Source organism: Ictidomys tridecemlineatus, chromosome 11 (genome assembly GCF_052094955.1).
Source record: "Ictidomys tridecemlineatus isolate mIctTri1 chromosome 11, mIctTri1.hap1, whole genome shotgun sequence".
Taxonomy (NCBI): domain Eukaryota; kingdom Metazoa; phylum Chordata; class Mammalia; order Rodentia; family Sciuridae; genus Ictidomys; species Ictidomys tridecemlineatus.
Window position 1 is genome coordinate 115,525,565 of NC_135487.1, and position 72,089 is coordinate 115,597,653.

Consider the following 72,089-nt stretch of genomic DNA (forward strand, 5'->3'; position numbering starts at 1 on the left):
AGCCTTGTAGAGTTTAAGCAGCTTGCTAAGTACATATAGTTAAAGTGTGAAGTTTTCCAGCTTCAAAACTGTGACAGTCATACAAAGTCCCTTACCACTCAACTTTACCTTTCTATCTTTAGTCCAAGCCACATCTTTGCCTGGTCCTCAAATCTCTAATTTCAACTTCTCTCTTCCTCTCCCCCTGCCATGTTTGGCACCTGATCATTTCTTTGCCTAGTAAAAATTGGCCTTTGTCATCAGGCAAGTGGCCTGATGCTCTGTCAAAAAAACATTGGGAGATATGGCATTAAAAAGGAGCTTTCTATTACTTAACCCCTAACTACTATGTCACTTGTAAGAGCACCCAATGTTGTAATGTCACCCTGCCCTTGCTGGATCTTCCCTGTTCCTTAAGAGTTGGCCAATCAGTTGATTTCCCCTACTTGTTTCTTTGGAAAAGAAGAAGAAAACAATTTTTGCATATGTGTGAATTGATACATGAATAAATGGATTGAACACCATTTTGAGTGATAGAATTCTAATTTACCAACCCTCCCCCGCCAAAAAAAAAGGGACTCTCAAAACACCACTTTGAAGCAGCCAAGGCCAGGGGCTATAGCTTTATATGTTACTTATTATCAAAGAGAATCTCTAGATAATCTTTCTTGGCTCTAATTCAAAAGTCAGATGCATAGGTCCTTGATGAATGTGCAGCAATGATAAGAAGAGAGTTCTTTTTTAAAAATGTATATCCTTTGTGTATTTTAGCATATTTTACCTTTAAAACAAATTTTGTACAATGTCAATGTATCTCGGAGTAGTTGAACAGTGTTTTAAAAAAACAAAACAAAAAAAAAGCTGAGTATATACCTAAGCCATAAGACTTAGTTTCATGCCATTATCATCTGACTACTGAAGAAAAAAGACTTGAATTACAATAACCCATCTCAGCAAAATTTTCCAATTCAAATTAGAAGGGCTTCAATTTACAAATCTTTTGAAAGGGCAATATTAATGCAATTCACATCAGAACATCCAGTTAATACAATTAACAAATAAAACACAATTTTGCTATATGGTAGAACTTTCTACTGGTCTTTCAATTTCTTCAGCCTTCTGATTGCAGACTTGACTGTGACGGCAGAAGTGTGTTGTAGGTCCAGGCACCACCAGCCACTGTTTTCATGCAGGAACCACAGTGACAGATCCCCACAGCCTGTCTCTTCATCTTGGTTTTGCCACAGAAGGAACATGTGTACTTGGCGCAATGCTGACTGATTTCAATTTTCTTCACCATTTTCTGGAGGGAGGCACCGTATCGGGTCCCATATTTAGAATGACAATTATCAATAATGCAAACAATAATAAATGCTGGTAAGGATGTGGCAGGGGGAAGGAACTCTAATACACTGTTGGTGGGAATGTAAATTAATCACTTGGGGAATCAGTGGACTAGGAATGGAACCAACATTTGACCAGCTATCCACTCCTTGGAATTTATCCAAAAGAATTAAGTCAGCATATCTTAAGGATACCCACACACCTATGTTTATAGCAGCACAATTTACAATAGCCAAATCATAGAACTAGCCTAATTGTCTGTAGACAGTGTATTAGAGTTCCTTCCCCCTCCCACATCCTTACCAGCATTTATTATTGTTTGTATTATTGATAATTGTCATTCTGAATATGGGACCTGCTACGGTGCCTCCCTCCAGAAAATGGTGAAGAAAATTGAAATCAGTCAGCATTGCGCCAAGTACACATGTTCCTTCTGTGACAAAACCAAGTTGAAGAGACGGGCTGTGGGGATCTGGCACTGTGGTTCCTGCATGACAACAGTGGCTGGTGGGTAAAGAAAATATGGTACATCTACACAATGGATTTTTATTCAGCCATAAAGAACAAAATTATGTCTTTTGCAGGCAAATGGAGAGAACTGGAGAGTATTAAATTATATTAAGCAAAATAAGCCAGATTCAGAAAGTAGAGGGAGAAAAGAGAAAAATAAGGGATCTCATGAAAATGGTAGGAAGACTGGTAGGCTAGAGGGAAGGGATGCAGGGGTAGGAGGAGGGGAAGTAATAGAGAATTAAATTAACCAAATTATGTTACATAAATGTAAGAATATGATACCATGAAACTCACTATTCTGTATAATTATTATGCACAAATTAAAAGGTTTTTTTGTTCTCCACAATGGAGAATGCAGGACGCCCATAGCATGGCTCAGTTCAAATCCAAAAGCCTGAGAAACCAGGGACAAGGAGACTGCTGGTGCAATTCCTGGAGGCCAAGAGCAGGAGAAAAAGGGTGTCCCAGCTCAAGGAGAGACAGAAAATTCATCCATCCTCTGCCTTTTTATTCTACCTACGTCTATACACGACTAAATGATTTCCCCCCACATTAAGGGCAGATCTTCCCCCACTAAATCCACTATTTCAAATGCCAATCTCTCCCAGAAACACATAGGCATACCCAAAACAATGCTTTCCTAGATATCTGTATAGCTCTTAATCCAGTCAGGTCAGCACTTAAAAATAACTGTCAGACATTCTTTTCTTTGGTTCTGCAGAAAGCATGTATTCTCAGCCTTTTTGATAAGCTAGTAGCAAATGCTCTGCACTTCAAGCGTAAGCCATGACTGGGTGTGAAGACTGTCTAATTCTGTGATGCATTGTTGGGAAATTTGTAGACTACCAGAACTGCATTGTTCACCTTTCTCTCAGTGAACACTATCCATTTGATTCCATCACCTGACTACTGCATACTTCAATAAATTCAAAATTTGGTTCAGAGAAAAGAGATGCTATTTCTTTTAATTCTCTCATTCTTTGGCAGAAATCATGTAGCATTCCTATAAGACACATCCTTTTAGCTGTGAAATAAATAAGTTGCAATCACAGTTTTTGAAGATTTCACATACAATGGTGCTGAGAGCCACAGCCGAGTCTGTATGGCTCCTGGGCATTTTGCCAACAGTATTGATTGACAGGCGAGGCATTATCCGCCTCTGCCACTACTTTTGCGATCTCGCGCTATTTTTGGACTTCTTGTGCTATTTTGAGTTCTCACGGGGATTCCCCCAGCGATCCCGTTGGTTGGCGAAGTGTAGGAGGAGGGATTTCCCGGGGAGCTATTTCCAGCTGGGGGTTCCTGCAGGAGCCTCGTGGCTTTTTGGGAGGATTCCCCAGGAGCGTGTGTGAGGTTTTTTCCTGCAGTTAAAAAATAAAGTTTGTTCCTGCTTCAGTGGCTCGTGATTTGTGCCCAGCCAGACTGCGGCATTTGGCGGCCCGCACGGGGAACGTCTGAGGCTTCTTCGGGTTAAGTGAAATTGCTTGCCCCTAAGGGGAGGCAAGAGAATGGGTGACCATTTTAAAAAACAATATGTTCTTGCTTTGATTTGTTTTGTTTTTGTTTCAAGCTGCCTATCCCTAGAATTTTCTCAGGCAGACTGGGAAAAATGGTTGGCTCAAGGTTTGAAGTTGTTTGCCCCTGAGGAAGAGATAGAAATAGACCACAAATGTACATGTCAAGAAAATAGGAAAATTGATACAATGATTTTTTGTTCCATTTTTGTTTCATTCTGTTTCGGTTTTGTTTTGTGTTATCTTATTGGGTTGCGTTATCTTTGTAACAGATTAGAAATTAGTAAAAAACAAACCGAAAGAGTGTTAAATAAATTGTTAGAGGTTCAAACCATGGAGAAAGACAATTTAGATCAAGCAAAAGAGAAGGTCTCTCAAGCTAGTCAGACAGAGGAAGAAAATTTAAAGGAAGAAAGCTTAGAGGAGAAACAGCTATTAGGGAAAAAGCTACAACAGGAGGCTGCTACTAACACCGTTCTACCACCAGAGGGCGTAATTCAACCAACAGCTCCACCTATGGAGATAGCTGAGTGGCCCTCAACCCCCTCAACCCCTGTAGTTGATAGATGGGATCCTGAGACAGGACCTCAAAGATTTGCATGCCCTGTACTTGAGCACGCAGGAGGGCAGCGAATTCACCGTGCATTAGAGTTCAAAACAGTGAAGCAGTTAAAGGAGGCTGTAACAACCTATGGTCCTCAAGCACCCTTCACTGTAAGCATGGTTGAATCCATTACCAACTTGGACATGACTCCAGCAGATTGGGATAGCGTGTGTAAATCTGTGCTAAATGGAGGACAATATTTGTTATGGAAGGTTGCCAATGAGGAATTTTGCAGGGAGACAGCTAGGCGAAATGCAGCAGCCGGTTACCCTCAAAGAAATCTAGATATGTTGTTAGGAAAAGGACCTTATGAGGGTCAACGGCAACAAATTGAATATGATCCTGGCGTATATGCACAAATCGCTGTAGATGCAGTTAGGTCATGGAAAACTTTACAGGGGCCTGGAGATTTACAAGGTCAATTATCTAAGGTAATACAAGGAACTAATGAACCTTACGCTGAATTTGTAGATAGGCTTATTCAAGCAGCTTCCAGAATTTTTGGGGATACAGAACAAGCAATGCCATTTATAAAACAACTGGCTTATGACCAAGCAAATCGTTGCTGCAGAGAGGTCCTTAGACCATGGAGACATGAAGATTTAAACACATATATTAAATTATGTAGAGACATTAATGAACAAGGACAAGTCTTGGCAGCAGTACAACAGGCTTTAGATGCCATGCCAAAAACATGCTACAATTGTGAACAAACAGGACATTTTAAAAGGAGTTGCCCCCATAGGAGGAAGGTTTAACAAAGTTAGGTATCAAAGGAATAGAACACCGGATATTTGCCCACGATGCCGTAGAGGGAGACATTGGGCTAATGAATGCCGTTCTCAAACCACCATAGAGGGTAATCCATTATCAAAAAACAGACAAGGACTGGGTGGTTACCCACGATATCGTGGAGAAAGGCATCAGGCTCCATTGCCAAAAAACGGACAGGGGGGCCCAATGCTCCGGGGCCCACGACCACAAATGTACGGGGCACTGGAGGAGCCCAGAAACACCATGGAGGAACCCAGCAACACCATCAGGGTAGTGCCCAGGACACACTATCCATCAGATCTCTCATCAGACGAACCAGAGGGAGCGCAGGGTTGGACATCTGCGCCTCCGCCAGAGCAGTACTAACTCCAGAGATGGGAGTTCAAATCATTCCCACAGGAGTAAAAGGACCTCTTCCCCAAGGAACAGTAGGCTTATTGTTAGGACGCAGTTCTTCTACGCTAAAAGGACTTATGATAAGTCCCGGGGTAATTGATCCCGATTATGAAGGTGAAATAAAAATTATAGCTAGTTCTCCAAAGGGTATATCAGTAATTTCACCAGGAGATAGAATAGCACAGTTATTAATAATATCCAGCCTACATGATAAATTTTCCAGTAGTACTATGGAAAGAGGTTCCAGGGGTTTAGGCTCCACAGGTGTAGATTGGGCTATGCTGTCTTTGAATTTAGATTCTCGCCCAATGCTAAAACTAAATATTCAAGGACATGAATTTAATGGGCTACTGGATACAGGTGCAGACCTTAGCATCATATCTCGTCAAGAATGGCCAAAACATTGGCCATTACAACAAGCCACTCAAACGCTTCGAGGCCTAGGAGTGGCAACTAATCCCCATAGAAGTGCAATGGTCTTAGATTGGAAGGATCCTGAAGGATGTGAAGGAACTATACAGCCATATGTATTGGATCATCTTCCTATAAATTTATGGCGATGAGATGTCCTAGATCAATTAGGTTTGACATTAACAAATAACATCAATCCAAATATGCCCACTATTAGGGCTAGACAAGGTTTCAGGGAAGAAAAAAGATTAGGAGAACAAGGTATAGCAGCACCGATTCAAATGGATCAAGGAATAAATAGACATGGACTGGGTTTTCAGAAGGGGTCACTGAGGCAATAAAAATTACTTGGAAATCAGAAAGACCAGTATGGTTTCCTCAGTGGCCCCTGACTAAAGAAAAGATACAAGCAGCCCATGACCTGGTCAAACAACAATTAGCGGAGGGACATATACAACCTTCTGTATCTCCCTATAATACTCCCATTTTTGTCATTAAAAAGAAATCTGGTAAATGGAGATTATTACAAGATTTAAGAGCCATTAATAATGAGATGGTTATTATGGGACCTGCTCAATCAGGGATTCCCCAATTGTCTGCTTTACCAAAAACCTGGTATGTTTTAGCTATAGATATTAAAGATTGTTTCTTTTCAATTCCAATTCATCCTGAGGATAGTCCACATTTTGCATTTACTATCCCTGCACTGAATCATGAAGGTCCTGATCAGAGATATGAATGGAAAGTGCTCCCTCAAGGGATGGCTAACAGCCCAACTATGTGTCAAATTTATGTTAATAAAGCAATCCAGCCACTTAGAAATCAAAATCCTGAACTACAAATATTTCACTATATGGATGATGTATTGTTAGCACACAAAGATAAAAACACATTGCTGGACTGTTATGCCACACTTACAAATTTATTAAAAAATTATAATCTAGAGATAGCAATAGATAAAGTACAATTAAATTTTCCAATTAATTATTTAGGAGTTCTATTATCCTCAACTATGGTCTGTCCACCTAAAATTCAAATACGAGTAGATCAACTCAGATCACTTAACGACTTTCAAAAGTTATTAGGAGACATAAATTGGATAAGGCCTTATCTAGGCATACCAACAGGAGAGTTGGGACCTTTATTTGATATCCTAAAAGGTCCATCAGATCCAAATTCACCCCGCATATTAACTCCTGAAGCAAAAAAGGCATTAAAATTATTGAAACATATATGGAAAATATGCATTTGGATAGAATTGATATAAGTTTGCCTTTATTATTTATTGTAATACCAACAAAAAATATTCCTACAGGAGTATTTTGGCAAGAAGGTCCATTATTGTGGATACATTTATCTTATTCTCCTAACACTATTCTTACTAGGTATCCTGAGGCTGTAGGACAATTAATACTCAAAGGAATAAAAGCAGCAAAGGGAGTGTTTGGAATTTCTCCCAATAAAATTATTACTCCATATACTATGGATCAAATTGATGAGTTAGCTAATGAGTTAAATACTTGGGCAATAATCATGTGTAAATCTAATGTTTCATTTGATAATCACTTACCATCTAATCCTTTGTTATCTTTTTGGTCTAAACATCCTGTAGTTTTTCCAAAAATGACAAGAAAAACCCCTATCATGAATGCTCCAAATATATTCACTGATGGGTCAAATAATGGTACAGCAGCAATAGTTACACCTGATCAAACTTTTACATTTTTAGTACCCAAACAATCAGCTCAAAAGATAGAGCTTAATGCAGTTTTACAAGTTTTTGTGATGTTTAAAGATTCTGTATTTAATTTATTTTCTGATAGTCAGTATATAGTTAATGCTATAGTATCCCTTGAAGATGCTGGTAGGATTTCCCCTTCCTCTACTGTTTTCTCTTTGTTTTCCACTATACAAAGTCTAATCTGGGACAGAAAAGATCCATTCTTTATAGGACATATCAGGGCACATACAGGATTGCCTGGAGCCCTTAGTATGGGCAATGATTTAGCAGATAAAACTACACATGACATACATATTTTCTCTACACTAGAAGAAGCTACACATTTTCATAAAAGGTTCCATGTCAATGCAAATACTTTACAAAAGCGTTTTAAAATAACTAAGGAACAAGCTAGACAAATAATAAAACAATGTCAAAATTGTGTGACCTTTTTACCCCAAGTTAATCTTGGACTCAATCTTAGAGGACTGATACCTAACCATATTTGGCAGATGGATGTCACACACTTGCCAGAATTTGGAAAATTAAAATATTTGCATGTTACAGTTGATACCTCTTGCGGATTTTTGATGGGCTCCCTTCATGCCGGAGAAAAAACTAAAGATGTTATAGCTCATTGCTTACAAAATTTTGCCACTGTGGGCGTTCCAAAACAGTTAAAATCAGATAATGGTCCTGGTTATACTTCTACCTCTTTTAAACAATTTTGCTCATCATTTGGCATTACTCATATAACAGGAATCCCATACAATCCTCAGGGACAAGGCATAGTTGAAAGAGCTCATCAAACTATTAAAATGTACTTATTAAAGCAAAAAGAGGGAATTGGAAAGGGGTATATATCCCCCAAAGATAAACTGAAAATAACCCTTTTTACTCTAAACTTTTTAAATTTGGATTCATCAGGGCTTAGTGCTGCGGAAAGGCATATGTGTCCAAAAAATGTACATAAGCCTAAGGTACTTTGGAAGGATATTCTAACAGGACAATGGAAAGATCCTGACCCAGTGATTGTCTGGAATCGGGGGTCTGTTTGTGTATTTCCACAGGGAGAACAGCAGCTGATTTGGATTCCAGAGAGATTAACTAAGGTCCTGACCCAGTGATTGTCTGGAGTTGGGGTTCTGTTTGTGTATTTCCACAGGGAGAATAGCAGCCGATTTGGATTCCAGAGAGATTAACTAAGGTCCTGACCCAGTGATTGTCTGGAGTCGGGGTTCTGTTTGTGTGTTTCTACAGGGAGAACAACAGCCGATTTGGATTCCAGAGAAACTAACCAAAGTGAATTCTATGGACCAACACAAAAACGAAAACAAAAAAAGGTGATTTGACTCAAATCCATAACAGCTGATATCCAGAGCTCCAGTTTGGCTATTCTTACATCTACAACAGTGATTAACCAGGATGCTTTTTTCAATATTTATTTTATTATTGCCTTTTCCCACATCATAAAGTTCTATTTTATTTTTGAGCTCATACAGACCTAGGTTAATGTTTTCTGATCAGTTTTATTTTTTGACTGTGGAGTTTTTAAACATTGCGTATTATGTGTGCACACTTCTGTTTTGTGTTGTATGTCTGTATGTGTGTATGTCCATATATCTTATATGAGGAGCTCTCCTGAATAAATAGATCCGAATATTTCTTATTCACGTGATTTTAATGGTTTAATTTAGATTGGGTAAACAGCTGTTGAAAATTGTTTTAATATGTGAACAAATAAGGAGGTTAACAGATCTGTTTGTTTGCTTTCACCTTTCCTTCTCATTATATTTAATAATTCTGTTCAGGATAATGTAAATTGTTCAAAAAATTGTTTTCTTAGTGCCTGTTGGAATGTTACATAATTTTTTTCCTAGCATCATTGCCAGAATTCCTATCTTCATCCCAGTGCCGGTGAAGACAAAGATAAAACCATACTACAGCTTCTTTGGTAGTTATCACAACAAACTGTATAAACTGATGCATCAGTGAATAATAACTCAACAAGTAATGCTCAATCAAGGAGTCGATTTACTTTGGGAGGAAATGGACATATTGACAGATTCCTCTACTTTGAACTGCTTGCAGAACTTGCCTGGACTATATGTATCACTTGTATGCATTGTGAACTATCTGTTGGTGCAGCAAATTGTGGTAGTGCTGGAGTACTTTTGCTGATGGTGTCACCGGTGGTACAATTTTTCAAAGGAGCCCTCAATTGTCTTGGTGTCATGGCATTTTTCATCCTCCTCCCTTCTACTAGTGATGGTCTAAAGTTTGGGGGCCAACAGAGGTGAGGCAAAGAACCTCACCCCCCCACTGGCACCAAGGCCAAATTTGGGGGCCAACAGAGGTGAGGCAAAGAACTTCACCCCCCCACTGGTGCAAAGGCCTATCCACAAGTATGGCTATATGCTGGACTGGTAGTCAGTGACGGGTATGATCCGATTGCAGTGGTACCAACCTAAGACAGGAGGCTGAAGCCTAGAGGTCAGTTCATCCGATGACGGGTAAGGACCATATGTTGAATTGGACTACCTAACAGGCACGGTCCCTAAGCCACATTACTTGTTGTTTAATTAAACAGAAGGGGGGAGATGCTGAGAGCCACAGCCGAATCTGTATGGCTCCTGGGCATTTTGCCAACAGTATTGATTGACAGGCGAGGCATTATCCGCCTCTGCCGCTACTTTTGCGATCTCGCGCTGTTTTTGGACTTCTTGCGCTATTTTGAGTTCTCACGGGGATTCCCCTGGCGTTCCTGTTGGTTGGCGAAGTGTAGGAGGAGGGATTTCCTGGGGAGCTATTTCCGGCTGGGGGTTCCTGCAGGAGCCTCATGGCTTTTTGGGAGGATTCCCCAGGAGCGTGTGTGAGGTTTTTTCCTGCAGTTAAAAAATAAAGTTTGTTCCTGCTTCAGTGGCTCGTGATTTGTGCCCAGCCAGACTGCGGCACAATGGGAAGAAGCACATAAATATTATGTGAAGAAATGCTAAGAGTGGGCTCTTAGATTTTAAATTTAGATTTATTAGGGATGTTAAGGAGAGAATACTTGTTTCAGCTCAGGGACAAAGATTCATAGGCTGATTCTTAGGCCAAGAAATGATGCACAGAAATGGAGGTAGTATTCTTGGCAAATATTGGAAAAATGGGCCCAACATTCAGGATAGAGTTGGAGAGGAGATGGCAAGACATATGGAGCGGAGTTTGGTAAATATTGAAGTGATTGGGATGCTTGTTTAAACACAGAAGATCAGGCTTTACCACAATTTTACTGATTTGAAATGTCTAGAATAGCCTGGGAATCTATATTTTTGATCAGTGTCCCAAGTTTTTTTTTTTTTTTTTTTTTTTTTTAATTAGAAAAGTTTAGGGGACACTGCCTAAACTTGAGAGCCATTGAAGAGTTTTAAGAAGGGGAGAAATCGGACCACAACAGAATTTTTAACTTTGTTGGCAGAGTGAAACCTAAAGGCAAGGACATTACTGTTTAATTACTGTAATTGTTTAATAAGCAATTATGGTTGAATATGCTGCTGACATAGCTTCATATGGGTATTAATTTCAGAGATTAAATTTAAGAGAGATTTAGAATGGGAATGATTACATTTTGAAAGTAAGGGAGGAAAACTAAATGGTTCCTTGAGTACATGGCTTATTACCAGAAAAAAAAACACAGTCAAGATAGGTTTTGTGATGACTCCTGAGCCAAATGAACAATTCTTCTTTCTATAATAATTGCCACCGCTCAAAAGGAAGATTCTATAATAGTTTTTGTCCAATATGGAACAATATCTTGTTACAGTTTATTGGCCTAGGATAGATAAACATACTGTGTCAACTAAATATTCTCTTCTGAGAATTTATTGGATGTAAAGAAAGCCAGTTTTTAAATGTGGCTGGAATTTTAACAGTCTCCAGTGGGCAGTGGTATCCCACCAGTAGTTGGGGAAGCAGAGAGAAAAGAAATGTCAGTATTAGGAGGAAGAGGACAGAGGAAGAAGAAGGGGGTGGGGAAGAGAGAGGGGTGATGAAGACACACACTAAAAGAAGTAGCAGAGACCAGGAGAGTTAAGAAAGCCATCAGGAGAGTCCTGGCAGCCTCACAGTTCCTGGTTCTAGCTGTGTGTGAGACCTGGCTGCTTTATTATTATTATATCTCATAAACTCAACTACTGTGTCCTACTGATAAATTCTTTTGTTTGTTGATTTACTAATTTAGGACAGTGCTCCTTTCTATTATGAAAAGTAGGTGGGGAATCGCTAAGATAAAACAGGTAAAGAAAACATCTAGTAAGGGAATGCCTGAGACGAAACAGGTATTTACCTGTGTTTGGCAGATAGGTGGAAGTTAAATGAGAATGGCTCTGGTCACCTACATAAGGCATAAAGCAAGCAGATAAAAAATATAAGCTTAAGGATAAGAGATAAAATATATAAGCTATCTAGATGCTAAAATTATTCTGGAGGAAAGTTAAAGATTTATTAGTTCCTTGGATGTAGAAATGATCTTTTAGTTGCTAAAAATGTAGTTCAGTGGTTAAGTGCTTGCCCAGCATGGGCGAGGTCCTGGGTTCAATTCACAGTACTGCCAAGAGGGGAAAAAAAAGATTCTTTGGGTACTATTGCTAAAAACAGAATTTTCCCTAAGTTAGAATTCTTAGGTACGATTAAAGACTATGAATATAATTAACCTAATAAAACTATAATGATAGCAATTAGTAAAGAGAAAACCTCCAAATGCAAGTCATACCTAATATTTATTCCAGATGTGTAAAATTACTCATGCTCAGTGTTTTCCATTTTCTCTCAGGAAAAACCAACCACCAGAGGACAACTTAGATGACTCTATTGACTTTGCTAAAGAAATCAGGAGTGATTTCTCAATGTTTTAGCTACAAATAAGGACAAGGAATGCCTCAAGAGTCATAAATATTATGACACTTCCTTAAATCACAGTGGCCCTAGGAATTTGTCTGGGATATTGTCCAAACATGTGTTAAGCATTATTTGTCATGGAATTTTCTGTAATAATGTTTTAAATTAAATGATCACTAGGACATTAGTCAATTATAATGGGTCTTTGGACCATAGTTGTTTCTTCTTTTTTTCTCTTAAAGTCACACATTCCTGTAACTAATTTTTTAAGTTTAGGTCCTGAAATGAATGCCCCTAGCCAAAAGTGCATATCAAGTGACAGAAAAAGATAGGAAGAAAATATACTGGTTTCTTTTTTCCAAATTTTCTTGAACATAGAATTTAGGAGAAAAAATAGAATTAGTTGTTTTAAAAATGAACCTATCTTGGGTCTGTATGTTTAATTATACAGAATCTTTTGACTGGCTCCTGGGTAGAAGAAGAAAAAAGTTACGAAGACATGAGATAATTGGGGAAAATAACCATATATTAAATATTTCTGATTCAATGTTAAATTCCGAGGGAGTGATAAGGAATTGTGCTGAAATTCTCAGGGGACAGGTTCAGATGTGGAACTTTTAAATGGTTCATAAAAAATAATTAAATTTACTAACATGAAGAGGGAAAGAACAAGAGGGAAAACAACTGCACTAACATGTTGACAATGAGTAAAGGATATATTGGCATATGAGCATCAACTTGCAGCATCCTTCAATCATCCTCTTCTTGAGGTCAGCAGTAGACACCTGACTTCTTTGGGAAAATATGCATATTCAGAACCTTATTTAACCATGAACTGTTTTCTTCTTTTTAATCCATGGAATATTTTCAACCTACCCCACTCCTCAAAACTTTTTTTTTTTTTTTTTTTTTTTAAATATCAGGGATTGAACCCAGGGGCACTTAACCACTCAGTCACATTCCCAGCCCTTTTAATTTTTTTTTTTTTTTTAAATTTTTGAGACAGGGTCTCACTAAGTTGCTTAGGGCCTTGATAAACTGCTAAAGCTGGCTTTGAACTTGTGATCTTCCTGCCTCAGCCTTTCAAGCCACTGGTATTACAGGCATGCACCACTGTGCCTGGCCTCAAAGCTTCTCTTGATATCATACAGCATGATAATGTTTCAAGGATACAGTATAGGGAGTGCTTGAGTAAACACTAAAGCACTTCATTAATTTCAACTTGCTCAACTACTACCTAGATAAACTTTGTGCTTCATTCTAACTTTAAAGATGAGACTCTACATGCTTAATTCTTTTCTTCAGAAAATTTTATTCAAACATGTTTTAATGTACAGTAAATGTTGTTTTCCTTTCTTAAACAAAAATAAGCATACTGACATATTAGCCTCTGGAGAGGTTCTCTTCTGCCAAATGTACAAAAATGAGGCCCTTCAGATGTTGTTAGAGATAACTAACAAATGTGTTTGCTACCTTAATAGTTCACTTTCAGCTAAAATTCAATTGTCCCTTTTGAGAGCTTCATCATCAAAAAGGTTATTGCAAAATCTCAACTTCATTTTTCTCAGTATACCACTGGTCCTTTTAAAGCTCTGTGGTCTTGAAAATGTAAATATTTTATAACACTGATCTTTTGCTACTGGTCTGATGAATGTTTTTCTCACTGCTTTACAAATCAATTGAAAAGTCTTGTTCAGAAGTCCTTGTCATAGAGCCTGTGCCAGCTCTTCACAAGCTGGGAGACATTTAATTTAGCTGGTACTTAAATATACAGCCTTCAATCATCCACTTTCCTTTCAATTGGTCTGAGCATTTTTATTTCTAGGTAAACAGGTTGAAACACATATATAGACATTATAGATAATTTATAAGATATATATGTAGGTGACACTGTATATGCATCAAAAAATAGGCTTTTGGAAATATTTTAGCAATTATGTGTTATAACTCTCATGTTCAGCTGTAATTTAATCATTTTTATTCAAAGTTGCAGAATAGTGGATAGAACTACAAGTTACAACAGAACACCTCGCACTTTTTTGTTTTTGGTAGTAGGGATTGAACCCAGGGGTGTTTTACTATTAAGCTAAATCCCCAGTTCATTTATTTTTTATTTCCAGACAGTGTCTTATTAAATTGCCTAGGCTGGACGTGAACTTGGTGATTATCCCAGCCTCCCATATTGCTGGGATTATAGGCATGTGCCACCACACCTGGCTTAAATTAAAAATTTTCTTAGCAATTTCAACATACTCACCCGTTAAGGAATTCAATTCAGGGTCTTAGTTGTTCTGCTAATTCTATGTTAACATATGGAAATGAAAAATTCTCATTTCTTAAGTTCATGAAAATTCTCTTCACAAGAATAATTTGCCATATTTTTAAAATCCAAAGAAAGCCTATTTTCCAACTTCCTTTGTAAAATACTCAATTACCAATATTATTCATGTATCAAGAGTTTATATTTCATAACTGTTTCCTTTTGCTTAATAGTTAATTGAAGTAAACTACTGAACTATCAATCTTTCACATACTGGTGCCACCCACATCCAACTGGCTGCCCAATTCTATAAATTCATTTTCAACTCCACATATAGCTGGAGCAATTACTAGTTCAGGTACAATGACAGGAATACAGATCTAAATATGGTGCCCATTTGGGACTGGGGGAACACAGGGAAGATAACTAGAGACGGTGACAATTAAAAGGTAAACAGGATTTCATCACAGAAAAAGTGAGGGGGCAGGGAATTAATGGCATTTTGATAAGAGGCTCAGACACAGAAAATGAATGAAATTTGTAGAAATAGGGATAGTTTAGAACAACTAAAATATGAAGTATAAATGGGGAGAAACAAGATGAGGCAGGATTAGCAGGTGGGGCCAGTTTGTGTCTTAGATGCCAATTTAAGGGGATTAGGTTATTATTTTGAAGTAATAGGCAGAAGAGATAGGAAATAAAATGAAAAACTTTAAATCAGGAAGAAGTAAGGAAACAATTTGTATTCTAACAAGCCTTCCCAGCTATTACACTATAGTGTGAAAATTGCTGATTTAAACATTTGTAATCAATAGACTGAGTTCTGAAAACAGTCTCTTAAGGTGTCCCTCTTTACTTTTTCCCTTGAATTTCTCATCAGATCAGTCATCAATTTCCTGAAATAACATATCAGTCCCCTTCCTGAGCAGGCTAGTAAATGAATACTATCTCAAAGTTTTATGAAATGTTGAGCCTCAGTTCCCATATGTAAAAACAGAACATTAAACATAATATAAACTATGAAAAACAGTATCCCTCACCTAGTTGATATTCCATAACTGAAGGCTGTTTATTACTATTGGTTCTCACAACATAAAATACAACAATTGTCAAAATCAGGTCACTTGATTAAAGCTATCCAACTTGATAGAGCCAAGATCAGAACACAAATCCCAATTGTGATTTCATTAGGCCAGGCTATTTCTACAATACGAAGGACATTAAAAAAAAAAAAATCCCTACATTTCAGTATCATTCCAAAAATGAAAAAAACATTCTTCAGAGATAAGTTTAAATTATAAAAATTTTTTCAATGATAGCTTTTTAGTAAAAATTAAATCACAACTACATTAAGCTCTTATCTGAATATGAAGTATATATATATATATATACACACATATATATACCTTATATGTATATATTTATAATATTATAGTATATATTTATATATTACATAAGTACAAAATATTGGAAATGAAAAACCAATTATTTTATTTTTAAGCTTTATTTTATCACTCTTATCAAACACACATCAGAAAGCATATCAACAGTGCATCTTATGGTAAGTCAGTTTACAACAAAACTGAACAAGGCAATTGTGTTTACAGAAAAAGTTTTCAGCAAAAAGTACGCAATACAGTCCATCAAAATGCAGTGTTTATACTTTTTAGGTACATAGGAAAGTGGAAAATAAAATTCTTTGCTACTCAGCAAGAAGCAGCAAGTCTGAAAGACTTTGGAAATCAGAAATTGAGGGGTTTTTGAAAAGAACTTCTTGGTACTGACATACATCTACATTTATAGTCCCACTTATTTGTTAAAAACAAAAACAAAAAAAACAACTCACAAACTATAAGACATCACAAAGATCAGAGACCATAGTGCCAAGAAATGCCAAGACCAATTTGCTACTGAAACAACTGGTAGAAATGTTATAGACAGCTATTCACTGTGCAAGGTGATATTCTTGCAGTTCTGAGGTGAAGGTGAACCTCCAAAAGAGGACACTCCTCATAACTGGCTTTAGTTTAAGTGATCTTTCACATATTTTGTAATGACACCTACTCAATCAAAAAAATAGCAATTGCATAAGGGGAAATGGATTTTACTATTCACAACCAACCACTCCAGTGCTGACACAGGAGGCCATAGACTTAAAATTTATTGATTACAATGGGATTTCTAAGAGTGTTTAAAATATAGCAAAGATGGAGCCTTTGGGGGGTGGGTAGGGGAATCCCTTGTACCCCAGATTCCACACTGTTAAGGAATGTTAAGTTATTTGAAATTTTTCAGAAAAAAAATTAAGAATGAAAAGAGTAAATCCTTCTGGACAAAATGTGACAGCTTTACTCTCTGTAAAATAAGTAATCTCCAGAAGTGCAGATTAACTTTTAAAAATTATAATAAATAAACACTATTTAAGTTCCATAAGGTGCTGTAACTTTGCAGCTAGTGCATTCTAATGCCACTCACTGAACCCAATATGCAAAGGGAAACAGAGAGATGGCTGATCCCCAGTTTCTGATCCTCGATGTGCATGACAGGTTAGTGAACACCAAATACAAAAAAGCTGGAATTCCAATATTTACTATTAAAAATCAGGATAAACTGAAAATGGATATTTAATCTGATTTTATAAACTCTTAAAATAATTTTCTGGGAAAGTAACAACAAGGAATGTATAGGAAAGGCAATGCAGGTACCCAGTCTAGATTTTAAAAAATAAATGATTAGTATACATAAGATTATAAATACCACTCAGGGAGTCATTTTCTTCCCCTCATCTATTTTTTTTAACCCTTAAATTTGGCAATCTTCTGAAAATATATGCCAACAAAATAACTATAGATAATCTGAATAACTGAAGAAATTCTGAATTCATATATGCATGATTTGAGAATACCTCACTACATTTGTTTTTATATACTCACTGTCCTGATATCATGAATGTAATTAAAGGGGAAATAAATTAAAAGAGGAAGGCAATCTGGGATAAAAAGGGTGACTACAAATAATTCTCACTAATAGCTTACTATAGGAAGTAGCTCTGATTTTTATGTGAGGACTTCCTAAAAAGAAACAAAAAGAACTAGAACAATTCTGGGTTTTTTTTTTTTTTTTTCCCAGAATGTGACTTATTTTCATTATACAAAGTAGTATAACAAAATAAGTTCTCTTCTGCATCACAAAGATTAATAGTCATGTAAGGTAAATTAGAATGTTTCTCTTTGCCTTTAAATTAAAATATTATGAACTCAGTTCATAAAATATACATGGTCTTCAAAAAGTCATCAAGTTTTCTTCAGGTTACTGTGGCAGTTACCCAATTTAATGGGAAATAAAATAGGGGCAATCATTTGGTAAGTTTCCCATGAATTCCAGCATTTATGGTGCCACAAGCACAACTGCCATGATTATGACAACTATCTGAAAAGCGCAAATAAAGCAAATTTAAAACAATAATCTTCATAAGCAGTACAAAGAATAATGAAAGTGCTAGCTATAAGAAAATAATAAGAACCTCATATTAAGAGAACAAAGTTTGTGTAAACTATATATCTTATATCCTGAAGATCACCTTAATGATCACCTATAAAATATAAAATTTCCTAAATGCTCTCAGCTCACAGATATTTCTTTTACAGCCCATTTCTCCTATAAAAATCACAGCAAAAATATTTAAAATTGTTTACCTTCTTAAATATCCATAATATTTGTCAACTGAATATGTTGTGAATCTACTTACTGGTCATCACATAATTCAAAAATATTAACATTTGGGGAAAGTGGCTATGATAACATGATACATTCTGTGGTATCAGGTAGAAAAGAAGCTAACTTGAATCTTTAAAACTCTGGGTATTCTAAAAATCAAAATGTCCATGTTCCTCTATGATTAATATAAAATCTAAATATAACCATAGGCCTCAGATGAGCTCCCCTATCATGAATACTCAACATTTGTATATTCATTGAGAAGGCTACTAATGAATTCTAAATTGACAGACTACCATCTCAAAATAAAGGTGATTCAGTGAGCACCTTAAGAAATGGGAATTCTTTTGAGCTAACTATGACTAAAGACTGGTCTGATTGTGATCACACTTGAAATAGAGAGCTAGAGTAGTAAAATTTGAGGAAGGAATCTGCCATTAAAAAATGAAGCTAGATCCAGGGAAGAATTTTCTGCCAGATACCTGGCTTTTCCATCAGACATAATACTGGAATAAAATTAAATATGATAGTTTTACATATAACAGAAAAAAAAGATACCAAGGAAATTTTAGACTTTTTAACATTATATGACTCCATCCAAAAGTTCTTTCCAGAAAAAGTTGGAGGTGCAATTAATCATCATCTGGGAAGCTTTCACCCAGATGAGTGTTAATATTTCCCAGGAAACAAAAGGCACTTGCTCAAATCCTTAACTATCTACACATCCTCCAGACTAAAAGCCATGATGTGATTCCATCTGTACCCTAATCTGAATAAAACCACCCAGCATGTACCCTTGCATAAGAGTCTAGGTAAAACGTGGTTACTGAGAGTCTCCCTGGCTCCCTCACCCAGTAACTGTATTATTTTAATTATTATCAGTTACTGCAGAGATTTTCAATAATTATTTTTTAAAATGCCATGCTGCCAAGCATAACTGATAGTAAAATTATGTTAAGATAAGCCTAATTTAGAAAGTCAGAAAACAAGCCTAAGAAAATGATGTTAGTCACCTGTATTTGATGAATTAACTCAAAAAGAGCCATGAAACATAATATGAGTAACTTGATGCCCTTACAGGGGGATGGATAGTCCAGTGTACAAGACAGAATCAAGTATCAGGCCTGTAGTTTTTCTTCAACTTCCTCCATGTGGCAGCATTGCTGCTGGCAGGTTAGCATATCTCAACACTCTTTAGCAGCTGGAGTACCAAAAAGAAGGCCACACTTCTCTCAATTAAAACAAAAAGAAGGATGAATAAAAGTATACTTAAGGTTTTTGTTCTAAAAGCAGCCATAGTTTTGGCTCAAGGTACAGCAGAAAAGGAATTTCTCTAAAGAGAGCTGCTATGTTGATGGCCATACAACAAGGAAGACATTCAGTAGTGATAAATGCAGATCTCTTATTGCAAAAGGACAAATTTTTTCAATTCCTTTAAAATGCAGCCAATACTTTTAGCTAGTGCTATTTCATTGAGGTGTCTTACTCTTCTTGTTCTTCTCTAAATACAGCATTATAGTTTGAATAGTGGCTACTTAGTCACTTCTTCCAAATATGCTTCTAAAGAACCCAAAATTTCCTATAAACAATTCATATGCCTTTTCTAGGGTGAAATGTACCATGGCTATACCATGTTACAATAAAGAAGAAATTGGGAAGGTGAGTGGGAAAGAAGCACAGGTATTATTTTAGGGAAAGGAAAACTACCTGAGATAAAATTTGTCCCCAAGGGTAGGGGTTAAGTGACATGAAACCTCACCTCTTTACCCTGCTTCTCAGAAAGAAAATTTCTAGGTTTTCAATAACTTTGAAGAATTCCTGTGTATTTTATCCTTAAAGAATCAAGAAAATTGCATAATATTTTGTTTCCAGTTTAAGAAGATATTTAGATTAAACTTCTGATAATATCAGAGGGAGGGAGAATCTGCAAAGATCATCTTTGGTAGAATGGGCTAAGAGCTATAAATGATAATTTAAGTTATGGTAGGTATCTTTTTTAAAATTTCGTGGCTTTCATATAAAATATTTAATTCAATGCATGGTTACTTAGACTCATCAATTATTTCTTCAGCTCCCTTAAAAATCTAGTTAGCATCTTCTGAAATAAAATTCTACAGTGTTAAACACTAATATATGTATGAATACATCTGCAATAAGATGATCAAAGAATGCTGTGAAGTACAGCATCAATGTTAGCAGCATACTGCATGACTAAGCTTAAAAGCCTATCTGCAGTTTATTTGCAGGGATTTTTCTTTCTTTCTTTTTTTTTTTTTTTTTTTTAGGGGTAGGGGAAAGAGGTACATGTGCTAGCCTAGAATACTTGCCCATAGAAAGAATTCATCTGTAGAATGTTTTTAATGGAATATGCATAAGGACCTACTGTTTCTAAGAAGCAGCTAGCCATATAAAGAATTATGCTTTTGGAAAGCTTAGGTCATCACAATATTGGTTCTACCCTTCAATTCTGACTTGAAAACAAACCAATCAATCAATCAATGCTCAAAAGAGCCAAAATAAAAAAGGATAGTTATTCTTCCTAGGGGCACGTATCAGGGATGATAGTATAAGACCCTTTGGTAATTCATAAGTCAGCCTCCTTATACCAAATTTGGCTTCATAATAAATATTAAGGGAGAGCCCTGAATAATTTGGTAACAACTAAAATGTCAAATAGTGATTGTGTGAAGAGGCAAAATAATTCATGCCCTATAATACAGATTCTAATTGGGCTCTCAATAATTTGCATGGCACAACAAGAAAAGCCTACATGAGGAGGCTTCCAACAGGGAAAGATATAAAAGACTTTTTCCTGAGGGAAAAAAAATTAATAAATAAAAATTTCATTTAGGTAAGAAAATAGAAAAAAATCCATAATCTGTACATAACTTGTCCTTTTTTTTTTTTTGTACAATCAGTGCTTTACAAAGGTTTCCTAATTTTTATACCTTTAAGGACAATCATAAAATGAGAAAAATTCATAATTATAATCCTTAAAACCATGTAATCAACCTGTATCCATAAACTCATGCATACTGGCAACTTTTACTCATGAAAACATTTGATTGCTATAAATCCTTCTAAGATTTGAATTTTTCTTTCTTCTAATTCCATTTGTCTTAAATCTTCACCTTTCTTTACTTCCTAAAGTCAAAAACCAGACCACTTGCGATGATGTTCCTCTAGCTTGTCTTCAATTAAGCACAGAGGTAGAGCATAGAGGAAAGGGAAGACAAGGGCATGCTGGGAAAGTAAGTGAGAGATAAAAGGAAGTAAAAAAAAAGGATCCTTGATTATCTGCCCTCTTTGCTTTTTTGTCCCTCCCGCCCCCACTTTTTTGGTGATCCACTTCAGTTTTCCATCCTACTTGGTAGAATCACATTTTGAGAAATCTAACAGTTATCACAGGAGATTTAGTATAAAAAGATGAGCCAATCAAATGTTTAAAGAAGATTGAAGGATGAGATAATTAACATGTACCTAAACTTACTTTGTTCCAATAGAATTAATAGTTTCAATACAACTCTGATCTAGAGACTCCAGTTTGTTCTCAGCCTCTCAGGAATGACTGTTTTGTCATTTACATTCTATCAGACAGACCAATTTTAAAACACATACATCTTAAATCTTACAAGTGTGAAACAGATAGGGAAGAGATGGGTATAGACTGTATTAGCTCACAAGACTCACACTATAAAGTACACTGACTCAAGTTTTCTCTAGTCTTTCACACCTGCACATTCACTCAAGCAAACATACTAGACATAAAAATTGTGCAAGATCAAGCATCAGCTTTCTATTTTAAAAGCCTTAATAATATTAAAAAAATGTAGATAGGCTCACTGCAGTTTCTTTAAAGGAATATTAAGTACTACAGTACTCCTTTAAAAAAATTCACAACTCAGTGTTAAGAACACAGTAGGTAACTGCGGCTTGACAATTACTTAACATTATCGATAGCATCCAGTGCCAGATATGGATATCAACAATAAGAACCACCTGATAACATAAAGGAATAATCTGTAATTGATGTCACCAACCCTAACAAATTTAATAATACTCACTACAACATATTATTCACCTTTGCTTCATAGTCACGTGAAATAACTAATATCTGTTTAGGTTACATACTTAAGAGCAGCACCTGCCCTACTGCACGAGAAAAGGTTGCCGACATGGATGCTCTAAAACCCCTCAATGTATAGCTGAGAGGTCTTGTCCTACTCGGTGCCAAATGTTTTTATGCAACATTGCTTGGGCAATGACTGCACATTAGTAGGATAAATAAATATATGAAGTATTCCCTTGAAATGGTAAAGGAGTACTCCTGCATTCAGATGTGGAATACAATAATCCAAGAAATGGAAGAGGAGAAACAGGAAATAGTCCTTAGGTTACTAATTAAAGCAAGGTTTGATAAAGATATCCCCTCTTATAGGCACTCAGCGGGTAGAATGTAGCCACAACAAATTTCCCATCAAACATCCTTCCAGTTAGTAATTTCTGAGCAGCTTTGGAATCACCAGCATTTGCATACTCAACAAACACCTGAAAGGAGAGAAAAAAACAAAGAAGCTTCATGTCCCTAACTGTTTTAGATCAGTGCTTTAACAACTTTAATGAATATGCTAGTCACATTCCACATAAATATGTTTTCAGGTCCCAAGAGATTACAATAGAGCTGAAATATTCATACTGCTCAGTTTTTTACTGTACCTTTTCTATGCTGAGATACAACACTGCTTACTGTTGTGTTTCAACTGCCTATAGTATTCAGTATAGTAACATGCTGTACAGGTTTAAAGGACAGCAGCAACAGACAATACCACATAGCCTAGGTATTTCAAAGGCTATTATTATCTAGGTTTGTGTAAGTATACTATCAGTTCACAGAACTATAAAATAGCCTAACAAAAATTAAATGATAAATAAAAGCAAGCACACTATAGAACTTTTTTAAAAAGTAAAAGACAAGAAAGTAATAATTATTCATAAAGCAAAACTACTAATTTTTGTGTATGTTTTTCTATACAACACACTTAATGAAAAATTTCAATAAGCTCTGAATAATTCTGAAATTATGAATACATTCACTTACTTGCCCTCTGCCAGGATTTTCCTTTGGAACAAGCAGAGACACTACTGGTCCATATTTTTGACATTCCTCTTTTACATCTTCTACAACATCTGGTATTAAAACACAAAACAGCAACCACTTTCATGTATTAATAATCATTCATCATTTGAGAATTTAAAATCAAAGAATTCAGGAATACAAATCTAAGTAATGAAATCACTTTCCCTATCTTCAAAAATAAAGCTTAAGTATATAGTTTAATACTTTTCCTTCCATATTTTAACTTTAAAGTTTTGAATAGTTGAAACACTCAATAATAAATCAAAATTTTAAAAAATAAGTATTTAATTTTCCTCCCATGTTCCCAATTGCTATTTTATGGCCCTTTTGAAGGCAACAAACATTATCAGTTTCTTCTGTATCCTGCCATAAATATCATCAGCTTATATAAGTAAATTTGATTTTATATGCTTAAAGTAAGAATTTAAATCTTGTATTTTCTTTATTAAACAATATATCTATCAGAGTTTTCTATATCATTATATAAAATCTTCTCATTTGTTTTTTGATTGAGCAGTACTTTACTCTATGAATGTTCAATCAATTACCTGGTATGTTTCCTATTCATGAATAATTAAACTGTTTCTAAACTTTTTGACACTATAAACAATACTGCAATAGATAAATTTATACATATCTCACTTCATCTGAGTCTTTCTCAGTTGATATTCTAGAAATGGAATTGCTGGTAAAAACTGACATAAATTAGTAATTGCTAGAATTATCAACCCGCCTTTCATAAAGATTTACCAGTATAAACTTTCTCCAGTAATATATGAGAATATCTTATTTTCTTACACCCTTACCAACAAGAGTATCAATCAAATGTTTTTAATCACTGATAATGTCCTGGGTAACAAAGACACTACAGTTGGTTTTAATTAGCATTTCTTTCCTTTCTAAGATAAATATTGAGGGCCTACAATGTGTTCTTTCATGTAGGTTATGTTCCAGTGTTACTATCTCTTGGATAAAATCCAAATTCTCAAACACAGCAATCAAGTCTGTTAGATCTATACTTCAGCTACCATTTCAGTTTTAACTAATTGCTTTTCCCTCATATATCTCAAGATACAGTCATGCCAACTTGCTGTTCTCTGAATTTGCCACACTTTCTGTTTATCTCTTTATGTTACTTCTTCTTCAACCCCTCCAACTTTTAACCAAGCAACTCTGAGCTCAGATTTGACATCTACAGACAAACCCTCACCAATCACTCAGACTGGGTTAAACACTTCTCCTCTCCTCCTGTACGTTACCCTATTCTCAGATTATCACAACTACTCCCTTACTATATTAAAAACAGTAATCCCACAATGACACATAGTAAATAGTAAATAGGTCTTGAGTGAATGAATTGCTAAAAGCAAAAAAGAAAACTAAAAAGAAGAAATGAAGCATGGAGAAGGGCCAGAAAAGACAGATCAGAGAGAGAGAGAGTTGCTGGAGAAACTAACCTTCTTAATTAACTTAGTAAAGATCTAAAAGAGCCAAAAGGACCTTATTCAAAAGGTGTATTTTAAAGATCATATAGTTCAATATTCTCATTAAACTTTCCTGTAAGTTAGGAAAAATAAGAGAATCTTTTGAATATATGTCTACTCCAGACTTAATTAAGAGAGACACATTAAAATATAACTTAGGTAGCACTGACCTTCATATTCTTCTTCATTCTCAAGATAATCATCATCAAGCACATTGAGCAATCTTAGGACTGGAGTAGGAAGCATCACCAAATCTTCAATATGAGGGGCTGTTAAAGTTCATTAAAATATGGTTAAATGTAAATCCTCCCCCGCAAATAAATTGATGGAAAAAAATAAAGACATATACAGCTTACCAAAAGGAATGCTGAAGAATGGACTGCACAATGCCATTTCAGCAGGAATCCTTCTGCTTGGATCATCATGAAGCATGCTAAGACATAAAAATCAGTGTCTTTACAATAACTGTCAAATCTTCTGAAAAATGTAACAATTTTTAAAAAAAAGTTCATCACAGCATTAACTAGCATGGTTTATTGAATCATTCACCTATAAAATGTTATTATGAGTAAATGGTACAATAAATCATAACACATCTATAATATATCATACTATGATTAAATAATGATTTTGATTAACAAATGAAACAATGAGAAAGTGATCCACATTCTATAACACTAAGTGACAAAAAGTCAGACAAAGATTCAGGGTAACACAATAAAAAAAGAAGATAGTGGCAGGGTAATTATGAATCTTGTCAAATTTCCCTGATAATAAAACAACTTGAGCAAAACCAAAAACCCATCTCCAACAAAATATAGGGATTAAAGATCAACAGCAAGAAGACTTGTACCATATCAGCATCTATGTGTAAGAAAGCAGAGGAAAGCAACTGTTCATCTGATGAACTAGAAAAAAGAATAACCCAAAATGGCCATCAGAGACTCACTGGGTAACACAGCAGGGTAATTTGATAAAAACAGCTAAAACTACCCCGGACTATATTTTTTAATATGAGGTGAAGATAAGACAGCCTCTGTAAAATTTGAAGGAGTGGAATAATCCAGACACTAATACCTCTTAAAACAAACTAGCAAAATCCCACAATGAGAAGAAATCAGAATAGAATCCATTCTGAGCAAGACAAGAGACCAGAAAACAGCAAAGGGTGGGGGAGGGGCAGGAGATCTCAGAAAAAGACTTTAACATTGCATTATTTAAAAAAAAAAAAAAAAGCAAGCTTTGTATAATTAGAAAAGTTGTCCCTACTATACCTTCTACAAGTTTAGGAAAATAAGCTTCACATAAAAATGTGTAACAATAAAAGAATTATAACTAATTTATTATATATAAAAGAATTACAAAATAATACTTCTCAGACAGTGCTCATATGCTGGAAAGATATGAATATAATATGAAGGAATACTATAATCTACCATTTAAAAATAAACTGGCATTTTAAATAATATATGATTAAAAGAGTAATAAAAATCAAAATTAGTCTCAAAACTTAGGTAAGAAAACTCAGGAAATAATTAGAAATTTTAAAAAGATTTAATAAAATAAGATTATTGTAGAGAAACTGCAAAAAATAGAAAATGCAGAAATATGAACACTTTTAAAAATCAAAAAGAAATAATGGAAGACAGAAAAAAAGATTCAAAGAGTGGTCATAATACTGAATTTAGAGGAAGAAAATCCAACATTCATATGAGTGCCTGGGAAGAGAAAAATTACATAGAACAAAATACTAAAAACTGTATAATTTAAAAACAGTTTTCTAAGATATGAATTACACACTGAACTGCATCTCAGTTTCCTGAAACTACTGAAACAATCAAATTAAGATATATTCTGGTAAAATTAATAGACTTTTTAAGGGGGGAAAAAGATAAAATGGTGAAATGAGAAAGTATGAAAGATCCTAACTTCATTATTATATTCTAATTCTGGCATTCTTTTTGTCCTTAAGAACCAGAATCTTGATGTAGAAGAAAGAAGATACAAATATAAAATAGAAGGAAAGTAAAAACCTCTATTCATGAATTTGAATTAGAAATATCAGCATGAACTCCATTAACTTAAAATGTATAAAGGCAATGACCACCCCAGCAGTAAGGGGTATTCCTAATATCCAGAGCGTAGTTTTAAAATACTAAAAGAAACCAGGCTTCTTGGAAAAATGACTAAGTCTAGGTCTGGGGCAAAAAATGTATAAAATAATGAGAACATCTTTTAATATTACACAAAAAAGAAGCTATCAAAAATAATGTCTGCCAAAACCAATATATGGAGATTTCCCATTCATAAAGGATGAGATAGTTTCAGCTTTGAACAGGATAAAAACTGGAATGGATTGTAGCACATCAAATATATTTAAGTCCATTAAATATATTTAAGTTTATAATGATCTTAGATTTTTTTCTCCCATTTATTAATTCTTGATTTTATTTCTTGTGCTTTAGGAATCCTTTAAGGAAGTCAGGCCCTAATCCGACGTTATTAAGATTTGGATCTACCTTTTCTTCTATTAGGCAAAGGGTCTCTGGTCTAATTCCTAGGTCCTTGATCCACTTTGAGTTTTGTGCATGGTGAGAGATAGGAGTTTAGTTTCATTTTGCTACATATGGGTTTCCATTTCTCCCAGCACCATTTGTTGAAGAGGCTATCTCTTCTCCCATGTATGTTTTTGGCTCTTTTGTCTAGTATGAGATCATTGTATTTATGTGGGATTGATTCTGTGTCTTCTCTTCTGTATCATTGGTCTACATGTCTATTTTTGTGCCAATACCATGTTGTTTCTGTTATATAGCTTTGTAGTACAGAATGATCAATGAGGTAAAGAGAGCCTACATTTTGGGCGCAAATTTTTGCCACACACTCGTCAGATAGAGCACTAATTTCCAGGATATATAAAGAACTCAAAAAACTTAACACCAAAAAAAAGAAAAACACAACCAAAATACTCAATCAATAAATGGGCTAAGGAGCTGAACAGATCCTTCTCATAAAGATATACAACTGATCAACAAATATATGAAAAAATGTTCAACATCTCTAGTATTTAGAGAAATACAAATCAAAACTACTCTATGATTTCATCTCATGCCAGTCAGAAGGGCAGTTATCAGGAATACAAACAATAAGTGTTGGCAAAGTTGTGGGGGAAAAGGCATACTCATACACTGCTGGTGGGACTGCAAATTGGTGCAACCACTCTGGAAAGCAGTATGGATATTCCTTAGAAAAGTTCCTTAGAATGGAACTACCATTTGACCCAGCTATCCCACTCTTCAGTCTATACACAAAGGACTTAATCAGAATACTATTAATGCAGCCACATCAATGTTTACAGCAGCTCAATTCACAATAGATAAATTGTGGAAGCAACCTAGATGCCCTTCAATAGATGAATGAATAAAGAAATTGTGGTATATATACACAATGGAATATTACTCAGCATTAAAAGATAATAAAATTATGGCATTTGCAGGTAAATGGATGGAGTTGGAGGTTATCATCCTAAGCAAAGTAAGCCAATCCCAAAAAACCAAAGGCGGAATGTTCTCTCGGATAAATGAATGCTGATCCATAATGGTGGGGAGCAAGGTACGGTAAAATGAAGGAACTTTGGGCAAAGGGGATGGAAGGGATGGGAGTGGGTATGGGGGACAGGAAAAGTGGTGGAATGAGATGGACACCCTAGGTACAGGTATGACTGCACATATGGTGCAACGCTACATTGTATACAATCAGAGACATGAAAAGTTGTGCTGCAATTATGTACAATGAATCCAAATGCATTCTGCTGTTACACCTACCTAATTAAAATAAATTAACTAGTTAAGAAAAAAAGAATTTTTTTCCCAAGTGCTAGGGATTGAACCCAGGTGCTCTTTACCACTGAGCTACATTGCCAGCCCATTTTATTTTGACCTTGGGTCTGAGTTGCCCAGGCTGGCCTCAAACTTGCAATCCTCCTGCCTCAGCCTACCAAGCAATTGGGATTAAGGGTCTGTATCACCATGCCCTGCAATTTTGAATTTTTTTAAAAAAAATAAATGACAGCAGAAGGCATTACAATTCTTATTACACATATACAACACAATTTTTCATCTCTCTGGTTGTATATAAAGTATGTTGACACCAATTCGTATCTTCATACATGTACTTTGGATAATGATGTCTATCAAACTCTACCATCCTGGCTAATCCCCTGCTCCCTCCCAAATCTTTGAATTTTTTTAAAAAAGAATAATCTCTTTTGGAGGCTGACAGGAACCAATTCATTATATTGAAAACTAGTAAAGAGAGAATCAAGTTTTTAACTTTGTTTTTGGTTAACCAAATGAAGAACAAATGGCAGATTAAGAGCATCAACATCTCTAATGGATGTAAGCATCAAGAACCAACAATTGCTAACTCATAAAACTGAGATAAACATATTATGTGCCAACTTATGATAGAACACAATACTATCTACAGCCTTGAAAAAATTAATCAAACCCTCTAGATATATCTATCAATTTATAAGAATAAACAGATATATGGGGCAAGGGGTACAACTCAGTGGTAGCGCACTTGCCTAGCACGCACAATGCCCTGGTGGTCCAACCTCAACAGCACATGTGTATGATGTACACGTACACACACACACACACACACACAACCAAGAATTATGTGAAATTATAATCATACAAAAATCAGTAAGATCTGGGTTATGAAAAACTATACAGAGCCAACAATCCAGGTTGTACAATAAATATGTTAAAAGGGTTGGGGGGAAGCAGACATGTATACCCATGTTTATAGCTGCACAATTCACAAGAGCCAAATTACTGAGATCCAGCCTAGCTGACCATCAATAGATGAACGGATTAAATACACACACACACACACACACACACAATGGAGTTTTACTCAGCCATTTTAAAAAAAAAGATGAAATTATCTCATATGCAGGAAAATGGATGGAACTAGAGACCTTTATGTTGAGCAAAAAATAAATCATACTCAGAACGTCAAGGATCATATGTTTTCTTTCATATGCAGAAACTAGTGATAAAAAAGGAAAAGAAAGGTGGGGACAAGTCTCATAAAAATCAAAGGGAGATCAATCAGTAGAGGAAAGGACAGACCAAAGGGTGAAAGGAGGGGAGTGAGGAAGTGCCAGGGCAGGATATTGACCAAATTATAGTATGTGCATGTACAAATATATAACAACAAATCCCATCGTTATGTGCAACTATAATGCACCAATAAAAAATGTGGGGGAAAAAGCGAAAGAGATGGAAAGGTACCCTTTGGATTAAGAGACTGAAAATAATTTTTTTTTTTTTAGAAGAGCAAAACTAAACATCTTATGGATGTACACTTGGGTAATAAAACTATAATGTAATCAAGGAAGTGATTACCACAAATGTAGCATAGTGGTTACTATTAGGGGCGGAATAGAGTCTTGAAATAGGGACTAGATATATAGAGAAGTGCAGGGGTAACTGGCAAAGTTTTATTTATTGATCTGAATAGTGATTACAATGTTCCCGCATATACATGTTGTCACACTAGCATTTTAGTATCTGTTTTATACTACATTAAAAAAAAGGTTCAAACAAGCTGCATGGACACAAAATTCAATATGCAGAAAACATAAGGAAATTCACCAAAATGCTACCATTAGAAGTCTGGGTTATATTTTTGTATTCCTTATCAAAATTTTTGGTAATTTCCATATTCAGTATTATTAGTATTATTGAAAGGGCAGGAGGTAAGTTATTACTTAAAAAAGTATTCAAAACTAGAACTTAAATCTATTTGACTTACTGGCCAAAATCAATTACATAATTTTACACTGTTATCTCTTCAATGGAAAATGCAATTTGTAATTGCAATGGAAAATGCAATATCAATCAGTTTCTAAATAGCTATTTAAGACTAATTTAAAAATATATACATATAAATATGTATAAAATTAGACCTAAATAAATTATGTGAATTATAACAATGTCAATTTACTGGTTTTGATTCTGTGTTACAGTAATATAGGATGTTATTGGGAGGAACTGGATAAAGTTTGGACTCTAAGACTTTTCCAACTGTCTGTTGAATCTTAATTAATTAAAAATAAATTTTTTAAAAAACACCTAATTTGAATGTATATAGGGCCAAATTCCAAAGAAACTCTAAGATGCTTACTTAACCAAGAGATTCACCCTTTTCTGGCATACTTGTTTATTCATTTCAAGCCCACCAAGGGGGCTCAAAACCCAAAAGCCCATTATTTGATATTTCTTATTTTCAAAACATCTACTGTATTTGGAGCTATTCAAATATTGGAAATGCTCTTTCTCTCTCTGTTCCCAGAGAGTTCTGGTAGTAATTACAAAATATAATTAAACCTACCTTATTCAAGAGTTTTTTCCTGAAGTCCAAAAGCACACTCAGCCTTCAGTTATTAAAGATCCTCTTTTAAAAAATATATTTTCCATCAAGTATGAAGAGTACACAAGAGGTCAAAAGTACATGCCCCAGCATCTATCTTCTGGTGAATAAATAACTAAGGAAGAACTTAACATATGGGACCCACCATGAACAAAAGAACATTCCTTTGAAACCAAATTTTGTAAAAGTACTTAAATATTTTTGGTTCTCATAAGAAGCTAGCCTATGTAGAATATCTTAAGTTCTTATTTCAAAGGGAGTAAAACCTTTACAAGATCAAGAAAATCACAAATAATAAATCCATTCAGGAAAAAAAGGCTTCACATTGTAGATGAACACAAAGTAAATTTACAGCACAGACAATGTACCTTTTGATAAGGTCTCTTAGGTGATAGGCTGGAATTGCGGCATTCACCACTGCTTTACTGGCAAATATGTGATCAATAATAGCAGAACTATTTGCCTAAAAAAAAGAAGAAACATCTTCCTTAGGCTATTAAATTCAGTTTGTATTTATTGACTACTAGGCATATAACACTGTTTAGTGAATAACATGCAACACAAAACATTCTGAGAGCTTATAATCTTAATGGAGAGGACTATATATATAATCATAACTTTCTAGAGACAAGGAACTTTTTTTCCCCCATTCTCAGCACCTAACTATATGTGGCACTAATGAACCTCTAGATGAATGAATAAAACTGAAGAACCAAATAAAATGTAGTTTAAAGTGAGAAAATGAGTGTGTAATGGGTGAATCAGTGTGTCTAGTGACTGAGTCTTCAACTGATTTTCAGACAGAAAAACTGTCACTCAGAAAATGAGAGTGTTACTATTTGTCACATTATTCATACCTTAAATCTTCATGGAATATAAATTTTTTTCTTGAGTACTATGCTAACTCAGCATGTAAAATTGTATATGAGTAAAAAGACCTAATACCATCACTATCACCAAAAATTATTGAATGCCTATTATAGGCCATTAAATATGCTAAAAACTAAGTTAGCATTTCTTTTTAAACCTTGATACTCACAGGAGATATGTTATTACTACCCCAAATTTACAAAAATGTTAACTATGGTTTAACAAATCCAAATAAATAACTTAGTAAGAGGTGAAAGCAAGATATGAACCCCAATAGTTTGACTTCAGAGTCCACCTGGCAATTCTGTCTCTGTAAAAGTGGTAAAACAAAATAAAGATGTTTTACCTTGATAGGCTTATATTTGGGATTCCATTAGTACATATCATGCCTCCAAATTTCACACAAATTTTACTATAATCCAGTTCTGTTGAGCTCTGGGTCAAGCAGATACAATCCAGGGGTTCAAAGATAGTCAAAGCTAATTCAAGTAATAGATCTACACTTGAATTAGCACTAGAGGAATAATACTCAGCCTCTGGACTAAATAGTCTCCTGAACTGTTTGGGATTAAAAAAAAAAAAAAATACTGCTTTTACTCCCATGGCAGCATTTTTTGGCCAAAAATAGGCATTGAGGTATGTCTGCTAGGCTCTTAAGTACTCCTTGGGAGGGAGGAAATTAATGAAAATAAAACTCTCTATATTATAATAGCCATAAACTATGTATTAGATGCTCAAAAAAATAATTGTTGCTTAATATTTAAACACTTAATATCCAATATTGTCCTTTAATATCAAAGCTAATAATTTGAAAGCATTATATTATTTATCAAACATCTAAGTGAAAGAATACTAATGTCATCAAAACATTGAAGTCCCAAAATATGTTTGAAAACATGCTGTAGTTATTTCTTCTTATGTGTATAACATAAGAAAACATACAAAATAGTTCATTCAAAGATCAGAAGTTTAGAACTTAGAACCCATGTTCTCACAGAAACAATGAAATAAATAGGGGTCATTACACCATATTCACCCATGGTATATAAATAAATTACAACATAATGTGGAACTGTGGAAAATACTCTAACTTTTGAGTAGGAGGAACAAAATTTGGGAGCCAAGTCTAGAACACTTAACTATATAATATGGAGCAAGCTTTCCTATCTTTGCCTCTAGTTTTCATTTCCAAAACAAAAATAACCAGTATTCACTCTGTCCTTAAAGAATTGTTGGGAGAATTGAATGAGATTGTGCATTAAAATACTTTTTAAAACTACAAAGTTTAAAGCATTATGTAAAGATTCATTTAACTTACAGCTTATGGTTCTATTAGTAATACTTCAGAACCTAATATAACAAAAAAAAATCACTTTTGCTTCCTTGGGAAAATGCATTAATTCAAACATTTTATCAAACACTACTACATGCCAGAATCCATCTAGTAACAGTGAAAATGTAATGCTCATTAGTCTGTGGATAGCCATGGGAGTGATAAGTGGCATTGAAGGTACTATCAGTATGACAAAAGAGTATGGATGAGAGGATGCAAATAGATTCCTCAATTAGAATTATCATAAATTCAATACACTTAAATTAATTAAGGACTCCAAAGCAAAACACTAGTACAGTTTACCTTCCATTCCTGAGATCTAACTGTATGTTTCAGTTTCATTCCTGAGAACATTTCCAGTAAAATAATTCCTAGGCTCCACAGATCAACAGCTGAGGTACATTCTGTATCACTCTGCAGGCCAGCCTGGGCCAAGCAATTTTGCAGTTCTGCTTCAGGAGCCCGATACCCGTCTGTCTGAATATACTTTACATCCTAAAGAAAATGAATACAAATTACAACTAATAAAAAGCTGCTCACCATCATTACAACATTAAAGCCCTATCTTTACAATGTATTTAGTTCTCTAAACATGGAGTAAAACACTGCCAAATTGAATGCCAAAATTTTTAGTCTTTGGTTACTACAATACTTTGGTTCATTAACAGGGAAGTTCTCACAGGCAAGATCTACACTTTTCACACTGCTACTCATAAAGAAGTTGTCTTTAAATAGTTTACCTAGTAAGTACTGCTGATAAATAAGAATACTCTGCAAAGAGCTGATAAACTAAGAATGAAGGCTGTGCCAAACCTATCACATGCATTCTGCCATGAAGTAGAGCACCAACACTGAAGACACCAGGAATAGTAAGTCAGCAATTAACCAAATGCTCACAAAATTAAAAAAAAAAAAAGGTATTCTATGTAGGTTAAGTCTTTATATTAATTCCCAAGGTCTCTTGTACCTCACTAGTTCTTCCTACCGGACACAAACATATGTTCTTTTTTTTGCTTGGTGGCACTGAAATTCTTTTTTTTTTTTTTAAGAGAGAGAGAGAGAGAATTTTTTTTATATTTATTTTTTAGTTTTCGGTGGACACAACATCTTTATTTTTATGTGGTGCTGAGGATCGAACCCAGCGCCCCACAAATGCCAGGCGAGCGTGTTACCGCTTGAGTCACATCACCAGCCCATGGCACTGAATTTTTTTTGCTTTGTTTCAACTCTAGGCATTTCAGTATTTTAGACAGAAATGCCTCTTCAGTCCTTACTAAACTACCCTTGTTATTTAAGAATATTTGGTTTAGACCACTAGATTTTTAAACTGTAAGGAAAAAAAAAAAGATATTGGGGCTGGGATTATGGCTCAGTGGCAGAGCACTCGCCTAGCACGCGCGGGACCTGGGTTCGATCCTCAGCACCACATAAAAATAAAGCATCGTGTTGTGTCCATCTACACCTAAAAAATAAATATTAAAAAAAAAAAAGATTTCTTACCTGATTGCCTTCTTTGAAGCTAAGTCCAAAGTCGATGAGTTTAAAACATTCATTCTCTCCACTCCACAATATGTTACGTGGCTTGAGATCTGCATGGACATAACCCTCATGATGAAGAAAAGCAAGGGCCTCCAGAACATCTCTGGCACAATGCTGTATCATCCACATGGAACAACCCTGGTGACTGGAATATAAAAGTAATTCCGAAACACTGACATCCAGGAGTTCAAGCAACAGACAGCGCGATGGCACATTTGGAGAGAAGTGGATTGTAAAGACTCCATATAAAGTCACTAGAAAAAGAAATGAATTATAATAATTTAAAAATCAAACTCAAGAGTAAATTACTAAAAGCAGATGACTTTGCAATACAAATCTAGGATAATCTAGATGAGGACAACTTTGATGAGCAAGCAAGCTTCCATTATTTTTCCCATGAATAAGAACTTTGGACATAATAATCTTCAACAGCTGATTTCACTGTATATTCAGTGGTGGGTAAATACATACTTAGGGTGCCAAAAATTATTGAAAGTAAAAGTTCCAATTGTAGAAACTCTCTTCAAAACAAATTGAAGATTGCTTCTTGACCCAAAACAGCACTCTATACTCTAAATATTGAAAGAGATTAATTCTTTCTAGATGACATTTAAACCTAATCTTGCAGAGATTCAACAAGTCTTGAGGCCTGCAAAAATTTTCCTTCAACACCAAGGTTATTGTGATACATTAAATTGCAAGCTAAAAAAAAAAAACAAAAAAAAAAAACTTTTTTTTTTTTAAAAAAATGCAGCACTAACATTAGGAAATTCATCCCTAATATGGTATTATAAAACAGGTCACTTTAAATTATTTAAATTTAAAACTTTAAATATTTAAATTAAGTATTTGCCAGTTAGTAAGGCTTTCCTTTATTAACCAAAGCTATATTCAATTGTAAGTTCTCTGTTGGTGTAAGGACAATGAAGACTGTTTTCACAGATCAATCATCAGTGATCATTATAGAGCTTACATTCTGAATATCTGAGTCATGAAACAGTCTTACTAAAGAAAGATGTTCTTAAATTTCCCACTTCCATAAAGACTCCTATGTAATACTGAGTCATTTCTTCCAAATCCACCCTATCTATATATGTTGATCTCTATGTGTTGTTGGCATTGATGTCAATACCCTAGAATAGTTCCCATTTTCTACTGGCATGCAAAGATTCAAAAATTTACACACAAGACGTGACAATCTGGCAAAGGCATACTCCCTTTTACTAAAGAAGATACTTCTCTATGCTAACGAGTGCAGCAATCTTCGATGAGACCAGAGGTCAAAGGGATTTACTGAGCATCTACTATGTGACACTGTACAGAGCAGACCACCACTCCACTGGACTGCAGACAGTAAAAATGTGAAAGAACGATGGGAAAAGGGCCGGCATCAGAAGATAATGAGAAGGCCGGACCCGCTTCTCCAGCCTAAAGGACGAAAGACGGGAAGCCAGGCTGAGGAAGTAAATGCTTGGACTGGGACCCGAGCAAAGAGAGAAGGGAGACAGTGACAATTACCGATGTTCCTGTGACCCTGCAACTGCTCCAGCGCCGCCCTCTCTTTGCGGAAACCATACTCCGCTGCTGAGGCCGCAGCCCCGGTAGTTCCTGGAGGCAAGAACTGCTTGAGCGCTCCGGGGGGAGAGCCGGGGGTGCCGCAGCAGCGCACCCGATACACCGAGGCCGAGGAGCCGCTGCCTAGGCGGCTCTGTACCTGCCACAGCCGCCCGAAGGCCTCCAGAAACCGCGGAGGTTCGGCGCCCCACGCACAGCCGGATCCCGCCATGGTTACGGGTTGAGGGCCGACTCCGGAGCTAAGAGGACGCCCGAGGCAGGCCAGCAGAACCCGCGGTCACATCCCCGCCCGCCGGACCAGCGGCTCCGCAGGGAGGGGCCTGCAGCCGCCTCACCAGCTCCCGGGACCTCAGGCCGCCATGACACCGGAAACCAGAGCGCGCCCGGGTCTCAGAAGCAGGAAATGAAGGAAAACCCATCCCACAGGCTGAAAGAGGCGGGCCCAGGAGGGGCGGGGCCGGAGAGAAGGACCTTAAAGAGGTAAAACCTAATTACCGGGTACCTGGTATTCCAGGTCCAGTGCTAACCACGGTCCCACGCATTACCTGAAACTACATCTGGTCAGTTTTCTTATTGAGGCACTCTGTCTCACTAACAGGAACCCAGGAAAATAAAACTCTTCCTAATTTCTCACAGAAGGAATCCCAAGAGAAATATCCCAATTTACTAAAGGAGAGGGCTTACCATCATCTCCAGGCCCCTTGATCTCTAGCCCTAATTAGGTACCAGATGCTTGTCCTTCTCTGTTCACCTTACCTGTACCTGCTTCCTCAAACAGCATTCACCTGAGCAAAAGTGGATCTTTAACCATCTTCTTTTTTTCTATTGTTTTACATATTTAACAAAAATTTATTAATTAACGAATGTGGCAAATATGAATCATTTCACAAACTAGAGTTTGTTTAAAATATAATCTTCTTTTCAGTAATTACTTTTTCCTTTTGTTGTCAGAGGGCAAAATTGCAACATATGCAGTTGAGGGGAGAAATAAGGAATGTCCATGCGCTTTTGCCCCTTTCAATGCTTTTTTCACTCAAATTACTCAATATAATTCCACTCTATAGGTTCTTAATCCAGAAAACAACAATCCTTAATGTTAGGCACTGCAATAGACATAATCAATTCACTGCAAACAATTCTAGATTAATTGTAAGTACTATAAACACACTTAATCATGACAGGCTAATGACAGATATTTCTTCTGTATGCTAAGTTTAAAAGTCTTAAACCTTAGGCTTTATGTCCAGCAGATGTACACTCACTTAGATCGTGATGACCAGGTCCGGAACCAAGGCAGGCTTTTCCTGGTGTGGAGTGGACAAGGGGTTGAGGAGAGGTTCCTAGGGAGAAGTTGTGGCTCTCACCAGGGTCCAGAGGAGGCTGTAGGGTTTGAAGAGTGGTGAGGATCACGCAGAGGATCAGGAAACGATGACAAGTGATGGGATGTCAGGTCCTCATCAGGCTCTCCAGCTTGAGTGCATCCTTGTTTCCGCTGGCTGAATCCCTGTTCATCAGCTCTATTATATATACTAAATTTGGGGACTTTTGACCCCCCTTTCAATCTTTATCAGCTATCACAGGACTTCTCAGTGACATCATTTACCCTGGAGTCAGGAACCTCTGGTGTAGTGAGCTCCACCCTGATCTTCTCGCCTTTCCTTTTATCATGTGAGGACAGCCTGCCAGGGGGCTTCTCTCTGTTTATCAGGGTGAGGGGAAGTAACTTGTCTGAGGCCACACTGGAGGGCTCTGTGGGCATGCCTGGTGAGACACAGGTTTCAAACTGGAGTTTTTAAAATGGAGTTGCTTAGGCTCAGACCTAAGGCCATCCTCACACCTTTTTAAGTCCCTTTCTGATCTGGTGGCAGAAACAGTTTCAGACAATCCGCCTCCATCTCAGTTTCTCAGATTTTATCTAAGTTCGTAACTAAATGAGATGGCTTGCCAAGTGGAGAGGCTAAGGAGCCATCTGCTTTTCGATATAATCAGTCATCATTTTTGGTTGCCAATGAGATATGCCCGATTTCTGTCTGTATGGACCCTTCAGACTCTGGAACAGCGAGAGCTGTGTGCACTTTCTTACTGTTTCTAAGAAGCATTTTCCGTAAGTCTGAAGTCCACACAAAACTATTGAGGGCTTCAGCTTTGGGAATATAAAAATCAAGTAAAGACCCATAGGGCTTTGTGATTTTGCAACCACATGGCTCCTCGAAGTACATAATTAATCTGCTTATATGAAGGAAGGGCAAAATGGAGAAACAAGGAATGGGTAAGGAAGTGGAGAATATAGCTGCATTACGTCTTGAATACAAAGAAGAGAGGAAATAGAAATAGACTCTGATTTCAAGGAATTTGGAGTTGTTAGAATTAATCAGACATGTATAATATTATGATCCAAGGTTTAAAGGTTTAAATACTCTAAAAGAAGTGCACATAAAAGAAGAGTTCCGAGGAATTCATACATTAGAGAGATATTGAGTAAAGAGAAGCATCTAATGCCTGCCCATCTTGTTGAAATAGAGTATATTGTAAATCAGAGTAAATGCTGGTATTTTAGAAGTTGACTAAATCTTCCTTGTGAAAAATATTCATTTTTACAATCCATATTTTGGGTGGGTGTAGTGATGTTCACCTGTAACACCAGTAACTTGGAAGATTGGGCAGACCTTGTCTCAAAATTAAAAACAAAACAAAACAAAAACAAGCTAAAGAGAACTGGGGATGTAGAGCACTAGTAAATTTTCCCTGTATTCAATCCCCAGTACCAAAAAGAAAAAACCGAATACTAAATTCTTTTCTTGAACACTAGAAATAAAAGCTATCAGTCTGAAAATATTCCCTAGTAAAGCTTTATTTCTTTCTGTTTTTCAATCCTCTTTTACACTATGATGTCTTCTCATTGCTCTACTTGTTCACAAACAAGGTAAGGAAACTAAATGATGGCATTGAACTGTAAGCAAATATGATACCAAGAATAATCCAAATCAGATATTCATTAGAATACCCTTAACAGAAGGGTGGGCCTGTGTTTTAATTTTTGAGCTCCTGAAGACCAAAATCCTTCAAGCATGAAAGTAATTATCCTCTATAGTAGCCAGTATTCAAAATGGCCACTAATGGTTCTTTCTCCTAGTATTTACACCTTCCTATGGTCCCTTCTCACAATGAATAGAGATTACCTGTGTAACCAAGTGGACATTGTGGAAATAATGATATGACTTCCTATGTCATATTGCAGTTTTTCTACCTTGTCATCTCTTTGATCACTTACCTTGGGAGAAGCTAGCTCTTTTGTCATGAAGACCCTTGAATTGGAGAAGACTACAAGTGAGGAATTGTGGCGTTCTGACAACAGCATATTAGTGAGCCTCCTTGGAAATGGATCTTCTTGTCCCAGTCAAGTAATTCTGGCTGAAGTATTGATAGCAAATTCACGAGAGACCCCTAAGCTAGAAACATTCAGTTAAACCACTTTTGAATCCTGTCCTATAGAAAGTATGGGTAATAATAAATGTCTACTGTTGTTTTAAGTTGCTAAGTTTGGGAGTAATCTGTAATAGAATAAATAACTACACACTAGAAAGAAAGAAATATTTGATGAATATAAGCAAAATTTAACATTACCACAAAAAAACTTTGCTGACCAGTTATATACATTTATGCAGTAATCAGCAAAAAGTACTTGACAAGTACATGACTTACCTTGTGCATGCCAGTATAAGGCATTGTATTTGAAACAACCCAAATAAGCCTGTGGTTAATTTATCTTTTGTAATTCTTATCTCTGTAAGGATGAAACAAGCTAATAGGTGTGAAAAGAATTTGAAAGCTATAAAACATGGTATTACTGTTTTTATTTTGCTATAAAGACAATTGAAGCAGAAGTGGAGAAGTCACAAAGAGACGATCTTATTTGTCTCCAATTAGCTTTTGTCTGAAAAGTAGGTGCCTAATAATATAGTCAAAATACTAATTGTACAAACTGCTAATAAAAACCAGTCTGGTCCTCTTTTCCTTAGACCAGAGACAGATGATTCTAGGGAGGGTTTTGCTTGGCCCCAAATCCAAAAAGGTGAAAAAGACCAGTAATTTAAAATCATTCATTTATTTGTTAATTTATTAGCTCATTATTTCAAAGTTAAAAGTGCATCAAACACACCTAGCATTTATTATTTTAATCACAAACCTACAGACCCCTCAGTACACCCTCCTTGGGGCCTGGCCCCAGCAATCCAAAGCTGATGACCTTGGGTATAGTCAGCAGGAGAGGTGGGGATGGGTAAGGAGTGTCTCTTGATAACTCTGAAATGGGGGGAGTCCTCCAAATGAAGAACTGAGTGGGGGCCAGAGGTTGGGGATAACCTAGCTTATGAGTAGGGGGGGACAATAAAAAAATCAGTTAAACAAATGAGAGAGGGTACAATACACTTTTGCAACCCTTCCTCCAAGCCTCTGCCTTGTAAGGGAGACTTTGTCTTTTACCTGGGCAGGGATCTCCCTGGAGGGGCCCCATCCTTCACCCTGTTCTACATTTTGAACAACAGTCCTGGGGTACTGGACACCTGGTCTGGATCCCCACTAACCCCATCATCTCCCCATACTTTCCCTAAAGGAAGAAGACAGGACTCTACCCAAGGGTAGAGGCTTAACTCTCACTCCAGATCTAGGTTGGAAGAATAAAACTGTAGAATTTCAAGATGGGTCCTCTTCCCTAAGAGCAGAGTTAGCTCAGAGCCCTCCTAGGTCAGGTCAGGTTGGTCCCAGGTTAAGGTGGGGAGCTTAAGTACTGCTCCTCCCTGCTGAGTGGAATGCTTGCATAAGATGTTGCTAAGGGTTAGGGTAGGGCTGTGGTCTTCAGTTGGGATGGCCTGCTCCTACTGACTCCTTCACACCTGAAACACCTGTGCTGGACTCTTCCTATAGGGAAGGGATAGAATGGGGCCTGGCCTCCATTCCCAGAAGGTCAGGACTCAAGTACCCATGGGCAGGGGCTGGGTCATGTCCTCACTTTTATTCCTTGTTTGGACAGGGCAGGGTTCATGGGGAAGGAGATGGGCTTAAACCCCCCAGGGGTGGGACCTCCTCTTTCAGTGCCAAGATGGGCTAGACTGGCAGATCCCAGGGAAGGGATGGAGCAGCATCCCGAAATCCCCTATTCCCAGGAGACCTGGTTAGGACAGTCTTTAGGGAGCAGAGGTGGGACCTCATCCTGTCTCCTTTGGTCTCCTGGTCAAGGGTAGGGCCCATAGAGCAGCGACAAGGCTGTGATCCCCGGAAGACAGACCCTGATCTCACAGCCTTCTCCCCCTGAAATACCTGCACTGGGCTATGCCTTTGGGGGAAGGGGCAGACCCTCACCATACTCCTCCTCCTTGACTATTACAGGGGTGGAGCCTGATCACATCTCTACTTCCCCCCAAATTCCTGGGCAGGGCGGTCTCATGGGAGGTGGGGAAAGGCAGGGCCTCATCCTGACTCCTCCTCCTTTCCTGGGTGGGGAAGGTCCCAGGGGAGGGGTGAGGCCCATCAGGACTCTTCCTCCTTGCTGAAGCTGCTGCCCTGGCTGCTGGCCTTTGAGACAGCCGGGGATACTGAAGAAAGCAGGGGGTCAGAGGCAGCCCGCAGTGGAGACAGGATACCCCTCCCACACAGTCCTCCCACCACCTCCTCCTCCTCCATCAGAATGTCCTCCAGCTCCAGGTGGAAGGGGTCTCCCAGGTCCCCCAGGTGATCACTGGGAAAATGCAGGTCCAGAAGAGCATCTGAAGGTGGTTCTGGGGGCTGCTGATGGGGAGCATTCTGGGCAGGTCCCCCTGCTACATGAAATGCTGCTGTGCCTGACCTGCCCTCCTCCTCAATGTCCAGCTGCTCTGGCTTGAGGCTGTCAGAGGCTGAAGTCGTGGTTAGGGAGAGCAGCCCTGGGGTGGGAGGCACTGGCAAACCATGGATCTGGGCCTGCAGTTCTAGCTCCTGAATTCGAAGCTGCAGGATGCCATTGGCTTGCTCCAGGGACCGAAGATGACTTTCCAGATCTTTGGAGCGCTGTTGTTCCTTCTGCAACTTGCGGATATAATCCACAGAGGCCTCCAGGATGGTGCCCTTGTTCCAGCACATCTCTGGATCATTGGACTTGGGAATGAGGGTGCCCAACTCCTTGATCCTATAGTCAATGTTGAATCGCCTGCGTCGCTCAATCAGGTTGTGATTGTCTTTCTTCTGGCGTTCCTTCAACAGGGCCTTTGCCTTGGTTCCAGAGATCTCCCGTTTGATGTTAGGCAGCTCAGCTGGACAGGAGTTGCTGACAGTGATGGCTGGCGTGGCCACACCCTGATTACTGTACAAGTCAAGCAGATTCCCTGAGGCAGGCAGCGAGCTGGGGAGCTGCAGCCCTGCGGTGCCTCCGGGCAGGTAGCTGAGCATCTCATCACTGGAACTGGACTCCAGGCTGATGATCTCATCAATGTCGTCATCAATCTCCTGCTCTGAGCTGGACCTGGTGGTGAGCAGTGCTGTGGGGCTGCTGGGAGTGCGGCCTGTGGGACCAGTGGCGTGAGCAGCCTCAAGGGCAGGCAGCGGCTGGGCACTGGTGGGCCCTGGTGGTGGGGTGAGAGCCTGGGAAGCCAGCCTGGGCCCAAGTGTAGTGGACAGGTACTGTTTCACCTGCTGCCGACTCACCTGCTGCAGGTGGTAGCGCGTTGGGTTCTCCAGGGGGGTCTGTACCTTGAGCACCTCCCTGGGCACCTGAGCAGGGAGTGGCCGGCCCATCGTGTGGTCCCCAGCAGAGACACCAACCACAGAGATGGCAGGCGAGGCAGGAGCAGGACTGGGGAAGGAAGCAGCTGCACTCTGTTCGCGACGCTCAGGCCTCTCCTGCAGCAAGGCCCGGTGTGAAGAAGATGACATCATGGCAGGGGTCCTGGAGCCCCCTGCAGAAGACGATGTAGTGAATGTAGCTGGGGTGGTTGGTGTGGCCTGGAGCGTAGGGGTAGGGGTTGGCTTTTGAGCTTGTAGAAGCTGTCAGGATCAAGGATCTTTTCTAATTTAACGTCAGCAACCATCCCGGATTCCGGAAGCAAAGAGTTCAGGCTGAGCAGCTGGGCCCAATCGGCTGGCCTGCGCTCCTCCAACAGCACGAACACGGCTCAAGGGCCCTCCTTGTTGGCCTCTACGCCTCCCGAGCTGGCTCGGCAGCATGAGACATGACACCCGGCCCCGGGCAAGCCCTGCCAGGCCGGTCGGGCCTCAGCCCAGTCCCCCTAACAAAATAAGAGTCCCCCCACCTCGCCACCGCCTCCTCCTCCGCTAAGCCACCGAGCTAGCTCTGCGTGGGCGGACTGCGAGAGATGGGATGGGCCTTGAGTCATCCCCCGCCCTGAACGGACCGACACCCCCCAACACCTAACCCCAGACGGCCGCCCTCCTCCCCCTCGTCCTCTTCCCCCTCCTCCCTCTCAATAAATATTTTTAAAGAACCACTAAAATTCCCAGGGCACAAAAAGACTTATTAGTCTGATAGAGGAGAAAGACAAGATTAAAGGCGAGGAAAAAAACAGGTGAAGCACATTGCTTAGAGCAAAAGAGAAAACTCATCTTGTGAGATTGGAGAAAGTGAGAAAAGGATGATGTGGGAATGTGAGCTGAGGAACTAAAAAATTCTGGATGATCTTAAACTTCTCCATCAAGGTGGCATGTATCATCATTGGAAAAGGGAAGAGAGAAAAGGTGGGGGTGAATGATAAAAGTCACGTCAGTGAGAAGTGTGCTGGAGAGAAAGTGTAAATTGAACACATATGTCTGTAGTGAAGCTTGATTTAGGATTGGCTCATAAGTAATGTCAAGCCTTTATTATGCTTTTGGGGAAGAGGTTGGGGGCTAAGGTTATATTTTCATTGCACTCTTCTTGTCACGTGGTCCAAGAAATTATTTGTCCTGGGAGTTTTGTCTGGGAAATATCAAATCAGCATTTCATCAGTATCTTGAATATAATATATATACAAAATTACACCCCTATCTTCTTCCCTCATTTGCTTCCCAGAGGCTCAAGTCAAAAGCTTTGGAGTTATTCTTGACTCCTCTTTCCTGCATTTTTAAATACACTCAGATTCCAACCACTTTTTTTTTTTTAAACAATTTCCCCAGCCACTAGCCTGTTCTAAGCTTCCACCCCCACCTGACTACATGATTAAAATAACTGTCTTCTTGCTTTCACCTTTGCTCTCCTACAGGCTGCTCTGAACTCTACAGCCAGAGAGATCCAATTAGAGCAGTAATCAGACCAGGTCATGCCCTGTTCAAAGCCTCCCTCTGAACCAGAGTTAAAAGTCAAAACCCATAAAATGGATCATGTTGCTGTCCATGGATTAGAACTCGTTACCTCTCCAACATCATGTCCTTCTATCAGCCCTGGTTCCAGCACACTGACCTCTTGGTTGTTCCCCAAATACATCAAGCATCTACCCCAAGAAGGATATTCGCTGTTTCCTCTGTGTAGAACAATCTTTTCTTGGATATTTACATACCTCTCTTTTCATTTCTTTTAAGTTGGTACCCAAATGTCATAGAATGGTGAAGTTCTTCCTGACCACAGTTGTATAAATTAGCAATCCCTCTTTCCCAGTTGTGCCATTCACCCATTGCTTTTCATTTGCTTATCTCCAGAGCATGTTTATCTAACATCTGCCTGTCTTAAATGAACAGAATTTTTATTTTTTAAAAATCTGTTCATCATCATATTTTCAGTGTCTGAATTAGTGCTTATAACATATTAAGTACTACTCAAATGTTGTCTTTTTCTTTTTCTTTCAAAGGTAGCAATCAAGGTCAGTGAATGGAATGGAGAAGGACAGCCACCATGATGGGAAAGTGGACAAGCAGAAGATGGATTTTAACAAAAAAGCATTACATCTTAAGAAGTAAAGGTAATTAGAAAGAGAATGAGAATAGAGAAGAACAGAGAAACTGAAGTGAACAAAATCCACCTGTCTTAAAATGTTAATTGTGTTTGACCCGTTGCTCCATTGCTGGGGCCAAATGAAAGCAAGTAAAGACTCCAGGGAAAATTTCAGTCAGCTAATTGGTCAGAGCCACTATTTGGAACTTTATTTATTTATTTATTTCTCTCATCATGTTTTCTCTTTATTTTTATTTTTTTTTAAGAGAGAGAGAGAGAGAAAGAGAGAGAATTTTTAATGTTTATTTTTTAGTTTTCGGCGGACACAACATCTTTTGTTTGTATGTGGCGCTGAGGATCGAACCCATGCCAGGCAAGCCCACTACCACTTGAGCCACATCCCCAGCCCTATTTGAATGTGGCTTTATTTCATCTCTTTTCACTACCCCCTGATTGGGATGAGAATTTTCTGCACAAGCAAGACATTTCCTGCATACATATGACAGACAGTGTAGCTAGAAGGTTGGTGGCAGTGGATGGGCAGTCTTTATCTGGCACTTTAACTCCAAGAGAAGTGCTTAGATCTCCTCTGGAATTCCAGTCTGTCCTTTCCTATAGTTAGGGAAAGTCTCAATTGTAGGACTATTGCTGCAGTGTGAAGACTTCCCTGGTATAGCAGGATGATAGATTGTTTTTAATATTTGCTTTCCCCTCTGCAATCTCCCCCACCCCTTCAGAGTTCCATATTACTGGTTAGCTATACTGCTATTCTCCAGACCAAGCAGAAATACCTGTAATACCCAAGCCCCAAACCATTGACCGTACAAGCCCAGTCACCTAGGCAGCAAAGTCTTTTCTAACTCCAAGTCCTGAACCAAGATGGCTTTATGTAGAATCAAAGGCCACTAACGAATAAAAGAAAGGAAAGGAGAGGGAGGCAAAGGTGATGGGGGAAGAGGATGTAGAAGAAAAACAGACTAGGTAGAGCAGGGCATTTATGTTAATGTGTTTCTTTGAGCTGGAAATGTAGCTCAGTGGTAGAGCATTTGCCTAGTATTTGTGAGACCCTGGGTTTAAGCCTTAATGCCATAATAAATAAATAAAATGTTTTTTTCTTCCCTGTATCTCCTGGCACTAACTAATACTTAGAAAAATCACTCCCAGAGCTGGGGATGTGGCTCAAGCGGTAGTGCGTGCGCTCGCCTGGCATGCTTGAGGCCCCGGGTTCGATCCTCAGCACCGCATACAAACAAAGATGTTGTGTCCGCCGAGAACTAAAAAATAAATATTGAAAAAATTCTCTCTCTCTCTCTCTCTAAAAAAAAAAAAAAAAAAAAAGAAAAAAAGAAAGAAAAATCACTTCCACAGACAGTGATGTTTGAGTGACATGGATTTTTTCCAATACTTCTGCTCTATACTTCACCTTCTGGTGGGAGTGTTAATAAACAGTGATAAGAAGATCAGCAAAACTAAAGAAAATTCAAGGATCTTGATAATTTAGAAATTACATGATTACTTATAGATAATTGAGAATTGTCTCTAGATTCAAAAGCGTTGTTTAATTCTTGATCCTGAAATAATGGATATCACAAAAAGATATGTAAAGTTAGAAACTAAGATCATTTTAAATCATCACTGTAACTGTTTTATTTGATGCCCAAAACTAATTGCCTTAATTATTAATTTGCACTTACAGCTGCATTATTCTTTCAAATATCAACAGTGTTTTCTCTGAAAATTTTATTTTTTCTTAGAAATTATTATTCTGCCTCTTTCAGCCTGTGTAAAGTATCCTTTAAAGCTTTTTGTTTCATGGGTTCATGTATGATATTAAGCTAAATTACTTGCAATCACTATGTCCTATTACAATATGGGTACTGCATCTTTTAATAGATTTTTATATTATATTTATTCTTTTGGAGAGAGATGGACACAGAGAAAGAGTTGCCAATCTGTTTTGTTGTTGTTGCTGTTGTGCTGGGACTATGCTATAATATAGAAGGAAATGATGGTATTTTGGCAAAGAAAGCAAAGTTTATATCCAGTGGAAAAAGATAGATTTGCATTTTAGCTTCTCACATACCAATCCTAATGAGAAATAGTAACAAGATTTAAAAAAAAATTCTTTAATAAGGCTGAGGAAAGGGCAAAAAAGAACCTTTTCTACTTCCCCAAATAAATCTTACTTCTCTTTTACTAATGTTTTCAACAATTTCTATATTTGGTGTCAGGGCAACTTCAAGGTCTGCCATTTGGTTTTTAGCACAGTGTGTTAATGAACCTACATTAAGAAGTCAGAAAGTCATAGAGGTAGAGGAACTAACCTCTCCTATTTAGGGATGTGGAGTTGGTGAGAGGGTAGAGCTAGTAAGTTCTTAAAGTGAAAAATCCATAAATTAGCAAATAAAATTTCTCAAGAGGAAACCATCTCTAATATATTCAGTGTTTATCATATTTTCTAAAAATATTAATGTAAAGTTTGCTCTGCAAGCATTCAGCAAACCGAAAGCAATTGAAAGCCAAGTAATAGCATTTTTTTCTAGATGATGTATGAACATACATCATCATGATTTCAGTGAATTTTCAAAAATTAGAAAAAACTGCTGATTCGGAAACAGACACTGTTAAATGCGGCAATGATCTACACATTTTTATTTTAAAACAAGTTGTAATTTTGGATGTTTGATTTTTGAATATATATTGTATTCAATTTTTTTATAGATCACAAAGATTTCCTTCATAGTTCTCTATATAAAGAATTTGGCAAGCCTAGGAGAAGATACTCTCTGTATGTAAGCTTAACGTGGCATATAAGATCGTATTGGAAAGTAAGAGTATAATGCACCTATCTGTAAATAGGCAAAAGATAACAGTTCTCAAAAAAAGGTGAGAAAAATATTCTAATGAATCAGATATAAGGAGCAAATAAAATATAAAAATTGGAAATTCAAGAGAATTACAAGTTAATATATTCAGGTAGGTCTTTATAAGAAGTACTATTATGAAACTGTAAGAATGGTAGTATACTATAAAGCATTAATGTTCAATGCAGACTAGACTTGATTCTTTTAGAATTCTAGTTTGATTTTACAGAAAATATCAAATCATAAGTATCTTACTGAGAGGAAAAAATGAGGGCAAAAATTTAAGCTATGTAGCTGTATAATTTGCAAAATCATATAACCTTAAAAGCTTAAAATGTAAAAACTTTTATAAATCCTACAATTTAAGTTGTCTATAAAAAGTACAAGCTACATCATTTAAGCAAGATGCGGAAATAAGAAGGATAAAATTAAGAAAGAAAGAAGTCAAATTATCACCATCTGCAGATGATATGATCCTATACCTAGAAGATTAAAAAAAAAAAGACCTCTACCAAAAAATCCTGTGCTAAAGTTAATAAACAAATGTGGCAAAATAGCAGTGTATAAAATCAACATACAAAAATAAACCACTTTCTTATATATCAATAACAAATTAATTGAGAAAGAAATCAGGAAAACAACTCCCATTTATAATAGTCTCAAAAAATATATGCCTAGGAATAAATCTAACCAAGGAGATGAAAGACCTCTACAATGATAACTATAGAACATTGAAAAAAGAAATTGAAGAAGACCTCAGAAGTTGGAAAGATCTCCTATGTTCATGAATAGGCATAATCAATATTGCTAAAATGGCCATACTTCCAAAAGCAATATTCAGATTAAATGAAATCCCCATCACAATACCAATGACATTTTTCACAGAACTAGAAAAAATAGCCCTAAAATTCATTTGAAAGAATAAAAGACCCAGAGAAGCTAAAGTAATTTTAATAAAAAATCCAATACCTGACTTAAAATTATACTACAGAGCTATAGCAACAAAAGCTTCATAGCACTAGCATAAAAACAGACACTAGACCAGTGGTACACAATAGAACATACAGAGACAAATCCACACAGATACAATCATCTGATCCTTGACAAAGGTGCCAAAAACACACATCAAAGAAAAGATAGCCTTTTAAACAAAGGTGCTGGCACAACTGGTTATCCATATGTAAAAGAATGAAACTAGACTCTGTCTCTCACCCTGCACAAAAATCAACTCAAAATGGATCAAAGATCTTGGAGTTAGACCAGAAAATGTGCAACTCCTAGATGAAAACATAGGGTCACTTAAGCTTTTAGACACAGGCAATGGGACCCCTAAAGCTCAAGAAATAATGCCAAGAGTAATAAATGAGACAGCATCAAAAGCTTCTGCACAGCAAAGGAAACAATTAAGAATGTGAAGAAAAAACCCACAGAATGAGAGAATAACTAGAATGTCTTTGCTAGCTACTCCTCTTTTTTTTGTAATTGATTTTTAAAAAAATAAATGACAGCAGAATGTATTACAATTCTTATTACACATATTCAGCACAATTTTTCATATCTCTGGTTGTATATAAAGAATGTTGACACCAATTCGTGTCTTCATTCATGTACTTTGGATAATGATGTATATCACATTCCACCATCCTTGCTAACCCTCTTCCCACGCCCCTTCCCTCCCACCCCTCTGCCCTATCAGGGAAATCCAGTATAGGATGTATTAAATCCATGTCTTATGTTATCAGTAGTTTGTAGGTGGTGATGGTCAATGCTGTTTAGTAGCAAATGTTTATATACAGACCTGATTTCTTGGCTGACTTAGTAGTGTACTTATTGTACACTACTCCGTGCCAAGAATAACTCTAATGTTAAGTCATTAGTGGAGACAGACAAATCTTCAGTTTTTCCTTTGCTTAAATGTCCTTGACTTTTAAAGCTTATCCAAATTTATTATAAGGTCTAAAAACCTTATAGATTTTATAAATTTTATACAAGACTTACAACATTTTCTTACTAAGTGACATGACAGGCTCAAATGCAATCGTAGTAGAAACAAAATTATTATACACAGGTATTGGTTTCTAGCATAAAAGTATAGGTTTTGAAACTAATTTTAAAGAATTAAATTTACTTCTTTAATATGAAATCTATGCTTACTTTTTGCTGCACAAACATTTAACTCTGAATTGAACTTAAGAATAAATAGATTTCTTTTTCAAATGAGACAATTTTTGTCTTTACTCTTGATGCTTACTATATGAGAAAAACATTCTCCCTCATGTAAGTAGTGGAAAACTGCAACAAAGTGTTTATTGTTTATCTATGAATGGCAGGATATTGTTAATTTACCAAAATTCAGAACTTACTTAGGGGCAAGTCAGTAATAAGGAAGGAAGTGTATAGAAGTTTTTTCTTATTTAAAACCAGAGTAAGTATCTGAAAGTGCTGTTCTGTTAAAAAGCACTTCATAGTGACACTGTTTTGATGAGGAATCATCATTTTCACACTCACCAACTAACATTCCCTCCATGGGAACATCTTAATGATGGTCTTATTTATTTGTACTATACTCTTTGGATGCCATTTCATTTAAGCATCCTCAGTTCTTCTTTATAAATATGTTGTATTTTCCTCATTTTACAGGGTAGGAAAATACTTCATTAATATATATAAAGTCACACAATTGATAAAATTATATCCCCAAATCTACAATCTTTCTGTTGAATGTTGCATTTCATTACCCTTAATTAAATAATAAGACCTGTTTTGGCACTAGATAGAAGATGCTCACTGTGAGGCTGGGGTCATGGCTCAGTGGTAGAGCACTTGCCTAGCATGCATAAGGCACTGGGTTCAATCCCCAGCCCCACATAAAAAAAAAAAAACTAAAAAACAAAATAAAGGTATTAAAAAAAAACCTAAAAAACAAAATAAAGGTATTGTGTCCATCTGCAACTAAAAATATTTAAAAAGAAGAAGAAAAAGATGCTCACTGCAGCACCAGAGAAAAAAGTTCTAGGAAGATAAGCAACAGGAATCTTTTACTACAAGAGATGTGGACAGCCAGGGACATAGAATATTTCAGATACATTCCCTACATTGATAAAGGTGATCACTTGAAGCCCATTAACATAGAACAATAATTAATTTTTTTCTATTTTAAATAAATGAAATGAAAAATTAAAATGTTAGTCTAATAGAGCTGAGTTTACAATTAGAAGTGTCAAACTTTATCAGATTTAAATATCAGATTTTTCTTCTAGAATATAAGAAATCAATCAATGTGTGTTTTTGAGATTTTATTTGATTCCACACATTTTCTTATTACTGAATGAGATCATTTTCCCAGGCTTAGTTCTATCTCTTTTACCAATATCACAGCTTATCCACTGAATTATCCTACCTGTACGCATAGCCCCCCATAATGACTATCTTTTGTCAAATTCTTGTGTTGTATTTCTTGCCCCATTAGTATTCCCAGGCCACCTGACCTCTAATAGTGACATTAAGTTGAATCGTGGAGATCATCTAACCCAACTTACCTCATTTTGCTGATGAAGAAATAGAAACTCAGAAAAGATTTGTCAACTACCTCATTTTTCTGATGAAGAAACAGAAACTCAGAAAAGATTTGTCCAGTCCAGTTAGAGGTAGAACTGAGACTACAACTTATTTCTCCCACATCCTCCGATGGCTTCAGTTACCAGCTCTTTCCATGACAACAAGAAGCACAATGGTGAGCTAAATACATATATCCTTCTATACCATGGGGAATTGGTTCCAGGATCCTCATGTATACCAAAATCCATAGACATCCAAATCCCTTATATAAATAATATTATATAGTTTTTGCATATAATCTAAACACACCTTCCCATAAACTTTATGTTTTTCTAGATTATTAATAACACCTAGTACAATGTAAATGCAGTGTAACTAACTGTCATACTATATTTTTTTAGGGAATAATGACAAAAAAGTCTGTACACATTCATACAGATACAATATTTTTCAAAAAAAATTCAGCCTATGGTTGGGTGAATCCATGGATACATAACCCATGAGTAAAAAGGGTTTCTGACTATCATTAGTTTGTATATTAAGTAATCATAAAGTAATCCACACAAATATCAGGGATGTTATTAGGATGGTTAAAAGTAGGGCATCTAAAAATAATTTAAACCTAGTTTCAAATCCTAATTCTTCCATTAACTGTGTGACTTAAGCAAATCTCTGAAACCCCTGTTTCTTTGTTTTTAAAATGGGGATAATAGAGGTACTGACTTAGCATTTTGAAGATTAAATCTGATAATATTTATACAGTACTGTATAGCATATGAATCAGAAACTGCATTTGTCTGCATGCAACAGTGAATTGAATTAATAGAGGCTTAAATACCTAATATCCTTTAGGATGACCCCTGAGGGGAATGGATAACAAGTGTTGGTGAACAGTCAGAACCCTTGTGTCCTCTTGATTGGAATGTAAATTAGACAGCTTCTACAGAAAACATTGTGTGCCTCCTCAATAAGTTGAAAATAGAATTTACTGTATGATTCAGCAATTTCATTTCTGGTTATAAAACCAAAATATTTATTTTTTTCCACATTTTTTATTAGTACATTGTAGTTGTATATATGGATGGGATTTGTTGTTACATATTAGTACCTGCATACAATATAACGATATAATTTCACCCAAATGAATTTAAAGCAGGATCTCAACACAATGTTATTACATCCATATTCATGGTAGCATTTTTCACAATAACCAAAAGATGGAAACAACCTAAATGCTCAATGATAGATGAATGGATAAACAAATGTGGTCTATACATATAATAGGATATTATTCGTCTCTATATGGAAGGGAATTCTGACACATGCTACAATGTGGATGTGCTTCAACCTTGAAGACATTATTCTAAGTGAAATAAGCCAGTCATACATGCAAAAAAGTGGTATACTTATGTGAGGTACCCAGAGTAAGCAAACTCATTGAGACAGGAAATAAAATGGTACCTTGCTAGGGATTTGAGGGAAAAGGAAATGGAAAGTTGTTAAATGGATGTAGAGTTTCAGTTTTGCACAATGAAAACAATAATATTATATAAAATAATAGCAAAGGCTTAATCAAATAGTCATTTTTTCTTATTTAACAAGAAGTCTGGAGGGCAGTAGAAAGCAAAATGGACATCCATAATACTGTCAGTGACCCAGAAGCCTTTCTTCTGTGACCACATGAATGAGATAGACTTGTTTTTGTCCCCAATATCCATTCTACTCTTCTTCCATTGGTAATAGAATTTTACATGTATTTTTCATCACCTCTCTCGGTGAGGTCATATGACCAAGGACTGGCTAAGGGGTTATGAATGGAAACAGTGTGTACCATTCTGGGTCTTACCCTCATCAGAACGAGGTATGTGCTTTCCTGGTCTCTTCCCTCTTTCAAAGGCCATGAAATGGCAGAAGATGGAAAAATGCCTTGGTTATAAAGATGGAAGCCATGTTGAGAATGGCAGCACCCTGAACTGTTATCTCAAGAAAGAGAGAAATAATTTTGTTATTTTTAAGACATTGTACTTTAAAATAACACTTTAAGTGTCTTTGTCACAGTCAATTAGCCTATACCAAATGAATATATTAGCATCTGATTATACGTATTCCCACAGTTTTTTGATGCATTATAGTTGTACATAATGATGGGATTTGTTGTATATTCATATGTGCATACAATATAACAATATAATTGGGCACTTCTCTCCTTCCTCCTCACCTTTTACTCCTTGGTCCCTTTCCTCTACTGATCTCTCTTTGATGTATTATGAGATTCCCCCCATATTTCTTTTCCTTTTTCCTCTCTAGCTTCTGCACGTAACAGAAAACATATGACCCTTGACCTTCCAAGTTTAGCTGATTTAGTTTAACATAATGATATCTGGGTCCATCCATTTTCCTGCAAATGACATAATTTCATTTTTATTTATTACTGAATAAAATTCCTTTGTGTATGTATACTACATTTTCTTTATCCATTCATCTATTGATGGACACCTAGGCTGGTTCCATAATTTGTCTATTATGAATTGTAGCATCTGGTTTTTATTCTCTCAGTTGCTTCATGGGCACAAGATGGCGAATTCACCTTTAGTTTTATGTGACAGGAGGAAGTGACAGGAAGACACATGTCTATGAGTTAAGCAAACTTTCCAACAAATTTCTTACAGTTGTACATAAATGTCTCATTGACCAGAATTGTGCTACATGGCTGCTTCTGGCTGTCAGGTATGATAAATACGTAATTTTTTCTTTCTTTCTTGCACAACATCACTGCCATAAACAAAATCAAGGTTATATAAGAAAGGAAGATTATTGATGATGAATATGGAGTAGCAACTCATAAACCATAATAAGTAAAAAATGGCTCTTTTACTTATTATTAAAATGTTATGTTTCTATAATTAACAAGCTCACCATTGGAATTTGATCAAGATTAACTTTACAGTGTTAATTTTGATGGTTTTGTTATTTTAATTTGAACATTTAGGGAGTTTGGCAAAGACTATATGAGCTTGCCAGGTCAAAGCAACTGTGAAATCACTGGATCTCTGTTTATTCGTTTATTTAACCATATTTTCAATCATACCATGTGCATGTCATTATATTAGACTAAAGGAAGAGCTTAATATGGGGAGAAAAGAATCTTGGTACTAGAACCAAGAGGTCAGGTGAAGAAAGAAAATGTAAAGGCTTGTCTTACTCATGAACATAATATCCTAACCAAGATTATATTGAGAGAAAGAAGTTTACACACAAAAAACTACTTAGCTTATGATTCCATTTATAGGAAATTTTAAGCAGTCAAAACTAATCCATATATGAAAAAAAATCATCTCTGGTGGGAGTGAGGATAGAGATTGACTTCAATGGGACACAAATGAATTTTAGGGATGACCATAATGTTTTATATATTTATAGGGATTTGGATTCCACAGATATATTATTTGGAATTGTGATCATTAAATAATGCTGAAGCCAAGCTCCTCAAAAATGTTGTGGAATAATTTGTAGTGTATTACAAAAGATGCTGGAAGGAGGTAAGATTTCACTGATGCCTTCAATGAGTTTTTATTGAATAACTTCTCCATATAATATTTCACGTTAGGTACTAGGGATAAAAAAAAAATGTAGTAAGATGAACTTCCCGCCTGGAAGATGAAGTTTTTGTTTTGTTTTATTTTGAGGCAATCGGGATTAAACCCAGGGCCTTGGGCATGCCAGGCAAGTACTCTCCAACTGAGATATACCTTCAGCCCCAAAGAAGTGGTTCTTACACTGGAGGTTGTCAGATGCCTTGGGAAAAATAAATACACAAATAAATAAATAAATGCATAGAACTAGACTGAATATAACTACAGAATGAATAACTACAGAATAAAAACAGTTTCAAAAATAGAAACTGGATTGTAGAGTTTTAAAGAAAAAAGATTCCAATGTATCCTACAAATCAACTAATAGAGCTAACAGGATGTATGGCAGTTTGGCAGAATGTACTTTCTTATTTCAGGGAATTCTCAAGTTAATAACTATGATTGCCATATGTTTATTGCTAATACTGCTCAAAGGCTATTTATGCAACCATAATTTCCCACAATAAATATCAGAAATGTATCCTAATCTTGCATTCTGGAAATTCATATCCCGTTGATATGAGGACCATCTGCATCTTTAAAACTCTCAGGATAGTTTATCTATTCAGTACTCCACAGATATTTATGGTGTGCTCTTAGGACAGACACTGTTCTAGGCACTTGGGATACATAAGTGAATAAAATAAAGCTCTCTGACTTTGTTCAGTTTATATTCTACTCAGAGGAGTCCGTCAATAGTAATAAACTTAATTGATTAGTAAATTGTATAGTATGCATAGAGTTTATAACTGCAAAGTTAATATTTTTTTTAAATTAGCCAGGCACAGTGGTGCATAATTGTAATCCTAGCAATTTGGGAGGCTGAGGCAGAAAGATTGAAAGTTTGGGGCCAGCCTCAGCAATTTAGTGAGATCCTTAGCAATTTAGTGAAATTCTATTTCAAAATAAAAATAAAAAGGACTGAGGACTTAATTTTTAGATCAGTTGTAAAGTATCCTAGGGTTCAATTCCCAATAACAAAACAAAATTTCTTTTAAAGTAAAAATAGAGTAAGAGGATCCAATATCACCTGAAATTGGAGTAGGGGGAAGATACTTTTTGTTTTTTAACAAAAAAAGCAGTCAGAGTTGGCCTCATTGAGAAAATGGCATTTGAACCAAGAGTTAAAAGAGGTGAGAGAATTACATGAATCTGAGAAGAGAGCAGTCCAGCAAAAGAAGAGCCAGGGCCAAGACTTTGATTCAGAAGAACCTGGTGTGTTCAAGAATGTCTAAGGAGGCCAGTGTGACTGAAAACAAGGAAGAATTCAATGTGGGAAAGAATACTTCAGTTTGATCTTAAAGAATGTGACTTTTAGTTAATCAAAAGTTGGTCAGCAATTCCAGGAGGTGGGAAGTATCTATCTATCTACCTGTTTATCTATCTAGGTAAAGATGTCAATTTGTCTACATTGACAAATATATAAAAATATAGTCATGTGAAAGAACATGTTCTCTTTTTTTAAAAGCCTTTTCTTCAAGTTCAGGCAATCAATATGGTTTGATTTTATGTGTACAAAAAAAATGACATGAAATTATCTCTGAGACACAAATAAGCAGAGGCTAAAACTCAAAGGGCCTTGTAAGTTAGACAAAAGTTTGGATATTATCCATTTAGTGACCTCATGATTTTCTATTCAATATTAGTTTCACCCCACCTCCATTGCATAGCATTCAAGTGGTTTATAAAATTCACCCCTTGGTTCTGGGAGTGCGTCCTACATAACTAAGCTATTTTCATAAGCCCACACTCTCTTCAGAGATTGGCTCAAATCTCAGAGCTAAACCAATCCATGGATAGTTTGCTAGTTAGCCTTTCATGATTGTGATCAAAATACATGACAAGAACAACTTAGAGGAGGAAAAGGTTTTTTGTGTGTTTTTTTTAACAACTTAGAGGAAGAAAAGGATTTTTTGTTGTTGTTGTTTGTTTTTTGTTTTGTTTTTTTATTATGGTTTCAGAAGTTCAGTTCATAGTTGGCTAACTCCATTGCTCTCAGCCCAAGAGGAAGGCAGAACATCATCATGGCAGAGCATGGCTGAGGAAAGCATCTCAGTTTATAGCAGCTTAGAACCAGAAAGGAGGCTGGGTGGGAGTGGTGGGGAAGAGGCCAGAGACAAGATATAATCCCCAAGGGCATAGCCCTAGTATCCTACTTCAGACACACCTTACCTTCTTCCAGTTAACAACCAGTAGTCCATTCAAATTATTAATCCTTTAGATGAATTAATCCACTCATGTAGTTACATTTCTCATAATCTAATCATTTCATATCTGAATATTTCTGCATTGCCTAACATATAAACTTTTCAGGGTACATCTTATATCCAAACCATAGCAGATATCACTTTCTTAACCAGGGATAGGCTCAGGAATTATATACATAACAAAACAAAGCTAATGAAATTTAAGGTGTTTTGTAGTGGATTATGAATAAGTTTCCTTACTCCTAAAAATGAACCCAAGAAGAGTTAGTTTCTCTTATCGTGCATCATACTGTAAATATGAGTGTCAAAACTGCTGTAGATTCCTTTAACCAGACTGAAGAATGAAACTAACAGTGGAGAAGACAAGCATGAGAGAATTACAGGGAAATGAAGCCACTAGACTAAGCCAATACTGAAGTCTGCTTTCCCTCTGAACTTCCCGATACATGATCCAAGAGGCTTCCACACTGAGTTTCCTTCCTTACCAATTTGAGATAAGTTTTCTGTTGTGTGTAAAAGACAGCAACCTAACATATAATAGTAAATAAATAGATATCATTTTTTTCGTTTCAGAAAGCTCAGTCCGGTAAATTATCTTTTTAATGTGTGTTAATTCAGTTTGTTAGTATTTTGTTGAGGATTTTTGCATCTATGTTCATCAGGGATATTAGCTCATAGTTGGTTCTTTCTTTCTGTAGTCTCTTGGTCTTCAATATCAAGGTGATGCTGTCCTTGTTTTAAAGTGAGATTAGAAGCATTTTCTCCTTTTCTATTTCTTTGGAAAAGTTCCAGAAAAATTGGAATTAGTTCTTCTTTAAGTGCTTGATTCAAAAAACCATCTGGTCCTGGATTTTTCTTTGATGGGAAATTTTTTATTCCTGATTTAATCACATTACTCATCATTTTTCTGTTCAGGTTTTTTTCTATTTCTTTGTAATTAAATCTTGGTTGGTTGATGTAGATGCATTAAGAAATTATTCATTCCTTCAATGTTTTCCAATTTTGGGGTATATATATTATTTATAATAGTCTGTTATGATCCTTTACTTTCTGTTGCTTCAATTGTAATTTCTCCCTTTTCTCTTTCTTTCTTTCTTTCTTTCTTTCTTTCTTTCTTTCTTTCTTTCTTTCTTTCTTTCTTTCTTTCTTTCTTTCTTTCTGAGAAAATAAATTTTATTGCTTTGCTAGGTGAAGGGAAAGTGAGGAAAGAGAGACTGGTAAGTGAGAAATGAAAGACGGAGACCAGGCAGAGATACACACAAGAGTTTATTTATCAGAACTGACAAAGGCCATCTCTCTATACCAGAGAGAGGCTTGGGTTCCAGGACTTGTATGGGGCAGGCTCAGGAATCAGAGCAGGGTGGGTCCTAATGCTGGTGGTTAGGGGTTGGGTTGGTATGATAGAGTGGTGAGCCTTTCTCATAAACGCCCTTGGGCGGGAAAGCAAAACTTTTTCCTCAAAATGGCAGCTGTCACTTAAGATGGCCGTCCAGATGCTAAGCAAGAACCTTATACTAGCAAAGGAGAAGCACGGGGAAGTCTCCTGTTCCAGAAGAGATGATTCTATCCATCCCAGGGGAGCAGGGGGCTTTTAAAGAGATGACTCAAAGTCCACATTCCATGTGTTCTGTCTGGAGTTGAAATTCACTCCTTAATTTGGGAGATAGTAATTTCTGAGATCTTCTGGAGCCATCTACAAAGTTTGAATTACTTTGTTCCTGTGATGGGTGGGTGTTCAAGGACAGCTACCTCTGCCTAGGATGAGGAAGAAAGGTAATTCTGTTTTCCTGAGATTAGGAAGGGGGAGAGATTAGGGAGAAGCAGTGAGAGTAGAAGAGAAATATGTCCATCTTTAAAAAGAGTCACAGTGGCAGAGCAGCAAGGGCTATATTCCTTTTTCACTTTTATTTTACTTGGACTTCTTTCTTTTTTTCTTAATCTAGCTAAAGTCTTGAAAATTTTGCTTATCTTCTCAAAAATCCAATTCTTAGATTTCAAATATTTTTCCTGTTGTTTTTATAGTTTCGACTATTATTTTCTACTTTATTTCTGCTCTCATCTTTATTATTCCTTTCTTTCTGTTGATTTTTGACTAAGTTTGTTCTTGTTTTTCTGATTTGTTGAGGTGTAATATTAGATTATTTATTGGTGCTTCCTCTTCTCCTTCCTCTCCTCCTTCTCCCCTTCCTCCCCCTTCTCCTTCTCCTCCCCCTCCTTCTTCTTGATATAGGCATTTATTACTATAATCTTTCCTCTTAGAACTGATTTGTTGTGTTCCAAAGGTTTTAGTGTGCTGTGCTTTTGTTTTCATTTGTCTCAGTTTTTAAATCTCTTTAATATCTCACTGACCCACACTGATCCATTGATTATTTAGGAACCTAATGTCTAATTTCCACATTTTGGAGAAATTTCCAAAGCTTTTCTTGTTATTGATTTCTAGTTTTATATCTTTGTTGTCAGAAAAGACCCTACATATGATCTCAATCTTCTTAAATTTGTTAAGACTTGTTTTGTGATCTCTTCTGGAGAATGTTCCATGTGCAGTTGAGGGAAATGTGTTCTGCAGCCATTGGATGAAATGTTTTGTGTACATCTGTTAGGTCCATTTGATGTAGAAGGAAATTTAATTCTGATGCTTCCTTATTAATTTTTTTGTCTAAAGGACCTTCCACTGATAAAGTGAGTTGTCCGTGTCCCTTAATATTATTGTATTTTATTTATATCTCCCTTCATATTTATTAATATTTGCTTTATGTATTTAGGTGTTTCAATGTTGGGTGCATAGGTTTTTATAATTGTTTTAATCTTTGGCTGAATTGACCCCTCCATCACAATACAATGACCTTCTTTGTCTCTATCTACAGTTTTGATTTAAACTCTATTTTGTCTGATATAAATAGAGCTACTTCTGCTCTCTTTTGGTTTCCATTTGCATGGAATATTTTTTCATCTCTTCATTTCAGTTTATGTGTGTCCTTTAAAGATAAAGTGGGATTTTGTAGGCAATATATAATTTGTCTTTTTTTAATTGATTAAGCTACTCATTTTTTTTTATTTGAGAATTTAATCAATGTACTTCAAGATAATTATTTATAAATAAGGACTTATGGCTGCAATTTTGTTATTTGTTTTCCAGTTGTTTTGTGGATTCTTTGTTCTTTTACTACCTTTTTGCCATCTTCCCTTGTGGCTAAGTGGTTTCTCTAGTGGTGTGTTTTAATTCTTTGTTTTTATTTTTATGTCTTTTCTATAGATTTTAGCTTTGCAGTTATTATGAATCTAACAAAATGTTTTATAATTACAACAGATTACCTTTACACTAAAAGCAACTTGAATTTGATAAATGAATTATCTATACTTTTCATACATTTCCATTTCTACATTTTGAACTTCTGAGGTTACAAATTGCATATTTTTAGATTAAATGTCCCTTAACAAATTATTGTAGCTATTACTATTTTAATTGTTTTGTCTGATAACCTACTACAAATATAAATGTTTTATACACTAGAGTATTCTGAATTTGACTATATATTTATTTTACCAGTGAGTTTTATACTTTAAGATGTTTTTGTTACTCATTAGCTTCCTTCTCCTTCAGATTAAAGAATTCCCATTAGCATTTCTTGTAAGACAGGTCTGGTGTGGTGAACATTCTGAGTTTTTGTTCATCTGGGCAAGTCTTTATCTTTTATTCATTCTGAATGACTGATTTGATGGCAGATTTTTTTTCTTCATCACTGAATATGTCATCAACCTTTCTTTTGGCCTGAAAGGTTTCTACTAAGAAGTGTGCTGCTAATCACATTGGAACTCTCTTATTTGCTTTTTATCTCTTGCTGCTTTGAGGATCTTCTCTTTGTCTTTGATTTTTGATAATTTGCTGATAACGTACTTTGGGGGTAGTCTTATTTTGTATCAAATCTAATTAAACACTTCTTATACCTGGATATTTACATCTTTCTTTGGGCTTTAAAATTTCCTGCTACTCACACAAGTGCTGGGATTATATGTGTAAGCCACTGAGCCTTTTTTAAGCAAGCCTTCTACTCTTTTGTCACTTTCTTCTTTAAATCCTATGACTTAAACATTTGCTCTTTTCATTCTGTCCCATGAATCCCATAAACTTTATTTCTTTTTATTCTTTTTCATTCTCTGACTATATTTTCAGGTAAGTTGTCTTTACATTCAGTTTTTTATTCTATTTGATCAATTCAGCTATTGATGTGCTCTATTACATTTTTTAAAAAATTTTATTCATTGTATCATTGTGTTTTTCAGATTCAGGATTTCTGTTTGATGGTGATGGTGATGATAATTTCAATCACGCTATTAAATTTCTTGTTTTGGTCAATTATTATTTTCCTGAATTGTTTTTCTGTATTTCCCAGAATTTTATAAACTTCCTTGTAACTCACAATAAAGGGATGGGGCTAGGAAAGAATAGAAGTACTTTGGATTAGACAAAGGGGAATGAAAGGAAGGGAGGGATTATGGGAATAGGAAAGAAAGTAGAATTTAAAAAAAAGAAAGTAGAATAAATCAGACATTAATATCCTGTGTTCATATATGAATATTTTTTATTGTTGTTATTTTATTGATGTTTAATATTGTTATTTCTTTGTCAGGAAGTTCATACAACTTCTGTCTTTAGGGTCACCACCTTATTTTGTCCATTTGGTGATATCATATTTCTGCAATTATTTTTGATTCTTGTTGTTGTCCACTAATGTCTGCATTTGAAGAAGTATATGCATATTCCAGTCTTCAAAAACTGGTTTTGTCTAGGAAAGTCCTATGGCAGGCAGAGGTGCTAGGGCATGTCAGAAGCCTGTAGCTGCTGAAGAATGTCTACAGCTGAGGAGAACCTGGGGCCTCTAAAGTCAATTTGACAGGGGTGTGAGCTGAATATCAATTCTACCATATGAACTTGAAACCTAGGGCTGTGTGGTCCTACCTGGCACTACACTGGTTTTGAGGCTCAGTCCATGGTTAGCAGATTGAAGTATGAGGCCATGGAGGATTTTCAAATTCTGCAGATTAATGTAGTGGACCCAGTGTTGGGGGCACAGGTAAAGTCCTATGTTCACTTCCATCTTTTTCCTCCAAGTGAATGGTATCTCTCTCTTCATGTGCTGCCATTGCTGGGGGAGGGGTAATGTAGGTAATCTAAAACTGCATTTTCTACCATTGTCAATGTCTTTTCTTATTATTGTACTTGAACCAGGTACTGTGGCTTCTCTCCTGGTTTCCCAAGCTCTTGTGAAGGTATTTTCATATGCAGATAGTTGTTCAAATTGATATTTCTATGGAAAGAGAGGACAAGCACTGGGGAGTTGTACTCCACCATCTTGCTCTATCCTTTTCATTCCTTAAATTAAAAAAAAATTAGCATACAATTTGAGGTTCATTCATTCCATGGGAAGAAAATAAAATTTGATAATATATATTTGGTAAGGATTAATTCACAATTATTTTAGTGATTTTTTTGGGGGGGTGTTTCTGTGGAATCCTTGGAGCTTCACACAAACTAGACAGGTACTCTACCACAGAGATATATTTCAGATCATTTTTTGTTATTTATCTATTCATTTATATTTTTATTTTGAGCATGGTCTTGCTAAGTTGTCAGACTGAACTTGAGATTGTGATCATCATGCACCAGCTTCCTAAGTAGCTAGAATTTCAGGCTATCTTAAAGAATAATAGAATGATGTTGTTATGAGATATTTAAGTGTTTTTTCTTAAAAGAGTGAATGTAAAAATAACTGCACAACAGAATTATTATCGACAAGAATGCAGACAGCTATAAATAATAAAATAGCTGTGAATGAGACTGGGTTTATAACTCAGTGGTAGAGCACTTACCTAACATGCATAAGGGCCTGAACTCAATCCCCAGTACAGAAAGAAAGAAAGAGGAGAGAAAAGAAAGGAAAAGAGGGGAAGGGGGAGCTGCAAACCACTGACTTAAATGCTAAAAAATAGTTAATTATTTAATTTTACAAGAATTCTGGAGGTGATCCCTAGCATTGGGTTCAATTGATTAATCATTTATGAAGGACCATAGATTTTTCCATTCTTAACCTTTGAGTTTCGTAGATGGATTTGTTTCCCCTGTAGGCCTAGTGTTTCATATGTGCAAGTGGCAATTAGAGATCTAGCATTTAAAGGTAGTAAACAGGGGTTTCACCTGAGCATCCAGGGAATATTCTTTCAAAACCTCTTTTGTTATTATCAAAAAATAGTCTTTCCAGAAGCAGACTTCCCATTGCATCTAATTAGTCTGAATTGGGTTACATGCCTAACTTATAAAACAATCCCCAGGAAAGGATTAGGATTCCATGCTTGGGTTGCATAAATCATGACTTGGACCCTAGGATTGATCTATTGCTTACCTGAATAAAATCAAAGGATAAAGAGGCTAATAACTGTTGAGTAGGCAACTAATAATAGCATTGTTACTAAACCTTATACACAATATGGTTTCTACGAAATAAAAAATTCTGCTTACTGAGAAAGGATGATTGATATTTTTATTTATGAGTGCAACCATATGGTGACAGCATGAATATAGCTTATAATAAATACTACCATCTACCAATTTTTATTTTTTCCTTAAATGTTTTTATTAGTGCATTATAGTTATACATAGTAGTGGAGTTCATTGTGACATATTCACAAACATAATATGCTCTATCTTATTCCTCAGTATTTCCCTACTTTTCCAGTTTTTATACATTTTTTTAAAAAATGGGTTGCCTTTAAATTATGCACATAAAGAGATAATTAAATATTTTATATAATTTTTTATTTTTCATAATTCAAATTCTCATTGGATGAAATAACACTATATTTGACTCATGATTAATTTTTTTTGATTATGCTAACTTTATCTTAGATTCTTGCTTATATTTGATTTTTACATAAATATTTACATAAAATCTTGCCTTCCTTCCTTATTTATTTATATCAAACACTGTATATAAGAGTAGGACTGTGGTTTGTTTCCTAAGGGTTTTTTTTTAGTCCAAAATGTCCTAAAATAAAATTTGCATTCACCTCTGGACCTTGGAGACATTCATTAAGAGAAAATTATTTGAACACTTCCAGAGGTACATTTTCCCAAGAACTTATTTCTTTTTGCCCATTTTAAAAGAAATAACATCAGGAAGACATGACTTTTATAATTACAAAAGAATTTTTGCAAGAGGAGATTTTTAGGATTTGTTCACAAAAATTTGAGAATAGATGCCAGAGAGTGTTGAGTGGATCTAAATATGAAAGTCAAAGAATCTGAAAAGATTGGAATGACTATGAATAAGTTGAAAATCCTGGAGGACTAGAAACAGTCAATGATACCATCAGATTGTAACAGTCAATGTTACCATCCCTTTCCTTCTGTGTAGAGGAAAGGGATGGTAACAAGAGTTCCGCCCTGATAGGGTGGATCAAAAGGTGTTCTAGGAAACAGCAATATTTAAGTGGTTTTGTTAGTTAGCTTTCCATGGTTCTGACAAATAACTGAGATAAAGTAGTAAAGATTTATTTTGGTTCACAGTTTCAGAAGTTTCAGTTTGTGGTCACTTGGTCTGTGGCTTTGGGCCTGTGATGGCTCAATACATCATGGCAGAATATGGCAGAGAAGATCTGCTCACCTAATGGTACCTGGGACGTGGGGAGAGAGAGAGAGAAAGAAAAGGCCAACATCTCCTTCAAGGGCACACCTTCAATTATCTAACTTCCTTCCAGTAGGCCCCACCTCCTAAATATTTTTTCACTTCCCCACAGTGCCATAGCCTGGTGAGCAAGCCTACACATGGTACTTTGGGAAATGATCCAGAAGCAAACTATAAATGGATAACCAAGTTATTGGATACAGAATATGCAATGCATATGCCTCATTTTCTATTTTTATCAAGCAAAACTTTAGTAGATTTTATATCACTCACCAATGCTTCCTTACACTTTGGTTTTATTTGGGGTAGGAGAGAGCATTCAAATTCATGTTGAGGTTTTGTTTTCAGTATCAACAAAGGAAACTACAGAAAGAAAATATAAGGGTTTTAGGCCCATGAGAAGTTTAGTCCCTAGAAAGTTTAGAAATTTTGTAGATGTTTCTCAAGGTCATAAGCTGAGGGATGGAGAAATTTCTATCTAAATTTTAAATGGTAGGGAGGCCTTCACTGCAACCTGGAGTTACACCTGGGTTAGCCAATGAGGTGCTTGAATTGTCTTTGAGGTTCAAGGGAGAAAACATCTTATGTTTTAGAAATTCTATATTTTACTTAGAAGAGAGACTTCTACCTTTAACACACTTTAATTAATTAGGGATGCTATGAGACTGTTGCCCACATCCTTTGCTGGTATCGCCCATGTCCCTTGCTGGCAATGGAACCTGGACCACTCTGCATGGTTTGGGGTGGTGAAAAGACCACACAGGCACTGAAGTAATTTTTTTACAAAGTGAGATTTGGGGGGTGAACGACTCTACAACCTCAAGGGTCCACTTCAAAGCTGAAAGGCAAGAGAGTGAGTGCACCTGGAATCTCTTTATTTATAGGGAAAAACAATAAAGGATTTTCGATATAATATTCTACACTAATTAAAGCAGGGGATAAGGTTTCAAAGGGGGATTGCCCAATCCCATTGGGTAACACTCAAGACCAGAGCTAAAGCAAACTTCTTTGTCTAGCGAAGGTGAAGGCCACTTGCTTTACCCAGTTCATAGCTTTCGATGCCAGACTGACACCCCCTTTACTCAAGGCTGAGAGGGGATACTTAGCTCATCAGCAGGGTGGCCTTCCACTTATTCCCCCATTTTGCTTTGGAAGAATACATGATGAGCTGTTATCTCAAGTTCCCGGGTTCTTGTTCTGAGGGCACAACATTCATCACAACACAAAAGAGAATTAATAGCATAGATAACATCCCAATAATATACCATGCAGAATGTCTCAGCATGTTAATTAAAGCCATTTAACTCTTGAAGTATTTCATCAGCTAGAGAAATAGGATCCAATAGATCAATTTTACTTTTTGAATATCCTAGATGTGGTGGTATAACTCCAAAAGATTCAGGCTATTATTATTGTTCTGCCAAATATTCAATGGGTTTTTAGCCATTTTCCAATCCATCGGGAAGCATTGTATTTGGCTGCAGTAACACAGGCATATTTATAGTCAACAAGGCACTTGAGCCTTTTCTTAAACTTGAGAGCAGAAAGCTCATTACCAATATTTATGACAGAGGCTTCTAGAGCATTCAACTTAGTTTCAATCTTTTCATCAATATTTATCTGATTATGGAGGGCTTTGGAAGTATTTTGAGCCAAATTATTAACAAAAGTCTTATGTTGTATTTTGAGATATAGCCACCAAGGCTGTGACCATGGAAGCAATGAATGAAATCAAAGCAGCCACTCCAAAGATTATGAGACTAAGAGCTCGCTTAGGTCTGATCAACTGAACATACATCTGTTGCAAAACCTGAACGCCAGCATCAGCATACCATGGTTCTGAAATGTTGGCTGGTAAAAAGACAATAAAGGGCTGCTGAAATATCAATGTTCCCTTCCCTCTATTATATATTTAGTGATACAATTAGTTAAATTGAATTTTTTACAGGTTACAAGATATTTATTATCCTTTCTTTTAACTCTCACGTTTCCAATAATTAAAGCATAAGGAGATTGAACATAGGCCCCCAGGCCATAGCAGGAACCCTCCTTACAGTTCCCGCCTATGAAATCAAGCATAGGTCCATCAGTATAATGCAAAAAAAAAATCTGAGGCAGCAATTAAGCACCAAACATCCTTCTGGGTGCCACCTTCACTGAAGGTCAAGATATTACCAACAAAGCTTCCAGGGATTATGGCATCCTTGTGTAATTGTCTTTTGTTAATTCTAGGGGACCAGTATAAAATATAACCACTATTTTAGACATTTTATGTTGTACTGGCAAGGTATTTGCACAATCGATTCATTTAGGAAAGGAGCCGAATTCTATTGCAGAATGATTAGGACAGTGAGATATTGGAGGACCTTCTGAGGAAATGACCTGCTTGTTATGAGAAAGTTCCATTTTTAATAACTATTCTAACATATGGCTTTGAGTCCCAGGGGCCAGTATGACTGGCTGGTCTAGGCCCCCCATATGCTGTTTTTTTCCTCGAATGATACCCCTAGACAGCCAGCATGCTTATCATGGGACCAACATATGGGTAGCTGACTACTATAACCAGTATATTTAAATCCAGTCATGTGGATGGGAGTAATATAGGTATCTGAAAAAGCCTCCCATCATATAAGTATCAATTGTAAGAACTGGGATGGATTATTCAGTCCACACTGCTGGGTGTACTAAAGGTGGATCTGGAAAATATGTCCAATAGTTTCTCCCTGTACCCCATTTACCTGACAGCTCAACAGAGCGAGCATTTCTACAAACATCGTAGCTGGAGACTTAGTTCTTCCTTGTTGCTGAACCATCTGTTCAGCCTGTAGCATTAGGTTCTTCAGCTGTTTCCATGATGGTAGTTTCAATGTTGGGTTGCTCTGGGCCTTCTTTGTTCCCCTCCTCCTTTGTAGCTTCCTCTTCTTTCTGGGGGCCAGAGCTGACATCTCTGGATTGATCTTTAGCCATTTGAACCTTGGCTCTCAGTCCTCCATGTCTAATGGCACATTCAGGTACCCAAGTAGGATGAAATACACCTTCTGGGAAAACACAAGCATGACCTCTACCCCACATTATCACTGGATCTGGTCCTTTACATTGACCTGTTTGTAAATCTTTCCACCAAACCTGACCTGTTGCAGTGGAAGACATTTTTTGCTCATCTTCAGAGCTACAATTTAGAAAATGTAAAACAAACAAAACATGATTAAGTTTATTTTGGGGGTTCTTATTTTCCCTTTTCTGTTTTTTTGATTGTAGCCTAATAGATGAATGATCTTGTTCTACGATGGCTTGACCTTGAGGATTATAAGGAATACTGTTTTATGGTCAATATGAAAAAGATGGCAAAACTGCTGAAAAGAAGAACTAGTACAAGCTGGAGCATTATCAGTTTTAATCTGTAAAGGACATCCTAATGCTGCAAAAGCAGCCAAGCAATGAGAAATAACATGTTGAGTATTTTCATTTACATGAGTTGTGGCAAAAATAAATCTAGAATAAGTATCAACAATAACATAAACATAACATTGCTTGCCAAATTACGGGATGTGAGTTACATCCATTTGCCATAACTGATTTGGCCGTAAACCATGGGGATTAACCCCATTTGGTGAAGATGGAATATGTATAACACATTGTGGGCATTGATATGCAATTCGATGAACTTGTTCCCTAGTAATATTAATTTTTTATGTAAACTAGAAGCATTTTGATGATGCAAAGAATGTGAGGCTTATGCACAATCATATAAAGACATTTGTTGACAAACAGTAACAAGTTTATCAATCTTATCATTACCTGATGCTAAATGTCCTGGAAGGTTAGAATGTGCTTATATATGGCCTATGAAACACAGATGGTGACACATTTGAATTGTATTTTGTAAAGTATAAACAAATTAAATAAAGTAAAACAAATTAAATAACTCTTGTGGTGATGTGTACCTAATAGTCAATGTTTCAATATTTTTCATAACTCCAACTACATATAAACTATCAGAATAGATACTGATTGGCTCATTTGCAAAATGAATTAAAGCACAAATGAGAGCTTGATATTCTGCTCGTTGTGCAGAAGCATATAATGTCTGTATTACCTCTGTATGAGCATGGCTATAGAAACCTGCTTTACCTGAACTTGACCTATCAGTACATAGTGTTAGTGCTCCAACTATTGGTTGAGCATGTACAATTTTTGGTAAAATAAATGTAGTTACTAAAGCAGATTAAATAATTTTATCATGAGGTTAGTGACTTTCTATTTGAGTAGGTAAATTAGCAAAAGCTATTTGCCAAATATTAGAAGTTTGGCAAAGCCAGTCATGCTATTGAGTAGAAAAGGGAATAACAATAATATTAGGTTCTGACCCTACCATCTGTAAAACTCATGTTCTTCCTTTAGTAACTAACTGAGCAATAAAGTCATGGAATGGAGTCAACGACTTTTGAGGAGAATGAGCTATGTGGAGCCATTCAATAATTCCCAACGTTTGCCATATTGCTTCTATAGGAGTATGAACAGTGGGAAATGTTAGTAAATATATAGGCTCCTGTGGGTTAATTCAATTAAGCTGTGCAGTCTTAATAGCAGATTCAACCTTTTAAAAGTCAATCCTTGCTTCTGTTGTAATTTGATAAGGAGAAGTTGGAGAAGGATCCCCCTGCAAAATCTGAAACAAAGAACTCAAATTTGCAGTGGTTCATTTTAAACTTGGTCACAACCAATTGATATCACCTAGTAACTTTTGAAAGTCATTAAGAGTATGTAAACCATTAACTCTTATTTGTAGATTTTGTGGACAAATTATGTGTCCTTCAATTACATTTCCTAAATATTGAAGAGAAGAGGTCCTTTGCACTTTTTAGGTGCTATGCATAAACCCATTGCAGTAAGTGAAGTTTCTAACTGAGCAAAAAAATTTTAAAGTACATCTGGACTAGCACAAGCCAAAACAATATCATACATGTAATGGGTAATATATGCATCAAGGAATTCTTTTCTTACAGGAGCAATAGCCTGAGTGACAAAGTTCTGACAAAGCACTGGGCTATTACATATAATTTGAGGCATAACTTTCCAGCAATATCTATTAACTGGTTCTTTGAAATTTATAGCTGAGATGCTAAAAGCAAATCTCTTACAATCATCTGGATGCAAGGGTATAGTGGAAAAACAATCCTTTAAATCTATTACCATTAAATGATAATCAAAAGGGAGAGCTGTAGGAGAAGGAAGCCCAGGCTGTAATTCTCCCATAGGATCCATAATGTGATTAATTGCTCTAATCTCCATTTGCCAGATTTTTTTCTTAACCAAAAAAACTGGAGTATTCCAGGGACTAAAAGTAGGTTCTATATGACCAGCTTGGAGTTGTTCTTGGACTGAAATATTGGCTATTTGAAGTTTCTCCCCTGTTAAGGGCCACTGACTAACACAAATTGGCTCTTCTGTAAGCCAGCTAATTTTTTCTACTGTTTTGTGTGCCAAAGGGGAAGTCAGTTCCCCCATTAAAAATTTTGACTGGGTGAATTAAATGAATTAAATTGTCTTCACTGAGAAGACTGAGTCATAGGTAAATACCCTTCTTGTTGACTCCCTTTAAATCCCTTAGGGGAAATAAATCCTGGATTAAGTATCTGAGGTAACACCATGGAATTAGGAGTTATTAATAAATAACACACCTAGGCTACTTAAAACATCCCCACAAATTTACTGGCAAGGTATCGAGGACATAAGGTTTAAAAAGTCCCACATTGCCATCCTTATCTTCCCATCAGAGGTGTTGGGCACTCTGAGCAGACTGAGAGATTTGGCCAATCTCTTCTAAACTGGCAGGTGCAATATGCAAAGGCCACTTTGGGAGCCAGACAGAACCTGCTGGAAATAACTGATTTATCAGCTCCTTTATCTCCTCCGCCTCTGAAATTTTTATGGTTGATTTTAAGATCCAGTAGAGGGCGCTCTTGCTTAATCAATTGAGCTCAATAAGCCTGGTCTGGGGACCCAGAAGTTGGAATTCTGCATAGATCATCCACTAGACCTCTCTCTGCAGAGCAGCAAGGCAGAAAAATTATCTGTGCAATTATATCCTTAGAAGAAAGCCAAATAATGCAATTTGCTTGAACCCTAATATTATTAATCTTCCCATCAAAATTTGTATCAGTAACACTCGGCAATACTTGAATTCCTTTCTGAGTTAAATTGCTTCTTCCCAATATTAAACCTATCAAATCTGGCAGTGGTGGCCTATAAATCGCTGTAGGGATTAACTTGGGGCCCATCTTAGGAATCAGTGCAAGGTCAGGCAAGGGCCACCAAAAGGAGGCAGTTTTAAAAAGGCTGCTGAGTGAGACTTTATTGAGATTTTGCTCCTGGGTGGAACTCTCAGACCCACAGAGTGGGTCTAAGAAGAAGTGCGCTGGGACTGGACAGGACTGGAATTTTTATTGGGCTTAGGGCAGGAAGGAAGGGCTTGGGATAGGAAAAGGGATTTTTAGAGTCCCTTGTTCTACTGGGTTTGATAGGGGAGCTGGCTAAGACCCAGGATTGGCTAGGAGACTCCGCTGATTAACAGGCTCTTCTCCTGGCACCTGATTGGTGGTTCTTTCGAGAGCGCTTAATCATCTCAAACTGACCTAACATCCTGGCCTTTTTGATGATATAGGGTGGTGAATTTTATCTGGCTATTTCCTGCTGGCTAGGGGTGCTGGAGGGAAGGGGTGGCTCGGGTGTTGGTTTGGTGGCAAGGCGACTGTAGGGGTGAAGGAGCA

General features: G+C 36.6%; 2 protein-coding genes across 2 annotated transcripts; both read right to left on the reverse strand.

The window, feature by feature from the left end:
- Nucleotides 1–15,878: 15,878 nt before the first annotated feature.
- Nucleotides 15,879–36,866, reverse strand: Uhmk1 (U2AF homology motif kinase 1). Its single transcript, XM_005340950.4, has 8 exons — nt 36,433–36,866; nt 34,876–35,168; nt 33,679–33,870; nt 31,541–31,635; nt 25,088–25,164; nt 24,902–25,000; nt 23,209–23,297; nt 15,879–22,658 (listed from the first exon to the last, which is right to left on the reverse strand). The coding sequence occupies exons 1-8, from the start codon at nt 36,698–36,700 to the stop codon at nt 22,512–22,514; spliced, it is 1,260 nt and encodes a 419-aa protein (XP_005341007.1). The 5' UTR covers nt 36,701–36,866; the 3' UTR covers nt 15,879–22,511.
- A 5,149-nt stretch (nt 36,867–42,015) lies between these two features.
- On the reverse strand, nt 42,016–43,704 carry LOC101960841 (transcription factor E3). The gene has a single exon (XM_040287321.2). The coding sequence runs from the start codon at nt 43,393–43,395 to the stop codon at nt 42,016–42,018; it is 1,380 nt and encodes a 459-aa protein (XP_040143255.2). The 5' UTR covers nt 43,396–43,704.
- Between the last annotated feature and the right edge of the window lie 28,385 nt (nt 43,705–72,089).

What these genes read in the sequence shown, in the direction of transcription:
- Uhmk1 (XM_005340950.4), bottom strand. Translation starts at nt 36,700, where the DNA reads ATGGCGGGATCCGGCTGTGCGTGGGGCGCCGAACCTCCGCGGTTTCTG. An exon ending in GAATGAAGAAGAATATGAAG is followed by an intron (nt 23,298 to 24,901) that starts GTCAGTGCTACC and finishes TTTTAATACCAG; the next exon opens with ATGTTGTAGAAGATGTAAAA. An exon ending in AAAATCCTGGCAGAGGGCAA is followed by an intron (nt 22,659 to 23,208) that starts GTAAGTGAATGT and finishes CTCTCCTTTCAG; the next exon opens with GTGTTTGTTGAGTATGCAAA.
- LOC101960841 (XM_040287321.2), bottom strand. Translation starts at nt 43,395, where the DNA reads ATGATGTCATCTTCTTCACACCGGGCCTTGCTGCAGGAGAGGCCTGAG.